At 30.8% G+C, this 72,089-nt stretch overlaps 4 protein-coding genes across 12 annotated transcripts in view; 1 reads left to right on the plus strand and 3 right to left on the minus strand.

Annotated features, from left to right (window-relative positions):
* Positions 1 to 413, plus strand: part of LOC129304135 (probable calcium-binding protein CML21) — a 4,843-nt gene extending 4,430 nt beyond the window's left edge. For all 5 annotated transcript variants that reach the window (XM_054943801.1, XM_054943800.1, XM_054943797.1 and 2 more), the window contains exon 5: positions 11 to 413. In XM_054943801.1, coding sequence (XP_054799776.1) covers positions 11 to 117 — 107 coding nt within the window. In that variant the 3' untranslated portion in view covers positions 118 to 413. The remainder of the gene's footprint in view (positions 1 to 10) is intronic.
* Positions 414 to 6,344: 5,931 nt separating this feature from the next.
* LOC129303622 (O-fucosyltransferase 23) lies at positions 6,345 to 18,835 on the minus strand. Of its 4 annotated transcripts, none has more exons than XM_054943054.1 (3): positions 8,372 to 9,080; positions 7,899 to 8,038; positions 6,345 to 7,793 (listed from the first exon to the last, which is right to left on the minus strand). In XM_054943054.1, exons 2-3 carry the CDS (start codon positions 7,915 to 7,917, stop codon positions 6,589 to 6,591), a joined length of 1,224 nt encoding a protein of 407 aa, XP_054799029.1. In that variant the 5' UTR covers positions 7,918 to 8,038; positions 8,372 to 9,080; the 3' UTR covers positions 6,345 to 6,588. The 4 variants fall into 4 exon arrangements, with proteins under 4 accessions (XP_054799029.1, XP_054799030.1, XP_054799028.1 ...); XM_054943055.1 differs by having other exon boundaries at positions 7,951 to 8,038; positions 8,372 to 9,079; XM_054943053.1 differs by lacking the exon at positions 8,372 to 9,080 and adding an exon at positions 18,599 to 18,835 and having other exon boundaries at positions 6,345 to 8,038.
* A 3,734-nt stretch (positions 18,836 to 22,569) lies between these two features.
* Positions 22,570 to 28,585, minus strand: LOC129302539 (KH domain-containing protein At5g56140-like). 2 transcript variants are annotated; one of them, XM_054941479.1, is made up of 7 exons: positions 28,298 to 28,585; positions 27,292 to 27,377; positions 25,231 to 25,337; positions 24,177 to 24,296; positions 23,986 to 24,102; positions 23,329 to 23,472; positions 22,570 to 23,218 (listed from the first exon to the last, which is right to left on the minus strand). In XM_054941479.1, exons 1-7 carry the CDS (start codon positions 28,426 to 28,428, stop codon positions 23,069 to 23,071), a joined length of 855 nt encoding a protein of 284 aa, XP_054797454.1. In that variant the 5' UTR covers positions 28,429 to 28,585; the 3' UTR covers positions 22,570 to 23,068. The 2 variants fall into 2 exon arrangements, with proteins under 2 accessions (XP_054797454.1, XP_054797453.1); XM_054941478.1 differs by having other exon boundaries at positions 25,231 to 25,376.
* A 34,233-nt stretch (positions 28,586 to 62,818) lies between these two features.
* On the minus strand, positions 62,819 to 67,515 carry LOC129303087 (probable amino acid permease 7). The gene is made up of 7 exons (XM_054942108.1): positions 67,173 to 67,515; positions 66,789 to 67,025; positions 65,514 to 65,607; positions 64,706 to 64,920; positions 64,350 to 64,483; positions 64,001 to 64,228; positions 62,819 to 63,599 (listed from the first exon to the last, which is right to left on the minus strand). The coding sequence occupies exons 1-7, from the start codon at positions 67,237 to 67,239 to the stop codon at positions 63,198 to 63,200; spliced, it is 1,377 nt and encodes a 458-aa protein (XP_054798083.1). The 5' UTR covers positions 67,240 to 67,515; the 3' UTR covers positions 62,819 to 63,197.
* Between the last annotated feature and the right edge of the window lie 4,574 nt (positions 67,516 to 72,089).

Below are 72,089 nucleotides of genomic sequence, written 5' to 3' on the forward strand. Positions count from 1 at the left end.
AATTCTGCAGAAGAGATGGACTGGGATAATAATGGAATGGTGAGTTTCAAGGAGTTTCTTTTTGCATTTACTCGTTGGGTTGGAATTGACGAAGTTGAAGATGAGGAAGACAAATGAGTCAGAATCTTGTAATTTAAACATGTTAATGGTTGCAAAGTGTGTCAGCCCTAGCAACTTCTCTCATAGAGGGCCTTTTGGTTTTCAGTTGCAATAAAAAGTCCAAGTTGCTACACTTTCTTTCTTTAAAAAAAAAAAAAAATACAGATTGAAAAAAAACAGAGAGAAATGGAATCTTCATTCCTGAAGCATGTAGATAGTCTGTAGTGTAAGAACTCAATTTCATGTTAAGGATATCTGTGAACGAACTATCTCTTTAATTGTTACCATATCAAATTGGTTGGCTGCTTCAATGATGTCTGGTTCCCTAAGCTTCAGAGTGATATTGAAATGTGTATAGCAGAGATTGTGCAAATAATTAATGTGACTCAAAACTGCAGATTCTCTTTCACAGTGCTGGCCCGTTTGGATATGGGAGATAATCAATTATATGAATCAAAATAGAAGTGGTGATTTTGGTCAAATTTGATGGGCCAACTTGAATAAATTCAAAAAAGTTTAGGGTCAAACTTGAGGGTTTAATTTTGTTTTTCTTTGTTACTTTGGGTTTATTCCTATTGCTTGAATAAATCCAAAGAAATACGGACCAAGCCTGAATTCAAATAAGCTTAATAAATTGGATATTGGATGGAGGAGGGAGGACAAATATAGGGGGATATGGTTGAAGGTATATATGGCACAGGAAATTTTTGACAAATAATAAATACATCTGATAGTATAATTGAAATCCAGAAACTACTTCCCTCAGCTTAATGAAAAACGTGATTTTGATTCAAATAATCAATTATGAGAAAATGGAAGTGTTTCGAATTTTATTTTTTTGTCAAAATCGTGGTTTTGGTTCAAAGAATTGATTGTTGACGCACATCCAAACAGGCACGTTCATTAATGGCCTAACGAAATGTAAGCATAGTGCGTTACAAGCATTTTTCATGGGAAGAATGACAATTAAGTTTCAAACCATTGAATTAATAATAGTTAAGTCATAAATAAAATTTTTTAAAAGTAAATTATAAATATCAATTCAAACAATTGTACATAAAATTTTTTGTTACAATTTAAGAGTTATGTCTGATAATTAAATACTTATTTATAATTAAAATTCCAAAATTTATAATTATCTGAATAGATATTTATAATTTATTTGCTTAAAAAAATTTATCAAGACTTGACTATCATCAATTGAATATTTTGGGATCTAACCATCGTTCTTTCTTTTCCTCTCCTACTATTCCTCAATTACAGTTCTATGCATTGTGGCCAAACAGCCAACGAGCAAAATACAATTCCTTACATTACTTAATGGCAAAAAAAAAAAAAATTCCTTACATTAGTTTAATTATTGGATGTTAGATTATTAGACTTAATTATGTAAGTGTTTGTATATCAATTATTAGCTACTGGAAAAAATATCGATTATTAGATTATTTAATAATTTAGCGAGCAAAATTAATAGTAAGGGAGTTATTTGCATGTATATGAAAATTTAAAGGATTGTTTTTTAAGGTTAAAGGGATTATCTATAAAGGACAAGTTTACGGGAGTTATGTATATTTTAATTTTATCTAAAAAATATGCTTAATTATCGAACAAATTAGTAAAAAAACATAAGTAGTTAAATGTGTGATTGTGCATGTATATTACAAGGGAGGAAAAGAGGATCTGTTCTTCTTTCTATTTTTTTTTCTTTTTTTAATATATATATATATATATATATAGAGAGAGAGAGAGAGAGGGAGAGAGAGAGAGAGCAAGGGAAAATAAACTCCAACATGACGGTATCAAAGTCTTGTTTTATGACTAGGACTAACTTAAGAGGAGGAACAAGTAAAGGGTGAAAAATGAGACAACACAAAAAAGTGTAGAAAATTAGTAGCTTCGTTAGCATCTCTTGAATCCCGATGTTTGCTAGATAGTTGTATTTGGTTTTTCTCTTTTTGATAAGTCTGAAAGTCTTTGCATTTAATTTTTCTACTTGGATATATTTTGATGCTTTGAATTTATGACTTTATATTGTATATTGGGTACCTTTATAACAAAAAGAGAGGGAATAATAAATTAAAAAAAGATAAGATTTATATACTTAACTTTATATATTTAATATTTTTTTTACAATCAAACTAAGATAGATGGACTTTAATATGTTAATAACATTAATAACAATAATTTGTTATATAATAAATAATTTATATAAAATATATTTGTCTTGATTTAATTGGATATAAGCATCTTTAGTATATAAAATTAAATATATAAATTTTTTCTAATTAAAAATATTTACAGTCATCTATGTTAAGTCTAGCAAAAGAGTTTAGTCTTTAAAAATATGGCAAATCGAAGTTCGATATGTCTCAAATATAATTCACTCTAATATGAGAATAGATGTCAGCAATGAATAGAAAAGTGATTATATTATTGGGCATTGCTTTAATTTAATTCATACAATGTCATCTTATCAGTATAAAATATAAATCATCATTTTTATTAAAATGTCAATAAAAATTATTAAAACAAGGATAATTTAATTATATGCAATCGATAGGCTGAATTAGCAAAACTTTGATAATATATAAACACTTTGAAAAAAAAAAAAACACTAAATTTAACTACCCTATCGCAAATTCAGAGTTTTCCCTTTGTCTTATCCAACTTGGTAAAATATTACGCTTTTTTTTTTCTCTCGAAAATAAGGCAACTTAGGTTAAAAATATCAAACGAGTACAAATAAAATAAAAAAAGTTAGTCTATTAGTCCTTCAACTATTAATTAACTTATAATTTAGTTGTTCAATTATAACTCGTTGTGATTCAATTTCTCAACTCTTGACTCATATATGACCCAATCCTTTAACTTTTGACTCGTATATGATTTAGTCTCCCAACTTTTGTTTGTTCTCTCTTTTTTTTTAATGTTAAATTAGATCCTACATTTCTTTTATATCTATTAGCATTTCTTTTATCCCTCTTATTTGATGAGGATAATTTTTTTAAAAAAATTAAAAAATAATGATTGAGTTATAAGTGAGTTAAAAGTTGAGGAATTGAATTTTTAGTGATTCATAGTTTAGGGATTGAGTCGTAGCAAATCATAATTGAGGGATTGAGTTATAAATAAATTAAAAATTGAAGGATTAAAAAATTAATTTTTTAATAAAATATTACGTAGAATAAGTAAAAATATGGCAAGCATAATAATCTAAAGCATATAAAAATAGAAGTGCTAGTCTTTAAATCTGTTACATGATGTTTGGTTGAATTAATAGAGTCAAGAAATCGCAAGTGTGCTGATTATTTGATTATTTCTTTAAAAAAATCTCAACAAAATGTTCTCCAAACAAAAAAAAAAGAGTAAAAATAGGTAAATAGAACACTTAATTACCTCTACATAAGTGAGATTATATAGTGCCATATAACTTATCATTTCTTTCCTTCCTTTTTTTTTTGGTTTGGTATTGTGAATTTTTCTTCGTCTGACTTCAATTAAATTTTAAACTTTTAATTTTTTTTATTAAGCAAAACTTTTGCTTATTTTACATTGGAAACAAATCAGTGGAGAATCATTGATTTATTTATTTTTGTGAGAATTCTTCGTCCAAGCAAGCCCTTCAAACCCAATATCAAAAATTTGGATCAATCACTCAGAACCTCCTTTCGATAATGGGTCAACATGCACTGGCCCAATGTTTATGAACAAAGTTTAGACCCGATTCTATTTTGTCCCTAACGCATCAATGCATCATTTGTTCAGGAAAAAATGGATAATAAATTTAAATAAACTACCATAACATATTTTTTGTAACACAAACTTATGTTTAGTAGTTTAAGCGAGTTTAATAAAATTTGATGACACAGTAACTAAAACATAACGATACAAAATGTTTAATAATCTAAATTTAAACTGATATATAAACATGACTGTGGAAGCCAAGTCAATAATGTAGCCTCGGCCATCAAAGATATACTCATTTAATCTTATTTATAGAGCAAAAAATATTATTTATTTTGGTTATATTTATAGGATACTTTAATCATTATTGTATTTATTTTTATCTTTTTGTTCCTATTAAATATTGGGCATGTTATTACATGCTATAGTATTTTATTTTTTTAAAAATGTATATTTAATAGAAAAAAATTGAAATTTTTTTGAATTTTTAGAGAGAATTAACGAAGTTTAAGATTTTTCTTGAATTTAATAAAAATATTGAAAGTAATTTATAAGTAGAATCAAATAAAGTATTTGATATGGAAAAACATCTAGGAACTTGAACTCACTTAATTAGTGTTCTTATTTTTATTGAAATTTAAATAAATGGATTTTTTTTTATCATTTACTTTTAACTTATTGAGTATTAAGTTTAAAATGCACTATCGTGCTTTGATGGAAATAAATACACAATTTTAAATATTTTAGCATTCTCCTTTGTTTTTTGTTTTTTAAATGAATCAAGAGTGTCTTGCACTGCAATTTAATGAGCTCCGTTGAGATAATGAAGACAAAAAGTAGATTCTCCACTTAAGTTAGCTCCATCCTTTTAAGAATGAGAATTGAATCTCAACTCCTTGTTTCTCTCTCTCTCTCTCTCTCTCTCTCTTCTTTTTCAGCAAAAGAAGGATTATTTATTTATCTCTTTGGTTGGAGGCATTTGGAAGTACGAAGATGTTTGTTCACCTTTCCTCATCTGGTTCAAAAATATGATTAAGAGTATAATAATTCATAAATTATTATTTCTCTTACTTATAATAAATCAAACAACATAACATTATCATCCAAAAATAATTTTAAAATCTCTCCCTACTTTTCTTCCATGTTAAACTAAACAGACCCTTAGAATGAGGGCCCCGGTAAGTTACTGTAACCTAGTTGGGTGTCCTTTGATTTTTATTTGATAGTTGCTTCAATTTTTCTTTCTTCTTTTTGTTTTATCATTAATTAACAACTATTTTTCAGCAGAAACAGTACTGAGAAGCGAGAATATTTTATGTTAAGAATGAAGGATAGAATTGATTCCCAGGCTAAGAATGTCAGGAATAAATAATAAATTTAAGTATTTAACCAAGGACAGGGAGGACATCTTATATTTATGATTACTCAACATTTTGAAATAAATTTTAAATATTTTAAAATATAAACTGGACAACAAGGCCAAATGAAAATGACAATAACAGTGAGCTGGGAATGAGAACCACCCCCTCTACTTGTAGGACAGTGACTTCATAACTATGATCGCAGCTTCTGCTTCTGACCCCACCTTCACAATCATTGCATGACCAACCGCCCCCCCTTCTCTCTCTACATAATGAAACACACAAGCAGAACGGAACTGGACATGTGAGTACTAATACTTTTCATCAAATTAACTTGAGATGAAGAGTTGAAGATAAACATGAAGTGGAAAATATCTGAGTCACATTGATCCGTCCACAGAAAAGGCATAGTGAGTGAATGAAGAAGAAAACTGTGGACTGTGATTTCAAGATCTATGAGTGGATTTACATTTACCATGTTATGTTGCAAGGAGGAAAAATATTATAGTGGAGCCACCAGAGGAAGAGGATGAAGATCCATGTGTAGGTAAGATAAGACATAAGAGCCCCACTTCATTAAAAGCAAAGACTATTACAGCTCAATTGTACCTTGTTGCTTCTTCTACTTATAGTTATACATCTAACTCCCACAAGCACACAATCATGCAAATTTACCTTAAATTGCACTTTCTTTGAACTTCTGACCGCCATTCTTTTTTAAACATATTTAAATTTGTATAAATAATGCTGCTGATCAGTAGTTGTCAGAAAATGAATTCTCCAAAATATTCATGCTTGAGTCAGAAATGTAAAGTTCAACCCTCCTGCCGTAATAAAATATGCACGTGTATATAAACCTTCTGCAATCATTTTTTGGCAGAAATCAAAGTGAAGAAGAAGATTTGTGGTATGTGGGTGAATGTGTGCATAAAGAAGAAGAAAAAGATGATACCTTTTAGCTGCTAACATTATTGAAGAGACACAAGAATGTTGTTAAATATTGAAACTCAAGCCTGGCTGCGAGTACTAAAGAAAACAATTGCAGACAGCAGTCAGCAGCAGACCCCACTTCCGTCAGATAACCATCTCCCCAGATAAAATAAATGGATGAGCTTGCATCCCTAAGTAGGTCCCACATGTTTAGTATATAATATGATAATATATTTCAAAAGAAAGAAAGGAAATATATTGAGTGAAAAAAAAAAAAATCTCAAACATAGTCAAATTCTTCTTCAGCATGAATATAAAATATTTGATACATTTTTTTCTATATCAAAGAAAAAAGGACAGAGCTAGAAGAAAAGTTTCCTCAGCCTACCAAGTCATACCACCTTCAAAAGAGAATACAAAGGGAAAATAAATATAAACAAAGATAAAAAAAAATCCTTTCTACTTTCCTTTGCTAATCTACTCTACATTTTGAAGTTGCAGAAAGATAGTACAGTCAACAAGATAAGTGACTGGTTCCATAGCTGACTGCTTGAAGACTTGCATCAGACATATTAGTGATCCATTTCATAGGACCATTGGATTCTCCTGCTATATTATAGGCATAAGAAGGCCATCTTAGATAAGTTCTACACACGCTACTGCTAGATACACCCATTCTGATCATCTTCTGTGTTCTTTCCAGAACAATTAGGCTTGAAAATGTAGAGAAACTGTTCCCCACAAAGATATCAGCCCTTGAGCAAACTTCGTAGTCAATTGCAGACTGAATTAGATACGGATACTTCCTGTAAATTCCATCAACCCCAAGTTTCTTCTTCTCATAAGGAAGAAATCCTTTTTCCCAACCTTCCAATATGGATGAATCATTAAGAAGCTTATCAGCCACGGCAAGATAAACAACCACTGGAGTCTCCAGGCCTACAGTGTTCTTAAGTTTCCCAACTCTCTCCATAATCTCTTTCTTGCTACTACAGATTTGATTTGTGTTTAATCTTTGCTCTACATTTTTACAGTGAATCATCCAGTCTATCTCTATCCTCATGTGGACAGCTACATAGGGTAGAGGCCGTGACAAAGACCTATCAGTTTCACCACTTGCTTCTTTTCCAATTGTTTTTATCTTGGACACAACCCTATCTGCTTCCTTTGCAATCTCATCTACCCAAACCAAGCACTCAAAAACACTTGCATAATCCTTCACAGGCCAATGATCTTGCCATAGGAAAGGGTTTTTCCCCACAATTCGAATTACCTCATGTTGATCAAATGGGTCTCTGCTATACTGTATCAATTGCTCCATGTCTCTCTCCAATGTCCACTTCCTTCCACTTCCCTTTTGCATTTCAAGCACTTGGGTTTGATTTAGAAGATCAGAGTAGCGACCCAACCTTACAAACCCACTGCAGAGTGAGTTAAACTTCTCAAATTTGAAAACTTTGTCAAAGGAAATGGGCTGCAGAAGGTCAATTTCTTTGTAAAACAACGAGGCACTGAGGCTAGGCATCAATAGAGTTCGATTCAGCATTCTTGCAGTAAGACAAGCCCTGGCAAATGCTATCTTCTGGTTGTTTAATCCCCATACAATCTGAGGGACCTCCAAAAACTTATCTTGCCTGATCCCAGATTCAGAAGTTGATGACAACGAAAGGTTAGGGATATATACAAGATTGGTCCATTCAATCCCACCAAAGACAGGGGCTGGAGGAAGCAAAAGAGCTCTAAGAATCAAAAGTGTGACCGCCAGAAACAGACATTTGCAAGTTATTGACTTAAATGTGGTACCGAAGAAGTTTGATAGCTTACAATTAAACAACACCTCCATCTAAAGATGTTTTGAGCTCTTAACATAACTTACAAAGGATCAGCGTCAATGGAGAGATCCAATGAGCTTGTCAAGCCAAAGTCCAATTTTGAAAGCAGAGTCTCCCATTTTGGATGAAAATCTGCATGATCCAGACATCAAATACAGAAGCATCATCAAGATCAGCTAACAGTACCAAACATTTCCATTCTAAATCAAATATGATGTCTCAATTCTATCACGTTAATTCCACTGCATTTGATAAAAATAAAATTCAAGGGAAAAAAATGAAGGATCCTTTAGCAATCCAAAACCCAATGCAATCCAGAGTACGCCAAAAATTGGCACCCATGTGATTCTTAGGGGGGAAAAACAGTAGACATCCCAAGAAGAACGCAGACCAAGTCGATAAAAAAAAAATATTTAATGAAAAAGTGCTTAGCGGTAAACCAGAAATGCCAATTAATCCATTTACCTTAGAGAATTTGGAATCAGGGAGAAAATCAAAACCCCATCAAGCAGTGTCTCCAAGATATTCAAATCCAAATTGAAATTCTGACGAAAGAATTCAACTTGAGAAATCTGAGAGAAAAAACTAGAAAGCACCCAGGAGAAGAAGAAACGAGAAAGAGAAAGGAATCCAGGAAAGCCTGAATCCTTGCCAAAGCTAAATCCAAAAGCAGCCCCACCTGGCAAATCCCTCACAGTCTAAAAGCAACGCAAGTTGGGAGAAGAACGCAAATAAAAGACGAAGAGGTAGAAAACGAAAAGCCAGGAAAAGGAGAAAAGGAAATGATCCGGTGTGGATGATAGTTGAGAATCAAGAAAAACTGTTTTCAAGGGACAGTGGCTTCACCCACCCATTACAAGATTTGATCAGAAGCCTTAGGGAACTATTCTATAACGATTGGAACGTGTCTTTAACGCATGTCCCTAGGGAAATTTAGAGATGTGCAGACTCTATTGCCAGAGATACACCCAGGAATGGAGGTGCCATTCGGATTTTGCGGACCTGCCCAACGCTGTGTGCGGAGATGTTTTTACCTGATTAGTATAGTACTAGTGAACTTCGGATTGCTTCCTTTCAAGCTGTGGCTTGCCTTTCTCAACCCAAAAAAAAAAAAAAAAAGGAAATTGTGGGGCCCAAAGAGCTTGGGAATCACAGACATGGACGCACAGAGAGAGAGAGAGAGACAGTGCAGAGGCATGCATGTCCACCAACTAAAGGGGAAGCCAGGGATGGTTGGATACAACCCGGCAACCTCTGCTTCAATAAATTTTTAAAAGTACATAATAAATAATAATTTTGTCCAAAATTTTTTAAGGAAGAATGACCAGGGTAAGATCATTTCATTTCCATGTTTTGGTAGTTAAATTTTTTTATAGTATTATTTTTTTTGTATGAGATCCTTATTTTTGTCCCAATTTTATAACACTCTTATCATAGGCATTATTTTATTTTAACTTGTCTTTTTTTTTTTTGGAAGTCAACAAGTTTTGGTCATTGAACACAGTAGTGACAGCACACACCAAGCATGTGAAGTGTTTAGTTATCTAATATCTATTAGTATTATAGTTTTTATACACAGGTAGCTCTAATGCAGGTGGCCACATAATTATGTATAACAGAACACACACATATTGTAAACGTGTCCAGAGTTTGAGCATCATGATTTGAGAAGACAAATTATAACATCTAGCTGGATTATTAATTTTACTCATAACTCATAAGAAAAGACTTTTGCCTCATATTGGAAGCATAGAAAGGTCTTTTATGAAGATGGAAATGAAAGAGGATGTAAAAGAGAGGTTTAAGTTTCACCAATTTTGATAGGCCAGATTCTCTAAAGAAGTAAGATCCCTTACATCAAGCAACATATTTTCTAATTTCCAATTCTACTTACACTTTAACAATTTCAATTCCATGTTACCAAACAAGGTATTGGATATTTAGTCTTGTATGCTTTATATTTTTGTCAAATCAAATCAAAATAAGTACATTTTAACTTGTTAATAATATTAATAATAAGATTTTGTTGTAAACTATATAATATATGAAATATCCATATATCTTGATTTAATTAAAAATAAATATTTTCATTATATAAGGTTGGGCATAATTTTTTTTTTAACTCATATGAATTCTAAATCCCATGTTATATAGTAACCTCTTGGATTGCAAAGACATGACTTGTTTCTAGCTGACCTTATTGATTCTTCCTTAAGCTAGTGTCATCCTTGGTAGTATTTTTTTTTAAAAAAAAAACAATCATATCATAACATTAAAAAGAGATATTCGCACATGACATAAAATAAAACTTAAGAGGGATTATATGCATTTTGAATAAGTAATCATCGGTCACGTTTAATTTTTTTTCAAACGTAATAAATACAATTATTAACTCTTGCTTGGCGTCGCTATCATGCAAGAGTGGGTTATAAGGAAACACGTGTATGACAGCTAGTATAAATAAATATTAAAAAAATTAACCATTTTTTCCCATAATTCTAACCTAATTGTAACCTAATTTTTAAATTTTAACTTGTTATGCTTCAATCTCTATAGTTTTAACTTAGTTATAATTAATCTAGTTTCTGAATTTTATATTTTACAATTCAATCCTTATAGTTTCAATCACTTAAAATATTAGTCCTTATATTTTCTTAAAAATAAAATTACAAATATTAAAAATATTTTAAACTTGTAATATTTATAATATTGATAAAGATTAAAAGGGTTTAGTAATTTAAAATATTAGTAATAAATTTTAACATAATTTTAATATTTTTTATTTTTATTTTTAAGATATATGAACTAATATTTAAATCGTTGAAACTATAAAAATTAAATTGTAAGAGTTAAATTTTATGGACTTAGTTACAATTGAGTAAGAATTGAGTTATAATAAGTTAAAGTTAGAGATTGTAGGGATGGAAATAGGCTACGCTTGAGCTTGTGTGGTAAGTTAGAGATCTGAACCTAATCTAAAATATGTGTAAAGCTTTTTTCATGGCTCAAGCTTAAGTCTGACTTAACGTGAAAGTTTATTTAAATATTTACTTAAAAATAAGCATTATAAATAGGCTTTATTTTAATTTTAAACATCTCAAATATACTTTAAAACTATTAATATATAATATATAATTTAATTATCAATTATAATATATAATAAATAAGAAAAACTTACCAACTACAATATAATACAATAATAAAGTAATAACATTAAAATCAATATATAAATATAATTAGATTAAAAACATAACTAGAAATAAAATAGATTGATTAAAAATTAAATAAAAAAATTGATGTGTGTGTAATATATTTCATTACATTATATATATGTAATTAGGCCGGTCTATTGGGCTCATAGACTAAGCTTTAAAAAAATAAGTTTAACCTATTTAATTAAATAGGCCTAATTAAAAGCCTAAACTTAGCCTAACTAAATAAGCTAAGTTGGGTTTGAAGTAAATCATGACGTAAGCCTTGATAGAGGTCTAGCATATTTCCACCTTTAAGAGATTGAGTTATAATTGAGACAAAACTATAAGGATTAAATGATTAATTTTTTTATAAATATTTATAAAATTGTCTTGCATTACAGGAGAAGTAGCCTGACATGAATGCTAAGTTTAGATTTAATTTTGTTCATGTAGAAGGAGAGATTCCCTCTTATTTTCAACATTTATAGGTATAAGCTAATGCAAGTGGGTAACGTAACTATGAATGACTTGCTATCTAATAGAACTAGATTCTAACTAACCTTTCACAAAATAAATTTTAAATTGAAACATAAAGAATGATAAAATTAATATTAATTATAATTATAAAATATACTATATGATGAATACTTTACATGGATAAAGGAAACTATAATATATGTCCATCATAGCAAAGATAAAGCCAGCAATCGTATAATATTCATAATTTTTTTTAAATATTGCCTATAAATAACAGCTGAATAAAAGAGAAGTGTTAAGACATGTTTAGTTTTTGTTTTCATTTTTTATTTTTAAAAATTATTGTACAATACATTTTTAAAATTATTTTTAAAATAAAATAAAATAAAAATCTGTTTGTTTATGTTAATTAAAAAATAGTTTTAGAATAAAAAATGAATTAATAATGATGGCTATAGGCAGTTAATGGTGGTGATTAATAATAGAAATTGATCAATGTAACTATAATTTTCAATAATTGAATGTCATGTATTTTAAAAACAAGAAAAATAAAACAAAAACAACTTAAAGTTGTTTTTATTTTTTTAAAAAAACAAAAATAAAAATAATTTTAAAAACAACCATTCCCTCTATTTAAAAATATAAGACATTTTTTGAAGAGTTGGATATTAAAAAATAAATGATATTTTTATTCTTTTGAAGTGTAATTATTAACTTTTTTTTTTCAAAAGTATTCCTTAATAATGACTTTATATTTATTGTAGGGTATTTAATAAGAATAAATATAAAAAAGTAAGATTGATTTAAAAGTAGGTAACTATTTTATTGGAGGGTAAGATTTGATTAAAAATTTTATATTTTTAAATGAAGAAAATAAATGAAAAACACTTATACAAACAAATTTTTAAAATTTTTTGTTTTCAAAAACAAAAAATAATTTTTAAAAACAGAAACAACAGGCCCTTAATGTCCACGAAAGGAAAGCTCACATCACTCAATACATTCATAACTTACATGTTTACCCTGTGCAATGCACATACAAGGTAAAATTGTTATAAAAAATATAAGATGAAATTGTTATAAAAAATAGATTATAGTTTTTATGTTATTGAATTTTGTAATTCGCATTCACTCATCCTCCTAATAGTTGCTTGAGCTACTTCTGGAGACTCACTTTACAAACCCTGCAAGTACCACCTCATCACTCCAAATCAAAAAATACAAACAACTAAAAAAAATTCACATTTACAGATAAGTACAACTTTAGGTTTGGCTCACCAAAGCATTTCCCCACATTAGATATTTTGGCAACAAAAACTTGAGTAATCAAAACTCTGCCTAATAATTGAAAGATTGTTGCAAGCTTTTCATCTCCAAATTTTTTAGAAATGTGATAAATAAAGAGATTGGCACTAGCTTGTTCAATGTTACAAAAAAAAAGAAGAGAAATAATAAGCATATATTTCTAATGACAAACTTATCCTTCTAGGGAATTAGAGAGAGAAGGGAAAACAAAATGCAAGTAATATTGAGAAAAACCTTTAACCTAAATTTTGAAAATTAGTTTGCTAATTCAAATTTTTCTTGACCAAACAAGGTATTTGAGACTCTTGCTAAGACACTATCTGATTTGATAATGAGTTGTCCAATCATGCATAGAGAAGATAAAAGGGAGTGTCATAAGTGACTTAAACTTGGAAATGCATGGGTGAAGCATTGCAAAAAGCCAAATTACATTAAGACATATGTATAGCTAAACATTTCACTCTCTCATATAGGTACAAAGTGACAAAAAAAAAAAAAGGATAATCGATTTTACTAAACCTATGGAGGTAGTTGCAAGGCCATCGCTATAGGCAATTGGAGCTGATTTTTTTTATTATGTTAAATATAATTATGACTTCAAATTAGTATAAGTTTATTTTTTTTTCACATATATAACCTAAATCTTCTTACTTATTTAGAAAACCTTGTTTATTTTACATAATAGGATAATGCAAATCAAAAGTTATTTTGAAGCATTCCTGTGAGCCACCTGGTACTTTTTTCCAAAAGTCAACATGCTTACATCTTGCACACGTTCATGAAAATCTATTATTCTCACGTGTATCAGTACCTTTTTTTTTTTTTTTTTTGCCAGTGCATGAACCAATACTTGAAGCTAAACTATGAATATGCTTGATGGGATTCTAGTGGGAAAGCATAGGAAAATTGCTTTCTTGAGATTAAAAAAAATCATGTTCTTGAACTTGGTGCTGTAAAGCTTCACACAGGCATCAACTTGCATAATGATCGTACAATGGATCTGTGCTTATCCATGATAGACAAAATCAAGGGAATCTAAAACAAAGGTCAACTTCAAAATAGGAAAAAAAAAATAGTGAACTTTTGAGTATGAACAAAATCAAGGGAATTTAAAACAAAGGTCAACTTCAAAATAGGAAAAAAAATAGTGAACTTTTGAGTATGAACAAAAATACACAGAAGAACTCACAAGAAAATGCAACCCTACAACATGAAAAAAGAAAGACAATCTCAGTACAACTACAATGACTTACAAGAAAGTGCATACACCACAGTATAATAACTTACAAGGCACCAAAAAAACAAAAAAAAAAAACTCTCAAAAAGCATCATTTTCATAATTACTCCTAAAATAGTCTTTTAATATAAAATTTTAAAAATAAATTACAACTTTACATTTGGTGAAATTGCACCTCTCAAGATACTACTGTTGACTATTATGACACCATTTGAAGAAGAATCTATGATTGTTCAAATTAAGTCTCTACTCTCCCATAAAATTGTGTTGCAGTCGTTAACTGTTCCCTAAAATCTAATTCCGTTGTCTCTGACCAAAAAGTGCTTTGAGATAGTAATATCAAATCTAAAAAATAAACTAATATCAAATCATGTTAATTTTTTTTAAACATCTATTTCACTTATCTAAAAATGATTTTTCATCTGTTTCGTATAATTGATTTTTGTTTTGTGTGCAATCTTTATCTCTTGAAGAAGCTGCAAAATATCAACCCCAGATACATTTTCATCCTGTTGAAAAGGTAAGAAGATCAGGATCTCCAATGAAAATGTCAACGTTATCATACTTATAACCTATAGCGATTAAACTATATTAAAACAGACAAACGAACACTCATAAAGCATGGGATTTTAAAGATAGATAACCCAAATCTCAATTACAATCCTAAAGCTCGAGTACAAAATGCCATGTTCACTAAAAACAAAAATTAAATACATCAAGAAATCACAAGATCCATGTCAAATTTGAGGCTTGAAATACATACCAAACACCCATGGAGTTATGCAAAAGCGAAAAATAATATCTGAGAGAAGTCACAGAGCTTCCGACAAGTAGAAAAGAAGCATGAACCCACAGTCGAATCGGTGGCCACAACACCAGTAGATCAAAGCTGTTTCACATGCTCTGTCGTCGATGACTTTTCCAATTGTTTGGGTAGAGTTCTGTTCAAATCGATTAAATAAAGAGTTTCATATTCAAAGATAGAACAAATAAAAAAACACATGCTAGTTACTTCATGCGTTTGTGGTTTAATTCAATGCTTGTAAACCGCAAGACGTGAGTTTGAAAACTGATTGGCATTGCACCAAAAAAAAAAAATCATTAAAGCACATAAATAAAGGAAGAAATGAAATAGATCAAATCAATGAAGAAGATACTTGAATTAGTGGTTCAATAGTTGATGCATAGTTCTGCTCTAGTAATCCTTTACAAGTACAAGATTGCTGCTATTTTAGGAAGAGCTTGGAAATAAATGGGAAAGTCAGGGATGGATCATGGGGTTGATGCTGCCATGGAAGAAGTGGAAGGAAGACAAAGGAATGTGAAATAAGAGATGAAAACCATTGTTGTTTTGGATTCTGGAGAACGATTAAGTCTGTTAAGGATTTGTGAAGTCGGAAAGGAAGGTGTTGGGTTTATAAACAAGAGGGAAAAAGTGGGAAGAAGAAGGAATGATAGCATGTGGAGGGAATCCCAGGCGGAATCTAAGGTGTTGGGTTTGGTTCCAGCCTTCACTTTTGTGCTTGGGATCATCTCCATTTTCCCTCTTGCTTTTCCCATTCTTCCTCCAGCAACTTGTCAGCATCTACTTTTGTTTCCCCCCTCTATTGTTGTTGCTGTGTATATCTTTTTTTTTCCCTACTCCTCCAATATTTCAACAATTTATTATTCTCCTTCCAAGCAATCTTGTAGTTGTAAAGGATTACTAGAGCAGAACTATGCATCAACTATTGAACCACTAATTCAAGTATCTTCTTCATTGATTTGATCTATTTCATTTTCTTCCTTTATTTATGTGTTTTTATGATTTTTTTTTTTGGCAATGCCAATCAGTTTTCGAACTCACGTCTTGCGGTTTACAAGCATTGAAGTAAACCACAAACGCATGAAGTAACTAGCATGTGTTTTTTTATATGTTCTGTCTTTGAATATGAAACTCTTTATTTAATCGATTTGAACAGAACTCTACCCAAACAATTGGAAAAGTCATCGACGACAGAGCATGTGAAACAGCTTTGATCTACTGGTGTTGTGGCCACCGATTCGACTGTGGGTTCATGCTTCTTTTCTACTTGTCGGAAGCTCTGTGACTTCTCTCAACGATATTATTTTTCGCTTTTGCATAACTCCATGGGTGTTTGGTATGTATTTCAAGCCTCAAATTTGACATGGATCTTGTGATTTCTTGATGTATTTAATTTTTGTTTTTAGTGAACATGGCATTTTGTACTCGAGCTTTAGGATTGTGATTGAGATTTGGGTTATCTATCTTTAAAATCCCATGCTTTATGAGTGTTCGTTTGTCTGTTTTAATATAGTTTAATCGCTATAAGTTATAAGTATGACAACTTTGACATTCTCATTGGAGATCCTGGTCTTCTTACCTTTTCAACAGGATGAAAATGTATCTGGGGTTGATATTTTGCAGCTTCTTCAAGAGATAAAGATTGCAACAAAAAAAATTCAAATGAAAAATCATTTTTAGATAAGTGAAATAGATATCATGGGGGTTCGAAGAGTATCATTCGGCTGAGGACGGAAGTGAGTTAAGCAAGGAGTTCGGGTGCATTTGGTTTTTTTTTCGTTTCACGTTCAGAAAGCAAAATTTCACTTTCAAAAAGTTAAAAGTTGTTTGGGTAAAATATTTTGCAGTAAAGTACATCATGAAAATATATTCAAATAGTAGCTGAAAGTGAATTTCTGAAACGTAACTATTTGAAACTTTTGAAAAGTGGATTTAAAAAGTAAGATGTTATTTGACCATACTACCCTAAGTTTAATCTCTTATTTTTTATTTAAAAAATAGTAATTCATTAAAAATATAATTATTATTTTAATAATAATAATAATTAGGTATCAATTTTTTTAGTATTATAAATTTATTACATCTTTTAAAATTATAAATTAAAAAATAAAAATAATTAGAGATCAAATTTTTAGCATTATAGATCAAAATTTATGTTATTTATAATCTTTATTGCATTTTTTAAATATTTTAAATATATTACATTTGTATAATAAAAATTATAAATCATTATAAATTAATGTACTTTTTGATAATTGTACATTCAAAAGTACATTTCACTATCACAAGCCAAACAACTTTTAATGTATCAAACTGATTTTTGAAAAAATATATCCAAACACAAATTTTGTTACAATAACTGACTTTCATAAAATTAACTTTCACCAAATGAACTTTTAACAAACTGAAAACTAAACACACACTTCGTGTGGTGCAGATATTCATGACTTGAAGTTGAAAATGGAGTAAAAATAGAGGAAAATACATATTGATAAGTTGAGAGTGGAGGAAGAAGGTACGGTCTACTGTGATGAGAGTGGAAAAAAGGTAACGTGTGGGAGAAGGAGAAGCCGAAAGTGGAGATATCGGGAAAGCATGGCAGTTTAAAATAGGAGAGAAGAGCAAAGGAAGAGATAAGCCCAAGGGAAGCCGGACGACAATAAATAAGCCATCACTATTCATTGCTACAGGGATTTGTATCTGGAGCCGATTGATTTTTAGGCACGGTTGATGCAGTATTAGACGATATATATAGATATAATACAATATTTGATATACAGAGAGAGATTTTTGAAAAAGGAAATGTGAAATGCATCCATCCACATTTTTTAGATGCATTTTTTTATTTTTTTCATAAAAAAAATTCACATGTCAAACAAGTCTAAATACTTATTTGAATATCAGTTGAATATAATTAATTATAAAAAAATTAATTAATATGATTAATTTTAATTATAATTAATCATGTTATATTTAAATATTATTTTTTAAAATTAATTTTGATAGATTTAAAAATATTTAGATAATTTAGTCAAAATTAATTTTATATTTATAAATTACTATAAAGAACATTAATTTTAAAAATTAAAATATTAATATATAATATTATTAAATTTGTTCAAATTTATTTAACAAGTAAAATATATTATTTAACTTATATACCTAATTAATTATAAAAATTTAAATTATATTAATATTAATAATTTAATTTATGTAAAAAATAAATTAATATATTTAAATTTAAATAAATTTAATAAAAGAGAAATATATAATTTTTAAATATTAAATATTAATTTTATAATAACTAAAGATATGATTGATAATATATAAATTAATTTTTAATGATATAACGAATACGGAATATGAAAACTACTACTCAACAAAATACCCTTATAAAACACCAGATCTACCAAGAGACCCAAATAACATGAAAGACGGCAGAGGAACACAGATTGGGCAACAAAAATGCATGCAAAATGGAGGACCCATATAAGATCGAAAGAATTATCTTTAGATCTGATAAAAAAATTAGTTAGAGAAGATCATATATTCTCTCCGATCTTATTTATAAATTATTTTTACCAACCTTATCAATATCAATGCAACCAAAGTAAAAGTTATTAAAATTACAAACAAAACCTTTAAAAAGTAAATAAAGTGGATTGGAGGATTACCTTGCAAGAGGCTAATAATGGTGCTAGAGAAGACTTGAATAGATCAAAGGATGAGAGGAGGAGAAGATGAAGACGACACTGGAGGAGGAGCAGATTGAAGATGGAGAGAGCAAAACAGGGCAACACAGACCTTGTTCGATGATGGCTAGAGATTGCAGTCAGTGGCCGTCGATTGAAGGCGGAAGACAACGACAGCAAGTGGGAGGAGGATGGCACATGAGAAGGAGCACACGAAGAGATAGACCAGCGTTTGCATTTTATGCTCATCATTCTTCACCCTTTTGGGTGATTTGCACCATTCATTTCGAGATGGAATTGATTTGTGCCACTTATTTTTAAATTAATTTTTATATATTTTTAATGTTATATTATTAAAATAATTTTTTAAAAAAATTATAAACAATTTAATATTAAATTTATATTACTCAGAGCATATTTAGATAATTAATTTATAAAAATTATAATATTTTTTATATTAAATTAAATCAGTAAGATTATATCTGCATTATCTAGAGTATCATTATAAGATAAAATGAATTGCCCAGACTCACCTAGAAGGTCTGTGCTCATCACACTGATGAGCATAAAATGTGAACGCAAAGATAGACTGATTGTTGAAAGATGGAGAAGGATATGTGTTTTGAGTTAAGGATAATATTGGTAGGTGAAAATTTCTAGTAGATAATAAATATTGTAACGGTATGGAGTAATTGATAGGGATATGCTACCTATGGAGCTTATTGCAAAATGTGGTTGTAGCCCTCATAATAGATTATAAGCAAATGGGGGTGTTTGGGTTTTTCCCCCCCTATCCAAACCATGGTTTTGATCAGAGTGATTGATTATTTTTTGTATCCAAATAGGCAACCCATCTTTTTCATAATCAATTATTCATACTTTAACCAAGTTTTGCTATAAGCTGGGGAAGAGGAGCTTATCAGAATTAATCTTAACATTAGTTCCATGTATAAGTTGTCAGAAATTCTACCTCCCAGGCACACCTGTCTAGCAAATTGTAAGCCTCTGATTTGCATGTGGGAGTGAAGGAGAAGTGGTGAGTGTTATGAAGTTGGGCATTGCAATCTACAACTGTGTCACTTTCCTAGAGGGAAAAATGACAATTAAAGATCTTATATAAATATTAATGACAATTACAGACTTTAAATTATTAAAATTCTAATAATAGATCATAGTTTTTGTTTACAATAAATTATTTTTTGTTGATTTTTCAAGCAATGCACTTGCAATTTATAACTGACTTTTATAAATTTTCAATTGATGTAGATTTTTTAACTAATTTATTTATATGTTGAAAGTAAAAAATTATAAGTAATTGACTTGTGATTCATAATCAACTCTTGTAAATTCTCAACTAATGTTATAAATAATTTCAAGTATATTTACTTTATTTCTCCAGTGGTTTATCTATATATATTAATAATAAAAAATTTAGATTTTCAACAACTTTCTTTAATTTCAGATTGATATTACAAATAGTCTCAAATGTGGCTAGTAAATTTTCCAACTGAGTATGCACATTTTTAATTATAAGTAAGGACCATGATCTTTTATTGAAATTTTAATCATTTAAGGTCTACAATTATCATTAATGTTTTTATAAGGTCTTTAGAGAGTTTCATGTCTCTCTCCAACTTTCATATGATTATTAATTATTGATGGCTCCTTATTCCTTTTTATTTTACACAAATTGTTTAGTCAATAAATTCACAAAATTTATATTATTATTATTGACATTAACATTAACATTAACATATTTTATTTATTAAAGAGAATTCAATAAATTTAATAATATTATGTACAATTTCATCAATATCTACATTTTAAAAAACAATATCCTTTATGCTAATTTGTACATTTAAAATTGATTTTGACTAAATCATTCAAACATATTTAATTTTATTAAAATCAATTTTAGAAAATATAATCCAAATATCATCAAGTTATAACATAATCAATTATAATCAAAATCAATTTTCTCAATCAATTTTTTCAAAATCAATTTTATTCAACTGAAATCCAAACAAACTCCTACTTCCAATTGCATTTGTCATCTAAACTAATCACCACAATATTTATGGCTCATATATAACTTAGCTTCTTATATTAATATGAATAACAATAATGGTATTGTGAAATAACTAGCTCCTATCATAAGACACCTCTAATCACTTTATCTGGATAAGAACAATTAGGGAGAATATAGAAAAACTTAATGAAAGAATTACATTGAAGTTCCACATAAAAAAAAATTAATTATTGACATGGTCTTAGTTCAATTGTCAATAAATTTTATAATAATTAATTTTCTTTTATAGGACTTAAACATAATTCTTCCAAACTTAATTAACACCATATCGAGGGACTTATAATAAAAATCATTTATCTCTTCTAAAACATGGCTTGTAATAAGGACCAGGGAAGTATTATATATAATTCATAAATAATGTGACTCATTATTAGTGGTTGTTCTATATTATATATAGATTTTGGAGAAAACATGAGACGGGGGCATGAATCTTCTACAAGATAAAGAGAATTGTAAGATTTATATGACATGTGGATATTACTACTTTATCACCCCACGAGGATTGTGCAACTGTTGAAAGGGACTCAAGCCATAAGATTGAAGAAGAAGGACAAAAAAAAGGATCCACTCTCACCCTTCATTCTACAATCTTTTTAATATTATTTTTCTGGAAACAAAGAAAGGGAAAAACTCTAAAAAGGACCAACAAGATCCAAATAAAGTAAACTACAACAACCTTGAGGAGGATCCTCAAGAGTCATAGCTTACGAGTCAATATCATGAGTAAAAATAGCTATGTAATCAGCACATGTATCAGCTTCTTTATACATGTGCTTGCAGGTGACCCCCCAATGTTTCATCAAAAGATTTCTGATATCTTGCATGATGTTGAAAGTCAGGTGGTTAATGTCATGGGTGCTCATGATTTCAACTATTGTCTCTGAAGAGCCATTGCAAAGCTTGAAACCGTGAAGCCAACAAAACCATAATCCTTTGTGGAAAGCCATGAGTTCCGCCTTGGTGATTGGAATGATCCCAATCTTTATGTTATCGCGTAGAGGATTTAATTTAATATACTTTCAGCTACGAGATGGCACAAGGGGCAATTACATTTGGGTAATAATAACAGTTATATTAATTAATTGTGTGAATTAATAGGATTTGGCTCTTCAAAGCTGAATAGCGAAGGACATGCCATTATTATAAGTAAAAATTGTCAGTGAGTGATCACCTATTTAGAGTTTATATAATTTTTACTGGTTCTTAAAGTTTTTCCCAATTATTAATTTAGTTCTTGAACTTTCGCTCAATACAGCTCAATCTTTTTAATTTTATGAAGTTAATGAATTATATAAACTGAATTGAACCAAATTAAAAAAATAAAATATACAAGGACAAAGTTATTATGAATCCAAAAATCTTTAACGACTGAATTATTTTGAGTTAAAATTCAATAACAAAAACAATAATTGAAAAAAAAAAATTATTCAGACACCAAAATTTTCATTTTCCCAACTATCCATATGCTGCTATCAGATTCCCAATCATTTTAAACCATCCCATACCCTATATAACTACATTGCTTATTTTCTGAACAACATTGACAAATCATATCAATTTCTGGAGTAGTTGCCCCACTTGTTAGTGAGTGCCTGAGTGGTACTGATTAAAAGAGCGTTCGTTTAACCGCAAAGCAATAACCCAATAACCCATAGAGCATGTGATGAACTTTTTGGATCCACCAACATTCTCAAACGGGGTAAATTAAATATAAACATTATTGTTGTTGTTTGATCATGACAACAATGGCATTATGTTGGATTCAAACTGCATTCCCCTATCAACATATTTTGACCGAAGGCAAGGGAAAGAACAAAGCCTCATGACAAGTTGTGTACAAGAGAGTGAGAAGGCACTTGAAAGGTGACCATAAAAAAAGAATGCATTTCACAAATCTATAATCTACATTCAATATTACAAAATGTCACCCATACCATACATCACGCATTAGGGTAGGACCATTATCTGCCTCATGTTTTGGCACAAACCATAATTCACGTTCCTCACAAAGAATACCACCACCATATCAAAACTGTCACAGTAAGACTAAAGATAGATAACCTATAATATTATATAGACAGATTGGATTAGAAATCCAACCAAACTGCTTAAGCTGACGCAAACAAAAAAGGAAAACCCCAAACTCATTTGGACCCTTTACTACGTGCTACCATCTTTAAACTTCCCCCAAACAGAATATAAACACACAGCACATAGAGACAAGCTAGAACTGGCGCTATGGTGCCAGTGCCCCGACGGTGGTTCAGAGCACTGGTTGACACAGCAACACCTGTGACTTGGCAAGTGTTATTTACTTGCAGAAATTAACTTATAAGCTCCCAAACCCTCTCACCATTGATGAATTACCCCCTGGTCTTAGCTCTCTTCATGCCAAGGCTGTTGTGGAATGGTGATACAGAACCAGACATAGGGGAACCATCCTCACGAAGCGTGCCATTGAGCATTGCTAATTCCCGAAGCTGCTGTTTCTTGTAAAAATCATGAGATTCATCCTGAAAGGAAAGCAGATTAAAAATAGTTACTACAAAAAATATCCTCAGGAAGGGCGTGAGCCACTAATATTGATGAATTTTTTGTTTAAACAAAGGAAAGGTGTTGGTACCACAGGCTTAAGCAAATCCTCGAGTATTTCATGGGCCTGCATCAGGCGAGCATCTATTATTTCAACGGGTAGTTCTGCCTCAACTAGAATATGCAGAGGTTCATTCAGATGCTCATACCCAGGTTTCCCTCTCATCATTTCTTCCTAAAAAATAAAACTAATACAATTCAAACTTGTCTCTAGACACTTTTTCTGGCCAGAGCGATCTCCAGACCTAACTGAAATAAAAATGTCTAACAGGACAGCATAATTAACCAAACTGAAACATATTAAAAACATTAAAAGATGTAGGTTAATATTTTTGGCTTAACAGGCTGTTTGGACAACAGAGCACGTGAAGGGACAAAAGCTAAGCATATACTTTGCAAACATCAAGATAATATGGGTTGATAAACCAAGTCATAACATTTTTTTTTCCCACATAAAAGGAACAAGATATGCACATGCACACAAGGAAGCACATGGTGACATGGATCTCAGGTTATCACAAGTACATCAATCGCAGTTGCTAAAATTAACAATTCAGTTTGATAGCCATATATACCATATAACAATAAGAAACCTTCTCATCTGCTTTCAACATTATAATACAAAAATTTTTCTATGGGTGCAGATGACTAGCTAATCAATCATGTTACATTTACAACATGTTCTTACCCTAGCTGGATCCTTAATGCTACCACGTCCTCGGATCAAAACTCGACAATCTGTACTGGCCTCTACACGCTTCAGAGAGTTCCCTCTTGGGCCTAGGAGGCGACCAACAAAGTTATACTGCAATAAATTTTAGTCAATATCAGATATTGCAGAGAATATAATTTTAATAGAATAGAGTTGTTCACCCATACATTTGGATATTTTTCCACAGGTATCTCAACTCTGATTGTCCGTTTAACAATTAGACCAGATGAGCCACTTTGCGTACTCAGCCAATTTTGTGCTGATGATGACTGTAACAAGCCTGGGACCTGCATGTTTCAAATCCAATGTTAACTACAGCAATGACAGATAAAGTGTTTCTATCATATGGAATGCATATGATAAGATTAAATTTACTATTGTATCAGAGACCACCGAGAGATCCCCAAGATGATCAACACTAAGTAAAAAGCTGCTCAAAAGATGTTAAACAAAGTGAGAGAAATATGAGAACAAAAATAAAAGTAGCTCTCAACAATTAAAACAAAAATGCACAGAATACGTACTTAGTATCTTGACATTTGCAATCAGAATTGGAGACCATGATATTTAAGGATCCCTTTTAAAATAAAGAAAATTGAAAAAAAAAATATGTTAAATATGCTAGGAAATTATCAAGGCACCAGGATCATGCTGACATCAGGGGCAGTCTTCAACCATTTCGGCAACTTAGTCAATAGCTCATTATCTCTAACTTAAATAACTAGACAGGTACAGGTATACTCCTATGGTGGGGGCGGGGGGTGGAATGGGAGCCAAACACCCAAAATGATAGTAGAAGCACTTCACCATAAAAAATAAAAACAAAAATAAATAAAATAACACTCATAAAATACACAAGATTCCCTAATACAAACACGTTTCCCAGCAAACACATTGCATTTACATCTGTTATTTTGTAGTAGTAATAGCAGTCACAGAAAATTTAAGGGTTGTCATGCATTTACATCCAATCTATCTAAATCCAAATAAAGACAAAAGGCAGAACCCTTGGCAGGATTCTGGTAACAGAAGCTAAGCTATTATTAATTGTCAGAACTTGATTAAGTTAGCTTAGCGCACTACCTGTCACTAACAACATTTAAAACTGTAAGCACCTGAACACATGTTATCAGTTAGCATGAAATGTAAAATTGTCAGAAATGCTTCTAAAATACAGTATTAGACGGAAAAGAAGTTAATGTTAATGGTTAGTATCCGTACTTCTGATTGAAATCGTGATGCCCATCCATTCACATCAGCACCTCCATTTGAAAAAATTCCTCCAGAAGCCAGGGGGCTACCATGTTCAAGCCCACTTTGACCTAAAACTGATGCATTCCCCAACAGAGTGGTTACACGCAAAATTTCTGCTCCAAAAATGTCAATTTTCAAGATGTACCAGTCAGCAGTTGTTAACAAGTTAGCAGTCACCACATAATCGATAGACAACACGGATGTTTGCTGAGTCAGTAAAAAATTAATGCTTCCCCTATAATATAAATTTTAGCTTTGAATGGATGTAATCAGGGATGGAAGAAATAGATGCAGTCAATTGTTATCCTGATAAATGTAAAAAGAAATATATGAAAAATGTCATACATTAAATAAAATGACTTTTTTGTAATCAGGTTAGTAAAATATTCATAAGTAACTACCTGTATAATAACCAAGAACTCAGAATTAAAACATCTCCCACATAACAGCATGACAGGTTTGAGCTTGAACAAATATCTCATTGTCAGGCACCAGCAGAATAACATAAAGCCACAATCAGACACACCATCAGCCAGACTTTGTTTTCATCCTTTTCTTAGAGAGGAAAATACCACCACCACCACCAAAAGATCCTAAACAGATGGTGTTATTTCCAAAGTAAATGCACAAGACTGAACACACCCTCGAATAAGCAAAGGTGTTCAAGCCATATTTCTTGCTTTCACAAAACTCCTTCAAAATATATCCAATGCTTTACCTATTGATGTATCGGCAGCAAAAAATTGACTAAACCTCTGCTTTTTCTTTAACAAAGGTTCACTCCATACTTGAGCAAGGATCCAACTTTAACAAGCATGAATGAAATGTCTTAAAATCCCAGCTGAGCTCAAGAAGTAATGTATATATTTGAAGATCCACCCTCACAGGCCAAACCACCACGCTCCTCACAAGGGTTAGTGAGAGAAAAAGAGGCAGTCCAAGTAAAAGAAACTAGAAAAGGTTAGCCTCACTTCACTAAAATTGTCAATCATCACGTCATCTGTTAGTCGATTTCCCTAACAAGACATAAGTTTCCTTAAATCTTCCATATGAACACTCATAAACCACACCATATTCAACACTACATTCTTCATCCACATACATACATACATACATATCCATAAAATATGCGTTTACTACTACTCAAAACACTGTATTTCCCCAGCAGACCATGGAAAGTAAACCTCTCCATCCATCTCATTTACTCTGATTACAATTTGAAAGGATTTAAAGGGTAAATTTAAAGAATTCACATATATTTTTATAATCAAGATGCTGATCGAAATCCATTTACGATCTTTCATTGGCATACACTCTATAAGCAGAAATAAATTTTGCAATCCAAAAAATAACTTAAAGGAGCTTCAAATCTTGTAAATCAGCAAAGAAGCCAATATCCTCTTTTTTAACCAAAGGCAACTCTTGTATGATTGGACCATATCCCAAGAAATACAGCATGAGGTTAATGAAGAATCGCTTTTTCAAATATAAGAACAAAGAAAATTAAATAAAAACCAAATTAAAAGGGGATAAGAACAATGAATGCAAGCTAGAAGCAAATATCACTTGTAATGTACAGAAGAAGCTCCCTGGTTTCATTTTGGATAAAAAATTAATCTCTATTTGCTTAAGCATTCAAGTTCCTTCATGAATTGTAGAAGTGTATAAATAAAACAGCATTAAAATTACGGCTCTTCAGTCAAACTGTATCACCTGCATTTAAAAACTATGATTAAAACTTCGGCATTTGAAATTAAGGAACCCAATTCACTTATATGCAGAACATTTACATTGCTTTATGAATCAAACAAATTGAATTCCAAAACTACTAATAGGGAACTGAACAATGCATCTTGAAAACAAATTGACAGATTCTTGTCTCATGTACTAGGATATAAGCATAACACGTCATTTATGCTATTCAAAACAACATAGAAACGATTAAAATTGGGAAGAGTCAGGAAGAGGAAAGAATTGGCTTAAGACTCATTATAAATGCATGCAGATATAATGAGAAATGGAGCAGACCTTGGCTTAACAATTTATAGGTGAGAGGAAGCACGTTCATGAAGGGACTAAGATGACGACGTTCTTCAAGTAACTCAGATAAATATCTGAAATTAGAAGAAATGAACCATGTAAGGAGAGTCAGACATTTATTTCATGTACCTTGCAAGGAGATGCATATAAGTTATCGGGCAGAAAAAAATGTGGATTGCAAGCTTAAACCACACAGGAGGCAACGACAGTATCTTCATATATGATTGATGAACGGTGCACAAAAAGCCAGTTACATGGATACAGCTTAACTTAAAAGCTATCAGTACTTGATCAAAAAAGATTAGTCAGTACCAAGATAAGCTCATTAATCATTATCAGTGAAAAACAAACCAGTACATTCCAAGACCCAGACACCAAATGGACTCAAGCATAACATTTTGACTCATTATTAAATGCATCAAATGGGCACTTGACCATTCTTATCAGCAGAAACATAAACCTGAAGGTCAGACTCTAAATTCGAATCCATGGCATCAGCCTTATTCAACAAATATCTTCCCACACATCAGCAGCAAATTCAAAGAGTGATGTCCTAAACCATAGATATCACATCTATCAATCAGTCGTGGTATTGAGTGCTGATGTGGTAAAGAAGGAGAAACAACCAGATCATGCAATAAAATCTATAAATGAGCATCAAGAAAGAACGATCTTTAATCGGGGGAAAAAGAAGAAGAAGAACAGCAATGGATCCGAACAGTATAGTCGATCATAACTTTAGCTTTCCATTGATCCAAATAGCAGTTCGGCAGGTGAAACGAAACGAACTAATACAAAAAGTAAGAAATCACAGCCACACACAAGGATCAAAATCAAAATCAATCAGATCCACCGCGACCAAGATCTCAAACAAATACACCCCAAACCCCAAAAACTCAAAACTAGCAAAGACAGAGAGAACAGAGGCCAGATCCTCCGAGGCTCAAACTGGGGGAAAAAACACAGAGAGAAGGATCGAAGAGTGAGAGCATACTTCTCTTGCTCGAGGAGAGCAGAGGAGGTGGCAGCAGAGCGGAGACCGGATAGATGAGGGGAGTGAGGAGCTAACGGTGAGGGAGAGAAAGCCATGAGCCTACTGCCAACGCCGGCGCCAGAGAAAGACATGTCTGGGCGAGCGAGATCCAACGCCCACCACCGCCTCCGCCGTTGGGGTTTTGGGGAATGGTTGAAGAAGGGTGTGTATGGGTGAGAGAGAGCCTTTGAGGCTCTTCTGTGTGGGTATGGTAGTATGGGACCCGAACAGAGGATGAGTCTCCCTAAAATTCTCGCGTCGGTGCAAATTTTGATTTACAAGCTGTATAAACATAAATACATCAAACTTTATCTTCACAGTAAATGTCACGAAACTAGATCTCGGATAATGCGTTGCATTGCGTTTGAAGAAGCCAGTAAAGTTGAGTTATGTGAGGGTTAGCTAAGATTTTTTTATTTTTTTACCGGATATTCTTATTTTTAGGAGGATCAATGTTATTTTAAAAATATAAAAAATAATGTCGTCTTTCTCTAATAGTTGACTAACGTTGACACATGTCTGTCTCTCAATCGTTGCTCTTCTCCATCTTCTTCCTTCTCTTTCTTCACTTGCATGGCATAACACTAGACCCTTATTGTCATTGATTTCACGCACACCAATGGGTTACCCACCACTGATGTTATCATATTCTCCGCCCCCTAAAAGTACTTAGCTTGAAGCTACTACCAGTTGCTCCCTTAAAGGCTTCAAATTGCTCTCAAATTTCATCGATGGCAACTCATTCTCAATTTAGTTATCATTCAAATATTGCGTGCGTCACATGTTTCTATATCTATTATCTCTATGGATTCTCACAATCCCCTCACAATCTCATTATTCCTCAAGCCCCAACACCCCATATGCATACAAGAGACACCTAACGAGAAGGATTAAGTTAACCCCCTTGAGAGGGGGGAAGGGAAAGGGGGAGAGACGGAGAGGTGGGGCTAGGCAAAGTGGAGCTGAAGAAGATAGAGAACAAGATCAACAAGCAAGTCACCTTCAATAAGAGAAGTTTTGACCTCCTTAAGAAAGTCAAAGAGATCTATGTGCTTTATAATGCTGAGATCACTTTTATTATCTTGTCTAACAATGCCCTAATTGCTGCCACCGTTGTCATTGCCATTGCTACCTCACTATCATGTTGCTCTTCACCATTAAGAACCCTTACAAGGTCGGGATCAAGTACAATGAGTCCTAGTTGATCGTGATGTATAAGGGAATCTCATTAGGTAAAACTTCCATGCATGAATTCTACCAAGAAGCACACAGTGTGAGGTAACTATAGGCCACAATCTCATCTTTCATTTTCAACACTCAATGTGATTCATGTTCCTAGGCATTTCATTTTCCTTCCAATTTACTCTATCTTCTTAGAATATTGGCATTGTTAATATTGAACTTGTTTAATTAAGCTTTCTGTCACATCTTACTTGCAAATCCAAATCAAGCATATCATTCTTGTGGACTTCTTGCAAATTCTAGCTATTTTCAAGCAATTTTAGTAACTCGCTAATCAATGTTGATCAATCATTCGAAAAGGGTGACATTGCTCTATTTTTTTATGCTTTTGAGGCAACATTACTCCTCCTAAAAGGTAAGGGTATCTAGTACTTCTTTTAGAAAACTTTCAAAGCATTTTTGCCCCTTGACCCTATTTTTAAAAGTTGCAATGAGTTAGTTTAATAGATTAAATTTATGGATGACATAATAATTAAATAAAATATAATACTATATATATAATAAATTTATAGTATATATAGTTGTTAATAAAATAACATAGCATAACTAGGATATTATGTTCTCTGCTAGCAATATAGTAGTAGAGCTTTTACTTCCCTTGATTCCTATAGTGTGAAATGTTTGAGTGAGTAGGTGAGTTGTGTGCGTGAGTTGGGTGTATGCATATTTTGGCGATTAAATGAGCACTTGAGGATGATAATGTATCTTAGGCTTGTGGCAACAATGGAGACAAAAAGGGTGGAAGAGAAGCAATTGAAGTTTGAATAAATAACAAACTTTTTGTTAAAGGATAATGCATCAAAGGCGACACAAGCAATGATTGCATTGCATGGTGGTGTGTTTGAAGAGGCTATGATCTACGGGGATGGTAGTGAATGATTTTGAGAATAAGGATGCGTATCATTTGTCACAAACCTTTACACAAAATATGAAGAAGGAAGCATTAAAGCTGATGCAAACTAGATTTGTGAACAACTTCAATACACTGGAAGCAAGATTAGAGGCTGAGTGTTTAACATTAGGTTAAAAAAGATTAGTGTCGGTGGTGGTTTCCAGGATGAGAAGGTGGGGTTGAATGCTGTTGCTAACCATTATTTCTTTAGTTTTTTATGTCTCCCTACGAGGCATAATCCTTCCATGCTTGTTATTATTCCATCTTTTATAGGTTTAGATTGGTATATTTGCTTGGCTCTCACTAATTATGTTTTGGAGACTTTTGTTATTGATCCTATAAGTTAGAGTTATACTAGGATTAGATGAGTTACCCTTATGAAAGGAAAAACTTATATAAAGTCTTATATACTTAAAATGCTTGTTTTCATTTTTCAAACTGATTTTCTACATTGAATTCTTGCCACCTAATGTAGAAACATAGTAAAGCACCTAATCTAGAAAACTATGTTTCTACATTGGGTTTGAGGTACACCTAATGTAGAATTTTTTTTTAAATATTTTACTGGTTATTTTTCCCTTATTCACGCCTACAGTAGTAGTCACTCATACTCATATCCTTTCCCTCTCATTTTCCTCCAAGCGCGACCCCTTCCCCCTCATCACATTTAGCATTATTGAATTTATAAAAGAGATAAATAAATTATTAAAAGTTTTATTTTATTTTGTTATTTTAGATTAGGTAACAAGCCTCTTTTACAAATTATATTTGAGATGTTCTAAAATTCAGATCCATTTTCCAAAGCTAAAATTGAAGACATTTGCTTGCGTTAGGCAACTTATTTTTAGGGAGAATTTGTGAGTTTTATATGAAGTTTTGTACAATTTAATAAGTTTATTAATAGTAGACAAGTTTTGGAAACTTTTATTAAAAATTTTGATAACTTCATACAATTTAAACAATTGTTAGTTTTAAATAGTTAATAGTTTTTGAATAGTTAATAGATAGTTGTTAGTTGTTAATTTAATTGTGTATTGAAAATTATAAATAAATTATGCTGTATAGTTTGGCCGTGGCAATTTTTATGTATAGAAATGGGTTAATTTGAAAAAATAAATGCAGTAATTAAAAAAACATATATTTTTTATATCAATTATTACCATAACTGATATAGACAATGTAATCGCATGTACTTTCTACATCAGTTATATAGAACAACTGATAAACAACTGATGTAAAAAGTAAATTTTCTACATCATTTTAGCATTACAATCGATGTAGAAAGTGGTCTGACCTTTTTTTTAAAATTTTTTACTACATTTAGAAAGTTAAGGACATTCTACATCCCTTAGAACAATAATGCATTTGTAACCGCTGTAAAAAATTATTTTTAACCACTATAAAAAACCTTTTTTGTACTAGTATAAACTCATTATTTATATTATTAATATAATAAAATCTACTTATCTTAATTTGATTGAATAAAAGTATGTTAACTGTATAAAAATAAGTTGCAAGTACTAAAATCTTGAAAAATTCTTACGTGGATCAAGTGCACCACTTCATCCATATCTATCCAATAAAAACATATCATTCACATAATTATTAATACAAATTAATTTTGCCATTGATGATTGTAGAGAAAAAAGATGATAAATTAAAAAGGCGTTCTATTTAAAAAATAAAGTCAATAAAAATGATGACACAAATGATTTTATTTGATTAAATTGGTGCAATTTTATTAAATGGAGCATAGAAGATATGGTGTATCGGGTCCATGCAAGAATTTTTCCTTGAGTCTTACTGTTTCTAAAATTAGTGGGAAGGCTATTAAACTAATTATTAGGGAAAAGAGATGGATTCCTCTTAATAGTTAGCATACGAGCTTTGTAATTATTATGATAGCCAAGTATCTCTCCCTTTCCTTGGTTGAAGCTGATAAAATCATCAATTGGGAAATATAAACTATGTTCAAAATTATTCATGGTTTGGAAGTTAATAATGTTGCTTGCATAGATCTTCGCCTCTTACAATGGTTGATGAAAGATTGTTAGAGGTGAGACCAAATTTTTTTTGCTAACTTTTTCCTTGTGGCAGATTTGGAGGGACATGTTTTTTGTATTTTTGAGAGATGTCTCATTGAATGAAGAGGTATAATTCACCTTGCTCTTTTTCTTGGTATTTTATTGGTTGTCGATAACTAGAATAAGCTAGGTCTTAATGCTCAATGTGAAGACTTGAGAGGTTCAGATGGTGATAACTATGTGGATCCATATGATTTTGACTTTGTTATTAATTGTGATGGTGAATATGATTGGAAAATAAAACTAACTTCACTACTCATGACAATCAAGGATGTTTTGTCTTTGTGGTGGCTAATCCATTAGATGCTATCTCTCTTTTTTGTAGTAGGGATGGTGTTATATTGCTTGAATGTTGGTTACTCAAGGATTCTTCTTCTTCTTGTTTTTCTCCTTTGGTTAATCATGTTAATTTATGCCCTAATTGGGCATAAATTACTTGGTTAATCACTAAGCAAGTTTTGCTTCAAGTGGATTCCAAGAAGTCCAAACAAAGTTGCTAACTAGATTGCTTGTGCAGCATTAAAGGAGATGTGCCTTTGGGATTGGGTTTTTGAGCCCCGATCCTCAATTGTTTATCTCCTAAATTATAGTTACCAAAGTTTAGGATTTTCTTTTGCAATGCTGGATAACTAGTTGCAGTTTGGCTTATGGTATTTATAAATTTGTTTCTTTTACTTGCTTTGCTAACTTCCTAATGTTAATGGATATTGTACTTTTGAATTAAAAAATATATTATGACCATAAATCAACAATGTGATAAATTATAGTTAAGAAAATATAACTATTAGTCCTTATAGTTTTAACATATTTTGGCATAGGTTTCTATAATTTTTTTCGTTGCTCTAAATCCATCTAGTTTATCCAGTCTATAATGTCAGTTTCTCTATTTTTGGATATTCTCATAAAGATGATAAGATGGCACTAACATTACTAAATATATTGACATGTGACTAACACTATTAATATATGTTGAGGTAGAATTATGATTTAGCATATTAAAAGCATTGTCTACCCTATTCTGTTTCATGCTACAATTTGTTGAATCACAATTTCTTTTTGGTACATAAATTAATAATATTAATCACGGGTCAACATATTTAACATCATTTTTCAACATAAACCAAGGGGTGCGGTTCAAAAACTTCCTTTTCATATAAATTCAACTAAAATTCATCAATAACCATCTATACATACTTGCACCAGTATTTTGGCTTAGCCTAGATAAACAAATTTATGTCATAAACTCTAAGTCCAAAATGCCCTAAACCATAATCACAATATTAATGGTGTAAGGTCTCCCTTACTAATCCACTATTTAATCCAAATCATGGCAATTAAGGGATTAACCCTCAAAAGATTATTAAATTATAAAGTTTCAGAAAAAAGGGAATTTCTCTAATCCTTTTTGAAAAAGAATCCCAAATTCAACATTTTGAATCTCAAACATTATTTAATAATCTCAAATCAGAGCTTTGAAAGTAATGCGAAAGCTTAGAAATCAAATGGGACCCAAAATCATGAGTTTTAAAACTCAAAAATAGATTTTGTGCAGAAAATGACATGTGCACCATAGCACACAACCGCGGCTTATGACATGTGTGCTGCGGCTTGTCTTCTCTATGCCATGTACTGTGGTGTGAGGCATCATGTGCCACGGCACATTGCATGATTTTGACAGCATCAATGTTGTCATTTGACAACACAAGGAGCAAACTTCTGACGCATCCTAAATCTCCATCCAACGTTCGATTGAGGTAGTTTCAGTGTCTACACAAAGCTTTCTCTTAACTCTAGCTAATGACACTAGTTTTCCACTCAAACTCATTTTTTTTTTATAAAAAGTTGGACACCAAAACTCATTTTGACCACTTTTTCACAAAATTTCACAAATAGGGTGTCCCAACTCCACCACACGTGCTAATAGCTCACACTGACTATTTGACCACACTCAATAGACTTTAATAAACCCGTGCAATGCACCACACACAATTAAAAACAAGCTTATAATAAAATCACCACTCAACTCTGATTTTTACAAAACACAAAAAGGGGAGTCAAAGTTGTACAAATCCAATAATTTCATTCCAAATCTTTCAAAATACATGTGTTTTCACTTGCACAAATATTTTAGCCTTAATCATGGGTTTACAACCATAACTCACTATCCCAAGGCACAAAATATACATGATATACATAAAATCATGCAAGTAGCACATAAATCATATCAAATGATTCTAGTTGGCAATTTCATTAACACATACACATGAAAACAACAAAAAGAGGCATAAAGAGTATTACTCCACAATCCTAGGCCTCTGTGCATTTTTCCTAACTTGGATCTGGTGAGCTAGGTCCTGAAAATAATGAGAATTGATGGGTGAGTACAATCACTCAGTAACCAAGTTTCACCTAACCTATATAATTGCATATCAATTATAAATAAATGCAAATAGGCAATTAAGCACTGATAACATGAATAAATACTCGGCCACGGTTCACAAAACAAACAATCATCTGATTGGGCTTACCGCACATAATAATCATGTTATTTTACAATTCACAACACATGGTCAAAAAAATAACAACCATGCAACCCTAATACATGTCGGACCACAAAACTAACAACCTTATGGTCGGACTTATATGTATGATCATATGCCACCCTTATACCCCCTTATTACCTTCGACATAAAATCGTTGGCTATCACGCAGCTATGTCTTTTATGGTCTAACCTAGCCTTTCACTTGTGCGAAGCTACTGGGTCAGGTTTAACTCACTCACTTATGTAATTCAGTTTCCCCCAATACTAACAACCATAGGGTGTCGTATCCCTAACCTAGCCTCCTTATAAATCGGTGGAAACTAATTAGGTTCAAGTCTCTCATAAAATAAGTAGGACAGTCCTGAATCAACTATGGGATAAGGGCTACCTCCCGACTCTAATGGTCGGTGCCAAGGCAAGTTCTCAATTCAAACGGTCACTGCTAGTATCACGTGGATTTAAACCAATCTGCTCCTCTCTCTAGGTGAACTCCCGCTAATAATCATGCCATGCACATTTTTCGCATAATATGCATTTCAGACAATAATTTCATGGCAAACAATCTCACATACTCATATTAAATCACTCCACACATTCAACATATTATATATCACCAATCTTTACTTTTGTAACAACATACCACAAGTAAATTTTTTAAATAACAAGTGGCATAATCAACATTTTCTTCCCCAAAATTATTTCACAGGTTAAACATTGCCAATATACATCATACATTTAAATCATAATCATATTTTACAAACATAATTAACATTCAACTATAAAAGTTAAATTTCTCCCGGTTACCTCAAACCTTTGAGAGGTTAAAGGTTTATCTCTCACAACATCAACTTACTAAACTTCTCCTAAGTTTGAATGGTGCCAAAAATGAATCTCACTACATCCATACTATAAGAATATCATTATTGTCTAAATCTTTAAGATTTATCAACATATATATCTCCACACACACTATTCTATCAACCCATAATCATTACCTATTCATACGCAATGGGCTCATTAGGTTCCATTAGTGCATATTATCACTAATAACACTTCAAATCATCATTAATGCACATAAACCACTTCCAACTACTACATTTATGTCAATTTTTAAATATTAAATGCTCCTACAGACTAACCATTTTCAAAATCATTGATGTGGTGTTTCAATATCTTAAACAACTCTCATTATACTCTTTTTAATCAATGAAATTGAAGCTATAGTCTTATAGATCGAAAATCTATTTTTCAGCTCAAACTCTACCATAAATAATCATAAATGAGGGAGAGAAAGGAAGAATAAGGCTTAGATTAATTACCTTAGCTATTTGGGAGCTTTAAAATGTCAACAATGGAAGCCAATATGCATGCCCTAGTAGAGCTCCAACATCTTCATTTTTTTCCCTCTTCTCCCTTCTGTTTTCTCGCACAGACATGAACTGATTTATCAAAAATTTTACCCACGTGCCGCACCGCATGCTATCCTCTATCGCGGTGCATGGCACAAAGGAGTCTGTTACTTTCAAATTTGTCTTTATGTGCCGTGGCAAACTGACCACATGTTACGGTGTATGGCACAGAGAGCACACCTTTACTTTTTTCCCTCTTTCCTTACCCGAATAGCCCGCTATCAATCCAAACCTACTTTTAAGGTTAAAATCACAATAATTACACCAAATTAGATCCCTCTACCACACATCTTATTGACTTACTAATCATAATAATTGGGTTATTAGTTAATTTTCCTGGATGTTACAAATGGTGCATGTATAACCAAAATATTATCATAGTTGGCAATAACATTCAATTACACATAATATATCCAAATCAATAAAGGCATTGCCAGAAGGACTCCAGTCATTTGCATCAAATGCCTCCTTTTTGTCTTTATCTGAACTATCACCTATAATCCATTAATAGAAAAAGGGTGAGTACAATAACTTAATAACCAAGGTATACTAAATCAAACACATACAAGTTAGGTTAATAAATAGGCATACAAAGTGGGAAATTAAAAACAGATCATTAAGTATTAATGCCATGTATGATCATTAATCTCTCATATATATGACCTCTTCTCTCCTTCGATTGAATTCATAGGCTCTAAAACAAATAAGGTTACATTCGTGTGAATGAACTAACTCAAACTTACTAATTGTGAGGGGTAACTTAGCCAAAAGTACCACGCTCACTCTCAAACTATGAATTCCCTCATCTTAAATTCTAAAATATTATGAGCCTTACCCTAAATCCAATTTAGGGTGATATTAAGGGTTAATTAATCAAAACCAAACACTAAGGCCATACCTATGGTGTGGATAATAGCCATGTGAATAATAATCATAACTCTCCCTTAGGTGTACTCAAACTTATCACTATGATCATAACACAAATTCAATGCTCAATTCACAATAATTTCTAACATCATGTTTCCAAATCACAATATTGTTAAAATAATTTTTGCAATCACAATAACATCATTTACAAAAATCAATCCCACTTGCATATAATTTCAAAAATACATAAACATTTCATATACACATACACACAAATACATTTTATAATTTCACAAAACCTATAAAATTAGCCAAACAAGCAAATGCAAGAAATAGCTTCCTTGATTACCTCAAACATTTGGTTACCAAAGATTTTCCTTTCAATGACTTGCTTCCACGAGCTAACCTTCGAGCTTAAATAATGATCAACATCATTGATCTATAATTTCCAATGATCATTAATGACTAACTCAATTTCACATATTTCTAACTTAACCTAACTAACCAAATATCCAATCTTTTATAAATTCTCTTATATTTTCCACAACCTAAATATTTAAAATCATATGTTATCTTTAATAAATTCTCATTATCTTAACTAACATCATTATGTGGCTCCCAACACCTCAAATAATCATTTTTGTCCTTAAGGTTCATCTAAACTTATTAAGCCGTTCATCTAATCTTGTAAAATCATCTAACTTAGGCTTAGAAACCTAAAATAACTCCTATTAATCCTATTAAGACTAATGGATTTTATTACAAACATCTTGCAATCGAAATTATCATTTCCTATTCCAAACCTTAACTAAATAACCTAAGGTAGAGAGGTAGAGGAAGAGATTATGAATCTTAGCTAGATGATTGGAGACTCAAATAAGCTATTGGGTAACAAAAAATAAAGCCCTAGTAGAGAAATGTTAAGCTCTTTCGCTCCTCTCATTTTCTCCTTATATTTCTTAGCTCACATGTGATCTAATTTAATTAGATTTTGACACATCAGTCATAGCACATTGCACATTTGCTATAATTGATGGCACAACAAACCCAACTTGAATTTTGCTCCTCATATTAGGCCTAAGTGGCCTAATACACTTCCTGACCTAATTCCAATGCTATCAACAAGTCTGATGAGCCTATTAGTCATCAAGAAGTATCATTAACTCAATTAATTGGCCAATTTACTAATTTACTCTTTTATTCAGTTATTAAACTCAGTTTAAGATTCAAGATGTCATAAGGATTACTTTGTACATGTAGCTATGACAAATGTTGAATTGGTGTGAATTTGTTTTAATAATATATATAATGATATCGATGATTATACTCTATAAAAATAAAAAAGAGGAGAAACATAATTATTGAAGGCTTGATTCACCTTGTAAAAGAGTTACACTAGTTTAATTAGAACTCTTAAGATCACGTCTTAAAAATGTAACAACTATAGTAGTAAAGCTAGAGTTGGGAATAAGGGTCGGGCCTGCGAGCCGCCCGTTTAAGCCCATTTTAATAAGGGTTTAGGCTTAAAAATTAAATGTTTTTTAAGATAATTAGGCTTTGAAACCTAGCCCTTTTAAGCCCTAAAAAAAGGGGACTCGGGCCCAAGCAGCTTATCAAGCTCGATTAACTTTTTTTTTGCTTCTATGTTGGACTTTGGGGAATGTCCAAATTGGGGTTGGACTTTCAGCCTCCAAAAAAACCCTACGCAGCACACTCATACTCGATCTCTCACTCTCAAACCTATCTCTCTCTCTTAGTCTCTTGTCTAGTCTCAGCACCTCTTATCATCTCTCAGCCTCTTAGTCTCAATCTCAATCTCGAGTTCCTCTCTATCGCAGTCACAGTTTCACCTCTTGCCACTCAGTCTCATAATCTCAATCTTAAGCTCGTCTCTACTTTAGTCACAATCTTGCCTTTCAGTCTCACAATATCAGTCTCAAGCTTGTCTCTACCGTAGTCATAGTCTCACCTCTCAGTCTTATTCTCAAGCTCATTCTGCCATAATCTCCTCTCCCTCTTGCCTCTTAGTATCAATCTCAGAGTCTTGAGCCTCACAATCTTACAGTCTTAGTGTGAACTCAGCCTCACAGTCACAGTCTCATTGTGGTCTCCTCCTCTTCTCACCTTTCATTGCCTCCTTTATCTTGATTTGCTTCTAGTTATCTAGTGTTGGTTGCTGCTCTGATTGTCTTTCAATCTTGTAATTGTTAATTCCTAGTTTTTGATTTTTTTATCTCAATTTTAATTGTTGATTCCTAATTTCTGATCCTCTACCTCCTCTATCTTGATCTGCTTCAAATGCTATTAGTTTATTTTTAATTTTAATTATATGATTTATGCTTGCAGTATGTCATCATCTAATGGTAAAAGTAATAAAACTAATGAGAAGTTAGTTGAGGAGGAAAGTAATGGAAAATCAACTCCCACCCAATTTACTACATTCAACATGAAATCACCTAAGAAAGCTAAAAGTTATACCTTAGATGTTTGGAAATTTTTTTCTAAAATGGTTAATGAAAAAGGAGCAACAAAAGCCAAGTGTAATGATTGTGGCACTTTGTTAGTAAGTAGTGAAAATCATGCACTTCACATTTAAGTTGACATGTTAAACAGTGTGTGGCTCTTTTAAAGTTTCATAATATAGGCTTAATAATGTTAGATAATAAAGGCAATGTTAGACCTAGACAAATCAATAATTTGCATATTCAAGAGTTGTTAGGGATGTTAATTGTTGAACATGATTTGCCATATTCCTTTATTGAATTTCCTCTTTTAAGACAGCTGCTTAAGGAATGTAATCTTGATGTTAAGATTATGAGTAGGAAAACTATTATGTCAAATGTTAGGAGATTTTATGAGCTCCAAAAAGAGAAGTTGAAAGTGATTTTATCAAAGAGTCCTCGTAAAATTTGTTTGATCTTTGATTATTACACTATTGTAACATCTGAAGGTTATATTTGCTTGATAGCATATTTTGTGAATGAAAATTAAAAACTTAATAGTAGAATACTTCTTTTTATAAGATGGAGTCTCACATTTTGGACATGAATTAGCTAGCAAAGTTTTTGAAAGCTTGTGTAAGTGAGAGATTGAAAAGAAAGTTTTTACAATTACTTTAAATAATGCATCTGCAAATGATTGTATGGTTGAAATCTTAAAAGAGAGGTTGGTTTTGTAAAATAACTTGATTTGTGATGGGGACTTTTTTCATGTGAGGTGTTGTACATATATCTTGAACTTGATAGTTCAAGAAGGTTTAAAGGTAACAAATGTTGCGATAAATAAAATTCAAGAAAGTATTAAGTATGTTAAGATGTCAGAGTCCAGGATGAAGACTTTCAGGCAATGCATTTAGCAAGTTGGTAGTATTAACACCTCAATAGGATTGCGATTAGGTGTGCCTATACCAGATGAAATTCCACTAATGATATGCTTGATGGTGGAATTAGATATAAAAGAGCTTTTGTTTACATGTCTTGTCATGACATTAGTTTTAAACATTTCCTGTCGAATGAAGAATGAAGGAGAGTAGAGGAAATGTACACTTTCTTAAAGTCATTTGCAATCATTACAACTTTGATTTCTGACACATCTTATCTTACCTCAAATATGTATTTTGGGCAAATATCAAAAATTGAGATTTTATTAAATAAAGTCACTGGCAATCGTGATCCTGTGATTTCTAGTATGGTGATTAAAATGAAGGAGAAACTTGACAAGTATTAGAGTGACTATAGTATAATCCTTTCTATTTGAAGTGTTTTTGATCCATAAGCAAAGCTTGAAGCAATTAAATATTTTTACTTACTGATTGATCCTATGAATTACTTCATGAAAGTTGATAATATCAAGCAGAAGTTGTATCATATATTTGATCAATACAAAGAAATGGGTGGATCTTCTATTAATCTTACATTAAGTTCAATTCCAACATAAAGTCAACCAAGCTCAAGCACTAACGAAAGGATGTTAAAGAAGAAGAGAGAACCAACCTTGTCTTGGACTCAAGCTTATGTGTAAGTTTTTAAGTCATTGTTGTTGGTTTATAAATTGTAATTTCTTGTTTGATACACTTGATTTTTTTTTTGTGTAGGATTTTTTTAATTTTAAGAGTAGGGATGTTTCTTCCATTGAAAAATTTGAATTAAATTATTATTTGGAAGAAGCTTCCCTTAACGGTCACCAATTTTCAGAGTTAGATGTTTTGCATTGGTGAAAAACTAATTAATAAAGATTTTCCAATCTCTTAAAGATGGCATGCGATATTTTAAGTATTCTGATCACTACAGTAGCTAGTGAATTGGCTTTTAGCATTAATTCTCGTGTTCTAATAAAGTATAATTGCCGCCTCCTTCCAAATAATGTGCAAGCATTGATTTGTACTTGCAATTGGTTGAACAGTTTTGTGCCATTTATGGTTATTTTTATATTTTATCTTGTGATATTTATAAATATACATTTGAAAATGACATAATTTGATTAATATTTATTATGGGTGATGAAAAAGAAGTTGCAGAGATAATTAACGTTGAGCCTTCGCCTCTATCTTAACAAGTGAACCTACCTCTGAGAGTTCTAATATTTTATTTGTGGAAATGATGAGGGAGATCTTGATTAGCATTAATCATGACTTTTGTCTCTATCTTATTTGAATTTCTAAATCTTGAGTTTATTTTTTAGATTATGTGAGACTTTGGTTTGATGTATCTTGAATTTTAGAATACTTTAAGTAAATTAAAATGTTAAATTTTATTTTATTTTTTTTATAAACGAGCTTATGGGCTCAGCCTTGAGCCCTTTGAATAAAGGTCGAGCCTCAACTTTTGGGTGAAACTGAGGTAACTAAGCTTTCAAACTTAGGCCCATAAGGGCCAGACCCTCCCATTTCCTGACTCTAAGTAGAGCCTCTATCCTAAAAAATCTAACCTCAGTTGAAAATATTTATCGTTCCCTTTTTTATGTTGCTTAGTTCATCTAGAAAAGGAGCTATATTAGCTTCACTGGAGGTCTTAAATTTGAGTCCTGAGGATGTAGTGGCATTGGATAATAGAACTTTTACTTAAAAGGGTCACAACCTAGCCTGATCAAAATAACTTGAAGCTATTGACTTTTAGACACTAGATCGTAGATGGTTGCAACCTAGCTTGATCAAAATATCTCATCCAAAATTAATGATGACTATGCATTATATTTTTTAAAGTATAGTTGATTCAACAGATTTCTATAGTCAAGAAAGTTTTAGGTAGACCTATTATACTATGTTATCCATGATTCATCCACTAAAATTGCACCAATTCAATCAAATAAAATTTTATGAGTTATTATTTTTAATGACTTTATTTTTATTATAGAATGCCTATTTAATTTCTTGCCTTTTCTTTTTCTACTATAATTAATATTAGAATCAATTTATACTTAATGCTATCTAAATGTCATATTTTCATTGAATGGACATAAATGACGTGGTGCACCAAGTCTGTCAAAGAATTTCTTCCAAGGCGTTAGGTGTAATGTCTGCTTAACATTACCAGAACAATACTCTTACACGCCATTATGATATTTAGGATTAAATAAAATTTCAAGTAAAAGTTATCATAATCTAAGGGTTTAAAAGATAATAAGTTAAAATAATAAGATCCTAAAAAAATTTTTTTTTAAAATATTGTTTGAACTCAAACCATAATTAAAAATTAAATTAATATAAATACGAAAGTATAAAAATCAAACAACACTTTAAATCAAGTTGAAAAGCCATTTTTTAAAAATTTTGATCTGTCTGCTATAGCACAAGCCATGCCCACAATGGTGGATGGCACAAAGGAATGAATCTCTTAGGAGGCATTTGCACCGTGGCACAAGTACCTACTGTCATGACAGCAATCATGACAGTAGATTATTGTCATGACAGTATTCTAAACTTTCAGAGCGCGTCGTTTTGCCATCCAATATCTAATTTGAGCGGTTCAAGTGTTAACATAAAGCTCTTTAAGCCTTCTAGCTAATGACACTAGTCTCATACTTAAATGATTATCTGTTAAAAAAATAGATACACAAACCTAAAATGGTTTGTTTTCACCTTAAAACACTTTCAAAGGTGTCCAATTCATAATACTAAATGCCATTAGCCCTAGAGACACTTTGGTCACCTCAAATAAACTATATACAATATGACAAATCAATTATATCATATAAATAAGCATTCACACTCAAAATGACCACCAAACTCCTACTTTACAACAACACAAAGGGGTGGAAAAACTTAACACACATATCACTTTGGTCATTTTGGCACACAAATCACTCAAATATATATCACTTGTAATTGTATCTTGGCCAAACACACTCGTTTAATTACAATAACATCAACCTTAGGCCAAGATGCGCACACATATCCCAAATCCATACAAGTGATGACAAAATAATGTCATGTTCTTAAGTTGGCATGATATAATAGCAATATTCATTACAATACCCAAAAAGAGGAAAGGGCAGAGCTATACAACAATGCTCTTTACTCTTTAGTCACCTCTTCCCTTTACCGAAGCCCTCGCCTATAAAATATAATCACGAGGTGAGATAAATATTTCAGTAACAAAATAATTCACTACTATTAATTAATATACACAATTATAAGAGAGTAAAATTATAAAACCTTAAAATATACTTTTAGTATATATAACATACTCTTTTTCATCAACACAAATAATTTACCACTAACATGATCATTCTACCATCCAAGCCTCCATATCACCTTAATTAAAACCATAGACTCTTAGACCAAGTGCACATTCATAATGGTTTGAACTCACCTTCAGTGGTAGGATCACCTAGCTAAAGGTTTGAGATAATTAGGAAAATTCTAATCTGGATAGTTGTATGTTAATAGTTACTTATTGAAATTTATGATTTGAACTTGTTTGTTGTTTAGAAAATTATTGATGCAATTATTGGCAATGTGTTGTGTGATTCATGACAATACTTTAAAAAATGAAGAATTGTATGTATAAGGAATATCTATGTTTAATGATAATAATTGACAATGTGGTATCACAAAAATATGTTTTATATGATATGCATGATGTGGAGAGTGTTGGGAGTGAGTAATGATTGTGAATTTTGTCAAAAATATATAATATGTGTCAAAATATGCATAACATTATTATTGACGAGAGTTCACCTATAGAGTGGAGTAGCTAATTAAACTCACGTGGTTTTGGTAGCGACTGTTAGAATCGAAAGCTTGCCTTAGCATCAACCATTAAAATAAGGAGGTAGCCCTTATCTCATGGTTAATTTGGGACTATCCCATTTGTTCCATGAGGAACTTAAACCTAATTAGTCTTAACTGGTTCATGAAGAGGCTAGATTAAAAGTATGACACCTTATAGTTGTTAGTATTAGGGAAAATCAGATTACACAAGTGAGTGAGTTGACCCTGACCCAGTAGCTCCTCATACGTGAAAGGTTGGGTAGTCCGTGAAGGATGTAGCCAACAAATAGTCATCGGTTTTATGTCAAAGGTAACAGGAGGGTATAAAGTTGGCATATGATCATGCATTTAGTCCTGACCATATAATTGTTAGTATTGTGGTCTAATACGATTTAGGGCGCATAAATGGTATTATTGTGACCCCAAATTGTGCATTGTTAATGTATATATAATTATATATTTGAAGCCTAGTCATATGGTTATTATTATTGTGGCCAAAGTAATACATTTTCAAATATGCTTTATGCGTGAGTTTATTGCCAATTGCATTTGTTTCTAATTGATATGCAACTGTATAGATTAGGTGAAACTTGATCACCGAGTGGTTGTACTCACCCTTCAATTCTCAATTTTTTCAAGACCTAGCTCATCGAATCCAAACAAGGGAAAACGTGTTGAAGCATAGGATTATAGAGTTATCCTTTTTAATATGCCTTATTTTGTTGTTTTATGCGTATTAATGTTGATTAAATTGCCAACTAGGAATCACATGATTATAGAGTGGTTGTACTCATTTTGTATTATTATAACATAAAACTTGCGTATTTTATGCTTTAGGTTAGTGAGTTTTAGTTGTAAACTCTTGTATAAGGCCAAAGTACTTGTGCAAGTAGGAAAATATATATTTTGATTGTTTTGGAATGAAAATGATTGTTTTATTAGAGATTTTCTCTCCTTTGTGTTTTATAAAATATGAGGTTAAGGGGTGAATGTGTGATTTATATGTTTTTGGTTGAGTGTGGTGTGTTGCACGAGTCCCCTAGGAGTCCATTAAGTGTGATTAAGTGGTCAGTGTAGGCTTTTGGCACTTGTGTGTGAATTTAAACACCCTTGTGGTGAGTTTTTTGTGAAAAAATGGTGAAAATGGGTTTAAGCATCTAACTTTTTGTAAAAAATGAATTTGAGTATGAAATTTTATCATTAGTTAGAGCTAGGAGAAAGCTTCATATAAACATCAAAATCACTTCAATCAGACGATGGACGAAAATTTAGAATGCATCAAAAATTTGCTCCCAATGCTGTCATATGACAATAACTATTTGCTGTCATATTTTGTGCAATGCACTACGGCACATGGCACAGAGGAGAGGGACGCCATGGTGTAATAGCACTTGGCCATGAAATATGTCCCATTTTCTACATAAATGATAGATTTGAGTTTTAAAATAAGTGTTTTAGGTCTCATTTTATTTTTAAGCTTTCGCAATACTTTGAAAACCCCATTTTGAGCTTAATGAAAATGTTTGGGAGAGTTTTAAATATTGAAATCTTAGGATCCCTTGGTAAATGGTTTGAAGCTTGTCTTCCATTTGAAAATTATAAAAACTTGGTAATCCTTGGGGGTTTATTCTTTAATTACCTTGATGATGGTATTACATGTTTATATAGTGAGGAGATTACAAGGAAGGAGGTGGGGAAAATTAGAGTTCAATAGCTAGGATATTTAAGTCTTTTATTCATGGTTCATGTCTACCTAACTTGATGTGTCTTTTTGATGTGATTATATCTCTATGTATGTTTCTTTTGATGTAATCAACTCAATATTTATATATTTATGATTCACTTGGCCATGTTGTAATAAATATCATATAATTGACATTTGAATAACCTTCACATTTTTCCTAACAAATTAAGAAAGTGAGGTTTAATTCCTTTTATGGTACAATCATTTTCCTGATATGTATTCCTATATTCATTATATGTGGCTAGTATATTCAAATAAATATAGCATTCAAAGCTCAAAGATAGTCATATATTCAAATATACTCTATAGATATCATGAAAAACTTAACACTCCTTCTCTGCACAAGGGAAAACCGATTGTATATTCAACTAGACTTATTGAATCCCACTAAAGATAGCTCACATATAGGTTAGAAGTGTTTTAGCTTCACTGTCACTGAGTTTTCAATATATGTGGCCAGCATATTCAAATAAATGTAGCATTTAAAGCCTAAGGATAGCCATATATTTGAATATACTCCATGAATATCATAAAAAACTTAACACTCATTCGTTGCACAAGAGAAAATTGGTTACATATGTGACTAGACTTATTGCATTTTGCTGAAGATAGCTTACATATGTGTTAGGAGTGCTCTAGCCTCGATGCCGTTGAGTTTTTAGGATATGTGGCCAATATATTCAAATAAATATAGCATTTAAAGCCTAAAGACAACCATATATTTGAATACACTCCATAGATATAATAAAAAACTCAACCCTCCTTCTCCGCACAAGAGAAAACTGGTTACATATGCAACTAGACTTATTACATCTTGCTAAAGATAGCTTGCATATGTGCTAAGAGTGATTCAACCTTGATGTCCATGTGTTTTTAGGATATGTAGCCAATATATTCAAATAAATGTAACATTCAGAGCCTAAGGGCAACTATATATTTGGATATACTCTATGGATATCATGAAAAACTTAATACTCATTCTCTACGCAAGGAATAACTGATTGCATATGCAACTAGACTTATTGCATTTTACTGAAGTTAGCTTGCATATGGGTTAAGAGTGCTTCAGCATTAGTGTCACTAAGTTTTCAAGATATGTGGCTAGTATATTCGAGTAAATGTAGCAATCAGAGCCTAAAGACCGCCATATATTCAAATATATTCCATAGATATCATGAAAAACTCAACCTTCCTTTTGTACACATGTAACCCATCTTCCCTTTTATGCAGGCATCTTCAAGTGAATGCAATCATCTTCCACAAACAAGCAACTAACCACTTATATGCAAGATGTTTCTATTTGATGTAGTAGGCTCCCCTCATATACAAAAGTCTTCTTTATATGCAACTAATCAGTCAATATATGCAATTAATCTTCCTTGAAGGTCGATTTTGTCATGGATGCAAATGTTATCAAGTATATGTAATTGCTTTTCCTGTATATGTGATAATCTTCAACATAATGCAATCATCTTCAATATCTAATTTTTTAGGATAATCATTAAGGATATTCAAATGTATATGCATACACATGTAATTGTAAAGCCTATATGAACTCAAATTTTAGGATAACTGTTAAGGACATTTGAATAAATATGGATACATATGTAATAGCAGAGCTTATGTGAACTCAATTTTCAAGATAACTATTAAGGATATTCGAATATATATGTATACACATGTAATAACAATACTTGTCTAAATTTAATTTTTAGGATAACTGTTAAGGATATTCAAATACACACACACACACACATATTTAATAGCAGAGCCTATGTAACACATTTTCATGGTAACCATGAAGGACATTCAAATACATCTGTATAATAACATATAATTTTCATAATAACAATATTTGATATTCTATAAAAACTTCATTTCTTGAACTCTCAATACAAGATACATAATCTATCTTTCTCCACAAATAAAAACATGTTGATGGACATCAAATATATATATATATATATCATAAACGTACTCCTAATATATTCTTATTTCTTTGATTGTTGATCAAATGACATGAATGCTAGCATCTTCTCCTATAATCTATTCTTCTCATGGATGATCAGTCACCAAACCAACTCTACCTTTTTCTTTGCCATGTCCTCTCGCAAAACATTTATTTACTTTAATCATACAAGTTCACTCAACTTGATAGAAACTTGAACATGTCATTTAAGCATGACATTACCTTAGGTATTGTATGATTATCTTAAGCTACACTCATCTCATTTTGCCATCTTTACAACCATGATACCACATGCATCTTATAGTCCCACCTATATTAACCAAATATATCAACCATTGTGAAGATAAAAAAAACTAGGTTTATTTCAATGATATTATACTCAATCACTCATTATCTTGCTATGGTACAAGTGTAAATTGGAAAGCTAAGATAGGTATATGTCTATATTCATCAGATTTCATATATGTAAAAAGTTGACAAAAATTTTAGACTTGTATGCATGCAAAAAGACATTGTAAACAAGAAACATAACATAATATCTAATTTTTAAAATATATCATATTGAAAGAATGGCATATCACTTTCTTCCCCCTCTCCCTCTTCTCATGCAACATAATATTATTAGATGAACTTTTTGAAGTTGGTAATAATGAGTTAAGGAGGTAGACTGTTAGTTCTTTTTGGATAAAGGTATAGCAAAACCAATGCTCATTATGTATTACTAGAGCACTCATAATCACCTATATTGTATTTTACTTTTTTGGCATAAAAAAATCTGATATTATCCCTAACTTTTCAATTATCCAGGTCTTAGAGCATAATACTCTGTTGACAATAGCAGCATAAAATGAGTCACTATTCATATGAAAAAAGTCAAACAAGCATTTTATTCTTACCATGAACATTGAAGGAAAAATATATCTTTCAAAACTTCCATTTTGTTATTGGTTATGTAATAACACATATCCAACAAGTGTTACAACCTGACATAAAAATTTTTCACTAGTATGTCATAATACATAGAACTAAGGTGTAAGGAAAAAAAAATACAAACTTACAATATCATTTAACCATCCTCTAAGAACAGGACAATGCAATTCCTCTCTTGTCATATAAAATCCTTCAATCTCAAATTCTTAATGCCCTCATCTTTATTCCTCCGCTGCGTTAAGTGGTGATAGAGGTGCTCTACCTTACTAGGCCTTCCTCCTTTTTCAATATTTGTCATATATGATGATTGTATTGTAGGTTTGATAACCCTTTAAGACCTTCTCAATTTTAAGTCATTTTCAATTCTTCATCATTCACATTTCTTTTTGGATTGGCTAGTTCATTCACATTCACTATCGGCTCAAAGTATACATTAATTATCTCTACATCAACAGTATGCTCTACCCTACCATGATCTCCCACAGGTATATTTCCTATAGCATAATCTCCAATGTCCTCTAACATATTTTTACTTTCTATATCTTGAAAAACAACTTTTGGTACAGACCTTACAACTTGTCATTCCCTTTCCCCTTCCAATACTACTATCTTATATTGAAGCAAATCTTTTTCAATCTTTAACAGCTCCATTGCAAAATTTTGACCAACCAATCCCATGATATATGGATAAATGTGACCAAGTTTCTACAACAATGACATGATAATGTCAAATATAATGTTTTATGTTCTACCAAAACACAAACATAAACTATGGTTACTTATTGGATGACTGAAAATTGTCTCAAGCAAAATTGTTAGAGGCGATACATTTGCTTTCACATTCACTTTCTCATCCTCCCAAAACCAATGTGTCTCCTCTATTGAAGGTGTCACTTTACCTTATAAGAAAAACTTTTCAAACAATAATATTTGTAATAAAGTACATTAATTTTAAACTATCAAGACTTGAAAAGAATACATATGACAAAAATAATCAAAATGCACAATTTCAAAACAAATTTTACATTCTTGTCGTAAAAAAAAAGGCAACTGTTAATATATTTCCTTTCCTTGCCTCTATCCACAACAATCTCATGCTCTTCAACCTTTTTCATTAACTCCCTCACCACAAGATTTGACCAATTAAAAGAACCTAATCTTGTCTTCTCACAACAAATCATTTTCAATAAATAATGGGTTACACTTTCACTTACAAGAGGGCACAACAACATCCCAAGAGTGTAAAGAACAAACATGGACTCAAACATTTCATCTTATTCCCCTGAAATGATCATGAGTTTCACATCATTAGAACATTTTTTGTCAAAATTTGTCTTCAATATAAAATATATCTCCTTATTTAGTTCTTCTTCCTCCACAACATATACTCCCTCATTAGGCAGCTTGATAAATTTCCAACTAGCCACCCATTAATCACTAGCCTTGCATTTCTTATGAATATTGATAATGTTATAAGGTCAATACATCTAATAATTTCTATATAGATAGCATAATGTAGTTTTGTGCACCTAACATATAACATCCTACTAAACCCAATTTTTTCAACCTTTTTATTCAAGTTTGCATTATTCCTCACATGCTTTGCCACTTCCATAAATTGTTTTGGTGAGTATTGTGTCAACATTTCACCTCCTTTGCTTGAAGTTCCTCCTATCCTCTCTCTTTCCTCTTTTGCTATTCTAGCATGCCTACTCCTCTCTTCCTTAGACAAGTTTTTCCATGCTTCTCTTGCAACTTGGTTAGCCTCTTCAATTCCCTGGAACTTGCATTTTTCTTTCTTGCCAGAACTCTTGCTTAAGCTTATGTAAAGCCTTAACCTTTTCCTTTCTTCATTTCCCTTCCCCTTCACCATCCTTTCTTGCCACCCAAAGTTCACAACCTGTTTAAACATTGTCAAAAATTATTTGTTACTTACTGGTTTCAGGATAAAATGCCCACAAATTTTCATTTAAATTTGAAAATAAATTAAACAACTTGATAAACAAAAATTAAGGGTGTCAAATAATAAACCTCATACCCAAAGCTGCAAAAACTCCAATGCCGCCACCAATGTCACCTTTGTATCGTTTTTTCCTTTATATTACCTAATTATTCCTCAAGTTGCAAACAAGTTAAGAGGCCATCGGTGCTACCAGTTCTCCCCCTTCTTCATTTGTTTGTTGCACTAACCGCACTAGCCATTGGTCGAATTTTTTTTTTAATTTTCAAATTTGATTTTCTAGGGACATTTTGGTCTTTTAATGACAAGATAATAATGCCACAAAGGGATCTCATTTTCCAAAACTACCCAACTTCTTTTTAGCAATTAATTTGACCGTAAGGTTTTTTTTTGACAATTTTCAATTTTTATAACTCCATATAGACTTGTAATTTGTACAGTTAAAAAAAAAAGAATTCCTGTTTAAATCAACTTTAGTTTTCAATATATCAATCATCAATCAATTTATAATATAGTGGGAATGATTTTTTGATCTAATGCAAGAGATTATCCAAATTTGAACCAATTACTTCAATCAATTATCAATTATTATATACAAAAATTTTTAAAATTCTACAAGCAGACAATACTTATTTTGACTAGGCTCAATTTAGGTCAAATTTATCCAATTGGCTTGAATAAAAATATACATAAAAATTCATGTAGCCAAACCAAGCTCTATTAATTCGAGCTTAGTTATGACAATCATAATATTTGAATTTTTAAAAATTGTTATTTTATTTTATTTTTTAAAGTCAATTTAAATTTTTACCTTAAAATTATTTATTTCTGTTATTATAAAAAAATATACTTTTTTGGGGAAATTGAAAAATATAGAAGACTCAACAATTTTTTTAAAAAAAATGGTGGGTCTTAAGATTTAAAAATCAAGATTAAAATATGTTTTCAAAATTATTTTAAGATATTTTACATATTAAATGATAAGAATATACAACATGCATTGTTTTAATTTATTTAAGAATATATTTACACCAATATACTCAACATATATATAGTGTATGGAATGAACTAAATCTTAAAGGGTTAATTAATATTTAACATATATATATATATGTAAGAAAAAATATTTGAGTATTTGAGCCAAGAGTAAGCCTAATTATAAAAAATTTGACATTATTTAAATCAGACTTTAAATTTTTGTTAACTTATTTAGACTGGTCTAAACGTTTAATTAAGTGCTTTATTAATATTACACACATACGTCATTTGATATATACTACACATTATCATAATATTCCATCAACTTTTGGGCTTGAGTAAATTTATATGGATCACTTTGGTTTGGACTTGAACTTTAAGATAAAAATGTACCCCCCAAAAAAAAATTTAAAAATGTAAATAGAAGTAATTTAAGTGGAGCCTAACTGTAGTTGCTCCACTTTTTTTTTAAAAAAAATAATCACAGGTGTCAGGTCCTAATCAAGTTTGAAAGATAGTTTGACCATATTTGGAATTTTTAACTTTTCGAAATTTATTTATTTGTAGGGAAAAGAAAGAAAAAAAGGTTCGTGTAAGTTGTTCTAACCAGAAAAAGGGAATTGATGTTCGGTAAAATCACTGGGCAAATGCTTTTATTAACATGATTGTATTTGGTCAATCATTCAAAAAATACTTTACTTTCAATTTACTTTAAAATAGATACAATGTGTATATACAATTAAAATATTGAAATAAATGCAACAAAACACGTCAATGATATGGAGATTGGAGAAACAAGAGTAAAAGAGAAAATGTAGATCATAAAAGACAAGTTTGTAATTATTAAAACACATCAATTATAGTTTTGCTTCAACGCAAGAGCTGTGAAATTTATTTATTTTTTGCTTCCTTTCCAATTTTTATCTCTCTCTCACCAAAAAAAAAAAACAATTTTGAATATGGAACAACCATATTTAGGAAAGAAAGAAGTTGGTTCTTAAATAAATAAAATACAGTTAATAGTAATTTTCATTGGTGTTGGTCTCAGTGAAAGAAACCATGGCTGCTTAAGTGCAAGGTCTAATGTAAAACAAGAAGGGAATGAGGGGAAGAGAAAGGAGAACAAAGAGAGAAAGAGAGGCAAGAAGCTGGAAAAATAAAAACTTTTACTCCCTTTATTAAAAAATATAAAATATTTTTAGTATTTTAAGATATAATTATTGCCTTTTATTTAAAAGTATCTCCAATAAATAAATCACTTCATATTTATTTTCGAGTGAAACACCCTATTAAATAAGGGTAAATATAAAAAGACATTGTTTTTTTAAAAATAAGTAATTACTTTATTAAGAATAAGATATAGTCAGAAATGTTTTACACTTTTTAACAGAAGTAATATTAGTTAATACTTAAATTGGATACAAATAAAAACTCCTAACTCTATTTATAAAGCCCTCAAATAATAATTTAAATTCAAATATCAAATCACAAATTTAAATCTAATATTAAAGATGTTGATATTTAAGATAACACTAAAATAAATAATAAATTTTGATTATAATGGATAAATATCCTTATTTAAATATTACTAATGAATAACTCTAATATCATGAATTAAACCCTAATTATATCTTATCCCATATTAGACTAATCTTGAATTTGAGTTTGTGTGAATATATAAAATGCCTTTGAAAGAGCTATCCCCTATGTGAATATATAAAATGCCTTTGAAAGAGCTATCCCCTATTATATAGTTATATATATATATATATATAGAGAGAGAGAGAGAGAGAGAGAGAGTTACTTTCATTTCGAGTGGTTAAAAGAAGTTTTAGAAAATATTATAAAATGATCCTTCCAAGTCTATTTATAAGAAACAAAATGATAATTAAATTCATTATCATTTTTTTAAATAAACATGGACTACTAAAGAAGCATAGCTTCATTAATTTTAATTGTGAAGTTACTTTCTTAATTATTTAATCATTTTAGAATTTGAGCTTCCAACTTTTTCTAAAAAAATGTATTAATTTTTGAATTAGAGACTCTATTTTTTGTAGGATTTTATTTATGCTACTTCTGATGCCAAACAAATGCTTATATATACTGCTATAGAAACATGTATGATGCCAAATATAATGATCAAACGTTGAGTTTATAGAAAAAGTTTTAATGTTCTATTTCAATGCCCAAAAGAAATTGAAAAAGCCCCAATTATTTTTTCCTCCAATTAAAAAAAAATAAAAGTTAAGATTTAATTTTACCTTTATACTTATCTTTGAGGAGCGTTGAGTACCCTCTACTTTTAAATGGGGCAATTCTCTCCTTAAACTATTTTTTAGATGAGCAAAAAACTCTTTTGTTAGTGTTCCATTTATTTTCCTATTTACTACTTAGCTGTTAGGGCCTGTTATCTTCTGATTTGGCATCCAACTTGTAACTTTTAGCCATCTTTGACCCTATAAGGTGGCATCCCATTACCAACCACATGGCTCTCCACCAATACATTACACACGCATGCAAGATTTGAAGAAATTAGAAAGCGAGAGATTTCTCTGATAACCAGAGCCTCTTCACGACTATGTCTATTTCTACTTGCACAAACTTCACAAGCAAGACAATCACTAGAGAAATAGTAATAAGATCGAAGTTAAATGGCTCTAAGTAAATCTCCACCATATTAGATGGCTTTGACAAGACAACCTTCTTTCATGAAATCACTCTCCTCCTTGGCAGTTAAAATCCTCATTTTCAAAACATGCTCGATATATCTAACTTATACTAGAATAATATCAAAGCGAAGGTGTTCAATCCCTTGCCTTGACTCTCCTGTTCCACTTCTAACTCCTTGTGCTGCACCTGCACCTCCCGATACCCTTTCCTGAACAATAGGTCTAAGATGATCTTGTCCATCATGATTCTCGTTTTGGGGTTCTTTTCCAATAGCTGTGACAGGAGGTGCCAGAGCTTAAGGTCGTGGTGGAATATGCCAACAGAATGGCAGTATTGCATGACAGAGATTAATTGATGAAAGTAGTAGCTTCCTTTCAATAAGCATTGCGAGACCTACTTTGAAAACTTAGAGCTTACTGTTGGCTTTAATGGCCATGCTCTATCCTGTATTTACATTCATCGAAGAAACTTAGAGCTTTGAAAACTCAGAAATCCTAATCATTTTGTTGAATGAGTTTGCAGGAAAAGGAGGAAGATTCAATAAGAGCAAGCATATGGGGAGAATTGCCACAAATAAAGGTTTATGATATGCCACATCACTAAGATAACGGATGACTTCATAGCGCATAAACAGAAGGCCATTTTTGCTCATCTAAAAATTAATTTAGGAGGAGAATTGTCTCACTTAAAAGTACAGGATTCTCAACGTTCCTCAAAAATAAGAATAAAGGTAATATTGGACATTAACCCTAAAAAAAAAACCTATTGTTTTTGTGAGTTTACAAATAATGATGATGTAAAAAAGAATTTACACAAAAAAAGGAGAAAAATATGATAGTGCCAAGCAGAAAATAGATTCCCACAAAATTCAGTTTACATTTGTATTATTATTATTATTATTATTATTATTATTATTATTATGGGTTAGTTACATTTGTATTACTATTTAACACCATTGTTACCTCAAATGGCATCTTTTGCTCCTCTTGTACTCTTTTTCAGTCTTTATTACAAAACAAACTTTTTCAGATGTAAAAGTCTTTTTTTATCTTTAATATAAAGTAAAGTTAGAATAATTCATTTTTTCTAATTTTATCCCTTATTTTATTATGGTTTGAATTTCTAAATAGCAATTTATCATGATTATTAATTGTAAAGAATCGTAAAATTAAAAAGTTGTATTTGGGAAATGAATTTTCTAAAGTTAAGAATCAATTAATTTTGTGAAGTTTTCCTTTTAAAATGACAGTGAGGGGATTTTATGTTTTTCTAAAAAATAATAAAATAGAAAAATTATTAAAAAAACATTTCATGAAAATTCATGAATCTCAACTTTAAAAAATTTATTATTGTCTAACTTATTTTGACCCTCGATTTCAAGATAGAAACTAACGCACGTTTTATGAAAAACAAAAAAACATATTATTTTCCAAATAGTAATTAATATAACTAATTTCTTAATTAGTATACTAGTTAATCAGCTTTGAGCCTTTGACACTGAGGGAATGTTGGGGGCACAATTCCGGGACGCGTGTTGTTTATGTATAAGAGAGCGACACGCGTAATCCAAATTACAAACATGGCTTTAGAAGCCATCAAGTCAAGCATACTTTTCTCAGTTCATGGTTTAATGTTTGTTAGAATATCTATAAAGATGTTTTTCTTTAAAAAAAGGATCTATTTAATTTCTGTTCTTATTTTTTATTTTTAAAAATTGTTTTATAATACAGTTTTTAAAATTAATTTTAAAAATAAAATAAAATAAAAATCTGTCTAATTGTGTCAATTAAAAAATATTTTTAGAATAAAAAAATGTATTGATAGTGATGGTTATAAACAGTTAATGATAGTAATTAATAATAAAAATTGATCAAGATAATTATAATTTTTAATAATCAAATTTAGTGTATTTTAAAAACAACAAAAATAAAATGAAAACAATTTAAAATTGTTTCTATTTTAATGAAAATAGTTTTAGAAATAACTAAATAAAAAATACTTATCAAAATAAAATTTTTTATTTTTTATTTTCAAAAGCAAAAAAGGTGTTTAAAAATAAAAAACAAACAGGCTCTTAATATCTAACAATGATTCTAGACAAATTTGATACATATTAAAAAAAATAACTTGTTAATTTGATGATGTTTACTTGTTAAAAGGGTCAATAATTTTTTTGCCTCTCAACTGTACTTGAAGTGTTATTGAGCATCCTAAACTCAATTATAGATTAATTTTATTTTTCAATGCTAAAGATTTGCTTTATCGTCACCTTGTCATTAACCTGCCATCTATTCATTGTTAGTAAATCTCACATTACTTTTTATTTAATTTTTTATTGTAAGATATTTGAATTCAAGGCAACCATTGACCTTTTGGGGGGTAAAGTTGGGATAAATAACCCTTAACCCAATATTTTATAATAAAAATATTAAAAAAAATATAATATGAGGCTCACTAACAATGAAAAAAATGGCAAGCTAATGGTAAGATAACGAGAGATGCAATTTTTATCATTGAGAGATATAATTAAATCATAGTTGAGTTTAGGGTGCCCCATGATCCTTTGGATAAAATTGAGGGGCAAAAATGATCCTTAATCCTTGTTAAAATTGCTTTTAAAATATTAAATTTCTTTCAAGATCTTTTATTGATATTCTCCCTTTATATGTCCAAAGGTGAATACAAAAACACACTTATGATTTGTTTGAGCATCCGTTTACGGAGACCTTTCATGAAAACATATGACACCCAAACAAGTACTTAGGGGCTATTTGGTTGCCGGAAAGAAATTAAATATAATTAAAAAAATTATAAAATAAAATGATCGAAATGTAGAGAAGAAATAAATAACCATGTTCATAAGGAGGAGAGTAGTTTAATTTATAGGGTTAAAAGTCATTATTTATGAAATTTATGGAGTATATGAAAATTCTTACATTTGTAGTATGTGGTTTGGGATTTTACCATACTTATCATGAGGGGCTAAATAATTTAGTTTATTTTTATTTTTATTTCTTTAATACATTTCATTCTTATTATTTTTAGCAATTAAATGACTCCCAAGTGATTGAAAAGTTTCAATTCTAAGACAGTAAAGGTGCCACGTTTACTTTTCTCAAGATATTTATTTCAAATTTAAATTTAGGGTTAAATGATAAATTTATTCATAAATTATAAATTCAAAAGCATCTAAAATCTTAAACATTCTTATTTAACTTTTAAAAATGGTGTAGTATTATTCTTATTATTAATAAATATTAACTTTAATCTTTAGTTGACAAATGTAATATTTTTGGACTTTGTATGTAATTTTGGATCTTTTTATATATTTTTTTATTAACTAACCGTTAAAGTTAACATTTGTTAATGGTATGAGTAATATAACATCATTTTTAAAAGTTAAAAAAATATTAAATTAAAAATAAATTTAGAATCCCCAATGCTCTTAAATTTATATTTTGAAAATAAAATTGTTCTTTAACTGTTAAATTTAAATTAGGGGCTTTAGAGTAAATATGTAAAATATGATCTACCGATAAGTCCTGTTGGTGATTCTATGATTGTAATCTTGTAATGAGAACTCACATTTCTTAAATTTTCAAAAGCAAGTTGCTCACTTTACTCACAAGATGCTCGGTGGGCCGATCCTTTTCTTTTTCTGTGCATCTCACTTTGTTGTCCTTTTCATAAATTGAGCAATCCTTGATGGTGACACATTGTCTCATTTCAAAAAATCTGTACAGTGATCCATCATTATTTGTAGAAATTTATTTTTATTCTAACAGTTTTTTTTTTTTAATTTCATTAGAAGCAAACTCCTTCCACTTTCCTCGTCATCATGGCTGTCAACATCATAAACCACCTCAAAATTTTTAAGAAAATTTGTTAAAAGTGGTTTTTCTTCTTAATTATGTATCACTTTGATTTTTTTTTTTTCATGAAAATGCACCTAGGATAATGTTTAAACCTCTTTTTTCTTGTTCCTCACAAAGAGTTCCATGTATGTATGCATGTATGTGCTTAATGGGGTTTGGGTTCTTTTCAGGTGTAATAGTCTTGACTTGTCTATTTTGTAGTGTGCATCTAGATTAGGTCAATACCAAAATAATTGAAAAGAAACTTAGACCCTACTTGATGTGTTTCGATGGCTTGTAATAAAAAATACAAGTATTCCCACGCATTACATGTAGGTGGTAGGTCTACTTGATCTTGAGATTTTAATTGCAATTTGGAAAAATGGGTTTTGAAAGAAAGATTCAAGCTTATTGCAATTCAACGAAGGTGATTTTATTGATTGATAGAGAGGGGAATTGTGACCGCCCACACCAAGATTTGACTATTGTCGCACCTGAAAAATGTGACGCGAACAGCGTGAGAATGGAGGTTCCGGCCTTCAAAAAGAAAAGTGAAGAAATGAGAGTTGCCACCAAAATTTTAAAAAAAAATATTGAAAAACTGTTTGAAGGAGGATAAAGGTAGTCTGCGAAAATAGAAAATAGGTTCGGGAGTCGATTGAGTGTGAAAAAGGTGTTAGGCACCCCACAAAACTCATTCATAAGAACGGTTACCTGAAATTTGTTGTGCTATATAAATATAATTTTAAAATTATTTTAATTATCCTTTTATATTCATGTGTTTGATATAAAAATGATAAGAATTAAGTGAGAAATATTAATTTATTTACAAGGGAAGACTTAACTCAGAATTAGACTCTGAGGCCTACATACCTTGTAATGGAGATCAAAGTTCATATAGTTCAGGTTTGAAAATTATTGGTGAAAATATTTTTTGAAGAAAAATTAATTAAAAATAATTCATCATTTTGCAAATAAAATAATTTTTAAAATTTTGATGTGAGTGTTTTAAATTGTAAAAAGTGATTTAATTTTAATTATTTTCTCAATTTTTTTAAATTTTTGGAATAAAGAAAAGAAAAGAGTTTAAAAATTATTTTTATTTTTATATTTTATGATAAGAATTTAATTACAATATCTGCAAAGTCTTATTAACTCATACAATAATATAATTATTTTATATACGGTAATATATTAAGAAAAGAGATTGGATTATTTGCCCGGCGCCAATGAGACAAGTAGATGCGTGGATTGACTTGTCAGCAGATATGTATTGTAACATTTGGGTTATTAATGCTTTGAAGGTTTCCTTAATGGTCGTAGGGACACTTTGGAGCTTCTTCTCCTTACTATTATTTATTATTATTATTGTTTATTTGGGATATTTATTTTGGATAGTGGCTATGCATATAACCTTGTCCGTGTAACACATGTTATAAATAGAATCAGTAAATTAATTAACCCAACTCTTACAGGCTTGACTCGTATGAGCTCAAGCCCAAAAGCTTGTTTACCTTCAAATTAATCATTTCTTCAAACTTGACCCTTATTCATCAGGCCGCCAAACTCATAAGCCTACTACTTTTTTATTTTTAAATTAAAATAAGTATTGTAAATTCTAATTTTAAAGTATAAACATATATTTTAAAGTTTGAATTTAATTTAAAATAAAAAATATCTTATCTTTTCATGGATAAAATTAAAAAATAGGCATAAGTGGGCCTTCAGAGTCCGATCATATTTTTACCAAGTTTAAACAAGTTGGACTTATAAGCTCAATTACAACAAAATTTCCCAATTTTAAGTTTGAGTCATAAAAGAAAAAAAACTTAAACAAGCAACTTGTCAAATCAAGCCCATGTTCTTGACTCTAGCACTAAATTTCTAAATCTCTAAAGGTTATGATTTGCACCAATTGATGTGAGTAATGCAAATGTCATTATTATTTTCTTCACATAAATTGGGCCAATAGAACAAGAGAATGAGAGTATTGGTCAAAATAATAAGAATAGAGTAGTCAAATTTCACAAAACCTGAAAATTTCCCAGCACATACTTGAAAGAGGGAAGCTTTTGTCCAAAGTTTTTCCTTTATGTCAAACGAATTGTAGTTGGCCAAAAAAAAAAACTAATAATATGTTTCAAGCAAAATAAAAAGTGAAGATATTAGTGAGCGATTTCATCCAAAGTTTCTTCCTTATATCCAATATTGATATATTTATAAAATTTTAGGGCAAAAAAAAAAAAATCATACAAGAAGATATCAAGAGGCATGGAATCAAATACGATTACTATACACAAGCTAAGCCAATTGGCAACAAGAAGCTAAGGGAAATTGGATCCTACTCTTTTGGTTCAATTCCTTGCATTAGAATTATAGGTAATTCTGATGCATTTTTCTCATTCATATTGTTTGGTTGGGCAAAAGCTAGGTAATGACCATTGCATGAAGTATCTATGATTACCTTATATCTGGTAATTAGGATTACATCATTAAACCAATGTAATTGGTATTACCTCATGCCCTTTGTTTATCGTCCACATCTCCCGTCAACTTATTACTGAAAAGCATCCACCTTCATCAAAATCCACAACCACAACCCTCACCATCCATCATTGCTGCTAGAGTAATGGACTAATGGTGCCTTTCATTATCATCATCCCTTACCAAACGTCCAAGACTAGTGGCGAAGCTGGGATCCCAAACCAGGGATACAAGATAATTTAATCTAAAATTAATATTTTTTAAGAAAATTAATAATTACATTACACTATGACTAAAATTTTGATAACATAATTAGATTGATAATCTTTTCCCTTTGAAAAATTAAACTGAACAAATTGATATAATCTTTTCATGTAAATATACTCTTCATATTTTGTTTTAGTCAGTGATGAGCTCAAATTTGCAATGTTGAACCTATTTACAGGGAGGATGGAGAAGCTAAGCTAAGATCTGCAATGGTAAACCCACATCTTTGCATGGAGAGGAAGGGAAGAAAACGTAGGAGAACAATGTTTATGGTGTTGAGATGATAGTGAAGAGGAAGGAAAGCATGGGTGACAAGAAGGAAGAAGTAGATGAGATGATGAGAGGAATGGAATAAGATTTTAGTATTTATTCTCACCTATATTATTATTATTAAATTAAATATAAAAATATATATTTATTTTTACCATTCCTAATAGGAAGAATTACATCAAGATCCTATATAAGAAAATTAATTATCTACAAGTCTCATCTACTTTTACACATTGAAACTTAACAAGCAAATATAAAAGTTTAACTTGTAAATAGATTGAAGAAATAATTAAATTTTTTATTTCAGACCTGATAGCAATTTTTCCTACCTAATATCATACTAAACAAATTCATGCCAATTATTATTCCATTCCAACCCTTACTATTACATTCCTTTTTATTCAATGAATCAAAGAGGCACTAAGTTTATTAAGGTTAAAGCAAGCCCCATGGTTCAATGAGTGCCTCAAGAACTTAAAAGTGGCATTTACAGAAGTTCATATTGATAATGAAATTTGAACCTACCTCTTTATATCAAGATATAAATTGTATCATTACCAATAGAACCGATACAACTTCCAAGAATATAGTGATATTAATGATTAATCTGCTGCGAGTCCTCTCCCATAAGCACTAAAAATTAGATTCTATAATGTTTGAAAAATTTGCATTACTACTGTTAAGCCTGTTTTGTTTCTATTCTCATTTATTGTTTTTAAAAACTGTAAAATAAAATGAGAATCATTTGATCATGTCAATTAAAAAACAGTTTTAAAATAAAAATATAGACTAAAAGTGATAAATACATGCAGTTGATAGTGGTTATCAATAATAGAAATTGATCAAGGTAACTATAATTTTTAATAATCAAATGTAATGTATTTTAAAAATAAAAAAATAAAAACAACTTAAAGTTGTTTCTTTTTTAAAAAAAATGAAAACAATTTTGAAAATAATTAAATGAAAAACACCTCTCCAAACAAGTTTTTAAAATTTTTCTGTTTTCAAAAAATAAAAAAAACAATTTTTAAAAGCAAAAAACAATCAGGCTCTTAATTACCTCAACACTTTCTTCCTCAGGGTGTGACTGAGTCGGGATCAATTGCTAAAACCTCAAGTATAGGAGATCACCACCCACAAGCACTTCTTTTGGGATTGCATTGAATTTAGTTGGCCACAAGAAAGTGAAGCTTTAAACTTCAAAGATAGCAAAAACCAATCTAAAGAGCTTCTGCAATAACCCATCTTAAAGCCGCAATCCTGGAAGACTTGGACATCAAATGCTTGGTTTCATCATGGACATAACTGCAATTACTGTCTACATAAAACTATAACAAGTCCTCTACCATTTACAAACATGAAATGCCTTATTGACTCTTGCCTAAATCGTCTAATTTCATCCATATCACACGCACAATACTCTGTATCTAATCTAATATAGATAAGGGGGGCAGCACCACACAATTGGAGAGACCTGTAAGCTCCTTAGCTTAGTTTTGCAGATATTACTCCTTCGATGGAACCAACAAGAGTGAATGATCCCACCACAAAGCCAGAGATGCTAAAAATCCGTAGCAAGACCCACTTGGTTGTCCATGCTTCAATATCGTACTGACTCAAGTACATTTCCACTGGGAAATATATGGTTAGTGGCCAGAATATTATGCCTCCCAAAACTCCCAAAATCTGATTGAAGTAGGGAAAGATCATTGCAATCAAAGTTGATGATGCAACATAAGCAGTACGGAAAGACAACCTCAGAAGATTTAGCCCAAAAGGCGGAAGAAATGGGAGTTTCAAGGTATATGTTTGGTTCACAAATGCACTTTCCGGGTACCTGTATCGGAACCAATCTTCAAAATTTGCAAATAGTGCCTGGCTGTACACCTGAAATACATCAACGAAATTGCATTCTATATTTAGTAAAAATCTTATAAGATAAACTCAGCCTAAAAAGATATATGAACCCAATGAGTAATATGGATTCATTTCCCTTCAAGCAGTACAAGAAAACTTCGTGGCTAATGGTTTCATGACGCCACTATGCAGGAAAAGTTCTCATCAATGACAACTAACGTTAATACAGGGAAATTAGATATCAGCTTCTTCTTCTTCTTCTTCTTCTTCTTCTTTTTTAATTAGAGGGGCAGGCTTTGACAGCTTAAGATTACAAGTGAGACTGAACCCGAAAACCTCTCACTTATGGGGGAGCTTACACGCCACTAGGCTATAAGGCCACTAGCATATAATAGAATTTGAAGATGACAAATCCCTGTTATCATATGTACCTGATATGCACCAACGAGGTGAACCACTATACAAGCATTAGCTAAGTCAACAAGCCAGTAAGGCTCATAAAATCCAAATCCTGTTAGAAGGTTTCCTGGTGCGTCACTACCAAAGGCTGCATATCCAGAACATCCGCAACACAGGTAGAAAAATGTTGTGATAATTACTGATATTGTTGAGGCCTTCTTCATGGTTTGATTTTCTGGTGGAGGTGACTTCAAAGTATCCTTCAAGCATCACAATAAGCAAAAGCTTAAGTTCGCCTTAATAAATGTTACATTTTTTCTTGCAAGGCAGTTGAAAAATTACATTCCAGCTATTTAAAGTCATTGTGCATGTAATAGATACCTGTATTTCTATAAGAATTACAGAGAATGGGTAGGAAAACGCTATGTCACCGAGTGCTTGAGCAACCAGCCATACTTTTTCAGCCATACTATGAGTACTGACACCTCCTGCGCTACCCTTTATGAATCCATTTCCTGTGCGTCATGACCATTGAATTATACACGTCTTAAGCCATCAGAAGCACTGACAGACAACATTTGGAAAGTATTTGCAAATTCTATGATGAACTTTTCTTTGTTGCATACCAGCACCACTCTTTTCTCAAGAAGTGTCTTTGGTTTATAGATAGAGCCTATACTAATTTGACTATTCTGGGTTAAGATTCCACGCAGATGTCAAGGTATTGGTGAGCATACCTATGATTTGTGCAACAGCAAGAGCCATTCCAATGAAAGCATAAGTAAATGACATAACTGCAGCAACAATTGATAACCATTCAATGTTATGGAAATTGGGTATTTGTGACAGAACAATTTGGATAATCCCAAAAATCAGCATATAATATGCATCTCCAAAACTACATGCTGCTCCTTGTCCGTCATAGTGGTAACAGTTTGATTTTAAAATTGCCCTGCAGACACAAAAACAAAGGGTAATCCAAAGTATCTATCAGCAAAGGTAAACTAAGATTCTAGGAGAAAAACCACGTTTCCCATGGAGAGAACGTAAATTTGAGGAAAGATAAACTTTCTTAGTTTGATACATACGACAAAGTATAGATAGATTAGTTAATTACAGATAGACATTTACGCATCCCAGGCCCATTTTTCAATAAGATCCACGTCTAAAATGTTTACTTGTCTTTTGGTTTGGTTTGCCTATCTTTTCCAATCCCTGATATTCCAAGAACCTCGCATCAAAATGCAAAGTTGGAACAAGGGAGAATGACAATTAAAGACCTCATAAAATAGTTAATACCAAATCAAGATCTCATCACAACTTAAGTTCCCAAATTCAGTACTCATCATCCTATATTTTAGCATTGTAAATCTTTAAAAAATCCTGATTTGGTATTACCCTTCTCATGATATCCTTAGTTGTCATTCTCCCTTGGAACAAGTAGTCAAGTAGCACCCATAAATCCATAAATAAATAGAAAAGGGAAAGGAAAGCAAAGAAGTAAAATTACATAAAAGCGGAACCACTAAAAGTAGTCTATCACACCTTATACTAATAGCTGCTGTAACAATGTAGGCCACTCCAAACCCGTATAAGCTTAATTGAACCAAAAAGCCACATAACCGCCCCTTCTTTGCTCCTGCAACCACCCAATGAGTCATATAGTAGCAGTCTTACCAATTAGAAACATACATGATGTTCCAATTTCTAAATGCATAATAAACTTATAATGTTTCAATAAAAATACTATATAGAGCATTAGAGCGACTATTTTGTTCATTCACACAGCAAAGGTTTAGGTGAGACTATGACAGCTTTAAATTAAATACGACAAGTGAACGCACATGTTCTCCTATGAAAGAAGACAATTTTTGTTACTTACGTAGCTGGTAATGAGAATAAATATTTACAAGTCAACGTGTTGATAGAAATGGCTAGATCGACAAGTCATTTATGGATAAGGAAACCCAAGTGGCTGAATGGAAAAGGTTAGGTGGATATGGTTTGCGTGACATAATTCAAAAGGTTGGATATATCATATATAACGCAATGCAACAGAATATATCAAACAGGCAGCTTTCTTTTCTTCCCGTCTTCATCCTTAGCCCAATTCAAACCAGCTATTCGGACAAATCCCCAGATAACTGTCACCCATTCCCATCCCAACTCTACAAAGTTATTCAGTTGACCTCAGAGCTTCATTTAATTCTCATTCCTCAGCGTAAGAGCATGCCGTGCTATGCTGCAGTGAACGATTTTCATTACGATAACTTGATTTTTGGATCATTGGCCATTTATAGAAGAAAAGAATGGTTTAAGAAACAGACACAAGCAGCAGAATTAAGGGAAAATATGCCAGAATTTGGGGAAAAAGAAAAGAAAATTGCAAGTATTAAAGGGGGGAAAAATCTTTCTTGCAAACCCTCCCGAAAGAGTGAAAAAGAAAAAAAAAAAGAGAAAATTCAAGTTCATAAAAGATGAGCAAACCGAGTTTGAAATAAATAAACCCAATGGAGAACGGGGAGAAAACCCCGATTTAAAGAGATAATGGAAATCTGCCGTGGCGAGGATTTTAGTCCACAAACATTCATAATTTGGTTCCTAAACTGTTAAACTCATTTAGCAGCTGGACGTGTGAATACAAATTCTTTCGTCAAGACGACCAAAGAACTAACCAACTAACTCCTTGTAATAACTTCCAGTTCAAAATTCTTATAAGCATTTCTCTGACAGAAACTAGAAAATTTATGAAATGAAAGGAAACGATCATCACTGATGATGAATGGGGGGAAAAAACAAGAAGAAGAAGAAGTAAATTACCTAAATGCAAATTAACAGCTTGAAGGTAAGAGGGATGCCTGTGAGGGCCATATTCAGGATCTGGAGAACGGTATGTGTTGCAGAGAAGGAGAGAAGAGAGCAGAGTGACGGAAGCAAATAGAATCATCGCCAATGGCCCTCCAATCCATCCAAGCTGCGCCATGCTCCAAGCCAGCGATAGTACTCCCGAACCAATCACCCCTGTCACTACGTGAGCCACCGCCGTCCATACCGTCCCTATTCACAAAACAACACATTCAAATCTCAGTCGATCAGATGATTCTCACACACTACGGCGATTATGTCTGCTCCTGACATCTCAATATGAATTTGACCAAAAAAAGAAAAAAGAAAATGAAAAAGACTAAGTTGAATATGACAAACCAGTTCGTTTGGTAGGATGATGATGATGATGAGATTGTAACAAAGGGGCCTTTTGATCTTCCCCCATGACGTTGAAAACCCAGAAAACTCAAACAAACAGTGATTGAAATGGCAACAAGAATCTCCTCCTTCCAGATACGAGATTTGGGGAATCTTTTTCTTCAATTTGCACGAGCCTCGTGTTAAACAAACCACTTTGGCAAGACGATCCTCTGTTGCTCGGCAGAGTTGCGATTTGCAAATATAAACGAAAGACGATGGAAATGAAAATGGAAAAAATGAGAGATCCCCCGCCTGAATTCGCGTGTTAGTTATAAGCACCCTCATCCACAAGAAACTCGAAAGGGTATGTAAAATATATATAATATTTCACTCGTTCACGGAGCAAGTGGGTCCTCATCACCGTCCTCAATCCTATATATAATATTCAATTCTTAATTTGTCGGATATTTTATGCGCTGATAAGTGATAAGAACAGAATGAAATGAGTTTGTGAATTGTGATTGCTTGTGTACTGTGTACAAGACGCGCATATCGCATTTTTAATAGACGTTAATCTAATTATTAAGCTTAGCTTTTTAAATCATGAAAAAAAATATAATCTTTACTGCCAATAATTCATCAGCATTTATTTTTAATCATTATAATTTTTTAAATTTTTAATTCTCATAAAAACTAAAATCATTGAAAAATAGAAATTATAGAGATTTAAAAAATAAAACTCATCCAATTTTTTTTGAAACTATAAGAATTAAAAACACTGAAAAAACTAACTAAAAATAAAACCTGATAAAATTATAAAAATTAAAAATTATGTTTTCTCTAAATTAAAAAATTCACAGATTTAAATTAAAACTGAGGACTTCACTATGATCTGACATGGGGATGTTAGGTTATACTCTTTCTATTTAAAAATATAAAATATTTTTTGAAGAGTTGAATATTAAAAAATGCAAGACATTTTTAGTTTTTTAAGATATAATTATTGCCTTTTTTCTAAAACTGCTCCTATTGATAATAACTTTATATTTAGCATATGATATTTAATATGAGTAAATATAAAAAGATAAGATTAATTTAAAAGTAGGTAATTATTTTATTAAGGGTGAGATTTGATTAAAAATATTATTTATTTTTAAATTAAGGGAGTATTATTAAAATCTGTGATGCCTTTAAGTTTCGTGGTTGAATAAAACAAAAACAGCAATTGTTATATACAAATGATGATTAGTTGCTTATCAGTGAACGGTGGATCCACTAAAACCGGAATATTTAAAAGCAGAAAAAAATTTAAACAAAATCATCACGTAGAAGTAATAATGGTGAATGATTGAATCTTGAACGTTGAAATTTTTTTTTTTAATGATTGTTGGGTCGGGGTCTCTCCTGTGCCTTGATAATCATACTCTCTCATGTCGAAACACGTGGCTCGAATGCTCGACTAATTCGGCTCGGCTTGAAAGCCTTTCGTCCGGCTCAAAGAAGGAAAAATGTTGCCTAAAATCGTTTGGACATACTGGGGCTAGCCCAGAGTTCAGGTTGAACAGGATTTTGGGTTAGTGTTTCCAATTATGTGGTCAGACACCCAGATATGCCCAAGATATTTATTTATTTTTATTTTCATGTTTGATGTTTTTTCAATAAAATGGATATCATATTATTAATAAATTAAAACCGCAACACTTTCAGCAATAATAAAATAGTTTTTATATAATTTTAGGTGAAGGGAATGAGAGTGGGAAAAAAATCTAATAAAATATTTTGCAGAATCAATTGTGTTTTTGCCTTTTATTATTGAAAAAATTATGAATAATTCCCATACAGAAAATTTATGTACCTACAAGTCACATTAAATTCAAAAACTATAACCAAATATATTGAAACCCGAGTATAATTTAATATTAAAGTATAAAGATAATACTATCTTTATTAATTTAGCTTTCACTTACAATAATGTTACAATTTACAAGCAATGACGGATCTAGCAAATTTTGTTGTTGGGGGAAAAACATATATAAATAAATATTAATATTTTTTAAATATAATTATAAATATTTATTTAAATAATAAAAATAAATTCATTAAAATTAAATACATAAGAAACAGTAAAAAAATATAAAATTATAATAAATTAAAAAAATTATCTTAATATAAATAAAAATTTGTGCTGAAAATGATTGAATAAGTAGTATATATTAATAACATGTGCTAATAATTTTTTTTTATGAAAATAATCATACTCTTTTAAATAAATATTTTCAATATAAAAAATTAAATAACTTGACATTATTATTGTTTACAAAATAAAAATTAATATTTATGTTGAGAAGTTGAAAAAATATTTTATTATAATTTTATTTGGATAAAATATATAAATTTTTTTTTAAATTTTGAGATAGTAAAACTCCTTTTACCTTTAAAAATTTAAAAATTAACTACCATAATCTTTTTTTAATCACAGACTCCCTACTAATATTTCTTAGCTATTTTGTCAACAAAAGTTGTCATTCATATTAAGAAAAGATATATAGCACCTTATGTAACATCTTATATAAGTTAATAATAATTTTATAAAAAATTTATCTATATTTTTCTATTATTATGGGTGCATACCAGTCTCATTTCAAACAAAGGATAAATTTTTATTGATATGATTCTTTCTTGAGTTGTATTAAAAAAATTAAATATTTTTCAACGTTAGGTGCCATATGTATATCTCATTAATCTGATGTAGAAAATTTTGTTAATAAAATAATAAAGTTATTAACAGCATAGGGTTTTTTTAAAAAAATAAAGAGGTTAATTTTAAAAGTTTAAAGGAGGGAAGTGACACATATAACTATATTAAAGTTTAAGAAAATTTTATAAATTTTAGCCTAATCTTATATATTTATATAAATAATATGAACAAGATAAATTCTTATATGAACCAATCTATCACCTAAAAGTTAACAATATAAATAACATTAATTTCATTGATTGAATAACTAAGAAAATTTTAGGAGTACAGATTGAATTAAAAAAAAACTTAAATGATGCTCGAGCAATAACAACAAGTGGTAATTTTTGAAAGGGGCAAGTGATAATTTCTCCCACCTTATAATTAAGAGGTGCTAATGATGTTAGTAGAGTCAGTTGCTCCCCTTCTCTTCAACGTAAATTCATCTTTACTTATGAGTAAAAATCCATAATTCACAAATTAAATTTGTTGTTTAACACGTAATATAACATGAAGTCTTTATGAAATTAATTATGCTTACTTAAAGCTATAATTATAGTGTAAATTAAGAATTTCAGCCTTGAGTATTTTACGGTATTACTATAGAGCAAATTAAGGCTATAATTACATTCTAATTAGACCAATTATAATTTTAAGTAAGCATAATTAACTCCATAGAAATTCCACAATAAATCAAGAATTAAACAAAAAATTGTACTTATAAAATATGAGTTTTTTTATTGTAAATTGTGAAATTACTGTTGTAAAAAGAAAAAATTAAAGGGAAAGCATAGCTTTTGATTTTAGTCTTGTACTTTTTTTCGGTTTTTTAGATTCTAACACTTTTATTTTTATTATTTTTTATTTTTATAAGGTCTCTAAACTTTGTTTATAGAGAGATCAAAAATAATAAAAAAATAAAAATGTAAGGACTTAAAACACTAAAAAAAAATACAAAAATTAAAAGCAAAATAAGAGTAAAATACAAACACCAAAAGCTATATTTTTCCAAAATTAAATATCAAGAGCTTTATTAATTAAGTTTAATTTTAAACAACTCACAAGCTAAATATATAAATCCTAAATGAACTCTATTACTTTCCTTACATCTCATTAGGTCAATTATAGCATTAAATAGTGATAATTAATTTTATAAAAATTTTTGATTATATCAAGCATTAAATAAAAAATTTGACAGTGAATTACAAACCTCTACCTGTAAATTTTGAAACTACCATCTTAAGTAAAAATCAAATTAATAAGGTTAGTATTATTTTTTTTCACCTCAACCACAAATTTCATTTAATGTTTCAAAGAATTTGGGTACACTTACTTATAAATAAGTTTCGACCTATTCATGATTGTTCCTTTATTACTTTTTGAATCAGACGGCAAAGCAAAAATGATAATGATTTACATTTAGAATAAAAAATAGAGATGTAGGCATCAGAAAAGGACATGAACATGATAATTTTGTGATAGACCTTATCGACTGATGGCCTCCTTCAATTGGTTGTTCAATCTTTTTTTTTTTTTTACTGAAAAAAAAAGTTGGTGGTTCAGTTTTATATAATTTGTGGGGACCGTGGAATGTTCAAGAACATTTCCTTCTTGTGATACTGATTTCTATTATTTATGTAAGAAAATTTATTGTTGTTCTGTATTCTCTTCATAGCCTTTATTGAATTAAAAAATAATAATCATTTTTAATCAAAATATTTTTGTGTGAATCGTCTAGTTATGTCACATACATACATAACATTCTGTATGCGAAAAAGTTGAGAATTAGCAAGGTAAAATTGTAAGAAAAAATAAATGCTATATTAAAATATTTTATGAAAAATTAATTTGCAAGTCTTTCTATTTTTTCCAAATTTAAATTAGATCCTGTAATTTATTTTATTTTATTTTATTTAAGTCCTATAGTTTGATTATAACACAAAATTTATATAACTACTTTAGCCCTTATGATTACTTTAGACAGCTCAAAACTTATATGATTAGATTATGTTTTCTAAATAATTTTTTATAAAAAAATAATAAAAATGTAACCATTGTATTAAGTCAAATTTTATTTTTTATTAAAAGTATTAAATCATTTTTTATAAATATTAAAAGTGTTTTTATTTTGGAAAAGTTAATAATTTATTAATAAATTTAATCTTTAGGGACTAATATATTTAATTGATAAAACTACA

Source organism: Prosopis cineraria, unplaced genomic scaffold, assembly GCF_029017545.1.
Source record: "Prosopis cineraria cultivar Desert tree isolate PC_DT_omini unplaced genomic scaffold, ASM2901754v1 PC2, whole genome shotgun sequence".
NCBI lineage: Eukaryota > Viridiplantae > Streptophyta > Magnoliopsida > Fabales > Fabaceae > Prosopis > Prosopis cineraria.

What these genes read in the sequence shown, in the direction of transcription:
- LOC129303087 (XM_054942108.1), bottom strand. Translation starts at nt 67,239, where the DNA reads ATGGGGGAAGATCAAAAGGCCCCTTTGTTACAATCTCATCATCATCAT. An exon ending in TAATTCTTATAGAAATACAG is followed by an intron (nt 64,229 to 64,349) that starts GTATCTATTACA and finishes TGATGCTTGAAG; the next exon opens with GATACTTTGAAGTCACCTCC. An exon ending in ACCTCGTTGGTGCATATCAG is followed by an intron (nt 63,600 to 64,000) that starts GTACATATGATA and finishes GATGTATTTCAG; the next exon opens with GTGTACAGCCAGGCACTATT.
- LOC129302539 (XM_054941478.1), bottom strand. Translation starts at nt 28,428, where the DNA reads ATGTCTTTCTCTGGCGCCGGCGTTGGCAGTAGGCTCATGGCTTTCTCT. An exon ending in CATCACGATTTCAATCAGAA is followed by an intron (nt 24,297 to 25,230) that starts GTACGGATACTA and finishes TGAAACATGCAG; the next exon opens with GTCCCAGGCTTGTTACAGTC. An exon ending in AGGATTTGCTTAAGCCTGTG is followed by an intron (nt 23,219 to 23,328) that starts GTACCAACACCT and finishes CTTTCCTTTCAG; the next exon opens with GATGAATCTCATGATTTTTA.
- LOC129303622 (XM_054943053.1), bottom strand. Translation starts at nt 7,917, where the DNA reads ATGGAGGTGTTGTTTAATTGTAAGCTATCAAACTTCTTCGGTACCACA.